Source organism: Halichoeres trimaculatus, unplaced genomic scaffold (assembly GCF_033239565.1).
Source record: "Halichoeres trimaculatus isolate MK-OKI-2021-1 unplaced genomic scaffold, fHalTri1.1 fHalTri1_scaffold_14, whole genome shotgun sequence".
In the NCBI taxonomy this organism is placed as follows: Eukaryota; Metazoa; Chordata; class Actinopteri; order Labriformes; family Labridae; genus Halichoeres; species Halichoeres trimaculatus.
Genome location: NW_027437192.1, coordinates 34,063,043 through 34,134,359, shown reverse-complemented (window position 1 = coordinate 34,134,359; position 71,317 = coordinate 34,063,043). Strand labels below are relative to the sequence as shown.

At 41.2% G+C, this 71,317-nt stretch overlaps 5 protein-coding genes across 8 annotated transcripts; 3 read left to right on the top strand and 2 right to left on the bottom strand.

Annotated features, from left to right (window-relative positions):
• The first annotated feature begins 7,053 nt into the window (after positions 1 to 7,053).
• srfbp1 (serum response factor binding protein 1) lies at positions 7,054 to 10,562 on the top strand. Its single transcript, XM_074687349.1, has 3 exons — positions 7,054 to 7,197; positions 8,542 to 8,931; positions 9,082 to 10,562. Exons 1-3 carry the CDS (start codon positions 7,186 to 7,188, stop codon positions 10,186 to 10,188), a joined length of 1,509 nt encoding a protein of 502 aa, XP_074543450.1. The 5' UTR covers positions 7,054 to 7,185; the 3' UTR covers positions 10,189 to 10,562.
• A 2,380-nt stretch (positions 10,563 to 12,942) lies between these two features.
• On the top strand, positions 12,943 to 21,655 carry e2f3 (E2F transcription factor 3). The gene is made up of 6 exons (XM_074687368.1): positions 12,943 to 13,039; positions 13,348 to 13,453; positions 15,940 to 16,184; positions 17,965 to 18,098; positions 20,762 to 20,874; positions 21,059 to 21,655. Exons 1-6 carry the CDS (start codon positions 13,035 to 13,037, stop codon positions 21,236 to 21,238), a joined length of 783 nt encoding a protein of 260 aa, XP_074543469.1. The 5' UTR covers positions 12,943 to 13,034; the 3' UTR covers positions 21,239 to 21,655.
• Positions 21,656 to 22,919: 1,264 nt separating this feature from the next.
• Positions 22,920 to 42,969, bottom strand: LOC141803378 (death-associated protein kinase 2). Its single transcript, XM_074687362.1, is given in 12 exon segments — positions 22,920 to 23,095; positions 24,546 to 24,629; positions 28,520 to 28,609; positions 29,010 to 29,055; positions 29,230 to 29,382; positions 29,469 to 29,495; positions 31,137 to 31,185; positions 32,297 to 32,423; positions 32,947 to 33,085; positions 34,445 to 34,666; positions 39,105 to 39,255; positions 42,661 to 42,969. Coding segments are annotated over 11 exon segments (1,080 nt in total). The 5' UTR covers positions 39,167 to 39,255; positions 42,661 to 42,969; the 3' UTR covers positions 22,920 to 23,014.
• Positions 42,970 to 47,614: 4,645 nt separating this feature from the next.
• Positions 47,615 to 53,027, bottom strand: ssr2 (signal sequence receptor, beta). Of its 4 annotated transcripts, none has more exons than XM_074687376.1 (7): positions 52,950 to 53,027; positions 52,066 to 52,232; positions 50,427 to 50,525; positions 49,591 to 49,699; positions 49,405 to 49,482; positions 48,186 to 48,296; positions 47,615 to 48,155 (listed from the first exon to the last, which is right to left on the bottom strand). In XM_074687376.1, the coding sequence occupies exons 2-6, from the start codon at positions 52,230 to 52,232 to the stop codon at positions 48,186 to 48,188; spliced, it is 564 nt and encodes a 187-aa protein (XP_074543477.1). In that variant the 5' UTR covers positions 52,950 to 53,027; the 3' UTR covers positions 47,615 to 48,155. The 4 variants fall into 4 exon arrangements, with proteins under 4 accessions (XP_074543477.1, XP_074543476.1, XP_074543475.1 ...); XM_074687375.1 differs by having other exon boundaries at positions 47,615 to 48,149; XM_074687374.1 differs by having other exon boundaries at positions 47,615 to 48,141.
• A 779-nt stretch (positions 53,028 to 53,806) lies between these two features.
• LOC141802661 (sclerostin domain-containing protein 1-like) lies at positions 53,807 to 63,398 on the top strand. The gene is made up of 3 exons (XM_074686233.1): positions 53,807 to 53,936; positions 60,865 to 61,044; positions 62,974 to 63,398. The coding sequence occupies exons 1-3, from the start codon at positions 53,807 to 53,809 to the stop codon at positions 63,396 to 63,398; spliced, it is 735 nt and encodes a 244-aa protein (XP_074542334.1).
• The last annotated feature ends 7,919 nt before the right edge of the window (positions 63,399 to 71,317 follow it).

The following is a 71,317-nucleotide window of genomic DNA, read 5'->3' as shown; positions in this document are numbered from 1 at the left end:
TGGTCTGAGCGTCTTGAGGCTGTCCGCGGGTGTAAGCCTCACCACCTGCACCTCACTATCCCCATTAATTGTGTGTGAGTGGTTGTTGGCACTTTTTTTTCATTTTCTCACTGGGCACATTTTTCTTTTTCCTTAGTTGCTGTGTTTGAGTGAATGCAGGGCTTTTGGGCACGTGGGAATGGTAAGTCCTCTGCACCCCTTTTTTTAGTCACAAGCGATCATATCGAAAGAAACTTAACCCTTAGTCTGCAATATTCCCTTTAATGATTGTGTTTGACATTAATTTGGTAGCGTTGTCATTTTACATTCTTTCTATTTTTAAAACAAGAGATTCAAATATTTTTCTACAGCTCAAAATTATTTATTGCCCATTCTTCATATTTCTTTTTTTTAAATAAAGCAAATTATTTGAACATCAGTTTTTGTCTCCGTCTCTGATTTTCTTGCTGCCAATTTGCTGTTCCTCCAAATTATCTTTGGAATTTTACTTTTGGTATGGTTTAAAGATGTTGTTTTTTCATTAGTTAAATGAAATAATTATTAAACCTGGCCCTCGGTTACACGTGCATGCGCTCATTGCCTAGCTGGATCCACTTATGAGGTTGATAACCAGCGTCGTAAAACCGTGTAGCGAGACCGCCGGCTACTGCACTCAGTTCAGCGAGGTAGCTCCAATGCTATCTCGCTAGGCTGAACTTGCTTCGTAGAACAGGGCCCAGGATTGGGAAACACTGCCTTACAGTGCCCATGATAGATGAAGTATTAAGACATATGCACTCGCACGAGCGCGACCAGATGAAATTTTCACTCGCACACGCTGAAAAAAGCTAACAAGCTAGCCACAACTTCGCTCTCGTTTTCTGCCATTCCTTTCACCGCTCTCACCACTTTGCCCACTGTTCAGACTTGCCGAAGGCCTACACCCTCAGTGATTCGGTTCCGTTTTAAGGGCCGTCGGAGTTTGCTGCAGTCCGCATTGCGCCGCTTCATCCTCCCCCTGTTTAGTTGGGTCATTTCAGCTAAATTTGTTTTATTAGCCCTCCTAGAAAACCATTGAGAAACGAACCTTCGCTCACCGCGGTCATGTTTCGCTCCAAAATGACCCAACTAGTTGGTCTAGCTCTGGTACCGGTCTCTGGTCTGGAGCAGGAGCTGCCATTCAGTCGTCCAAATGTTCAGTCTTCTTCAGTTATCCATCCTTTGTTGTTGTTTTATGCACATGAACAAAGAAATAAATAAAAACAGCTCTTCGAAGACCCTCCCCTTTTCACAACACTCTGCGTCCTCTGGCTGGCGTTATGACGTCATGCCTCAGCCACAGAGCGAGCGGAGGCAAACAAAATCAAATATGACCGGTCGTAGGTTGGCTATCGAGGAAGTGACGTCGGACGCCGGTTTGACTGGATTGTCAGAGAGCGACCGATAAGTAGAATTCTATCACGGACTGTTTTGCCACTTCAGATATATTCTCACCTCTCTCATCATTGAACTGTACAAAACAAATTGCATTGATTAGAGGAGGAAAAGGACTGTTCATGGCTACGGCCAGGGGAGGGGAAGGGGGGTTGCAAGTTGGACTCAAGCGTGGCGCTGAGGAGGAACGAGGTGTAACTAGAGAAAAAATGAGGAAGACGGATGAGCTAAAAGTAGTTTTCAAGCTGAAGGACCCAAAGGGGACCGGGGGTTCAGAGCTGTTAATCCACTAAAAATTGCTGAATCTCTTAGGGGAGCGGGTGAGGTGGAGGCAAGGATCCTCGCGAATGGTCAACTTATGGTGACATGTAAAAATGCAGATGCACAAAAGAAAGCGGGCGCAGTGAAAAGGATAGCGGGGCTAAGTGTGGAAGCATCCTTACTAAACAGAAGTGAGGGGGTCAAAGGAGTGATTTATGGCCTGTGTGCCGACATCACAGAGGCAGAGATGAAAGAGCAGATCAGAGGAGCAAAAGTGAATGAGGTTAAACGTTTCAAAGCACGGGAAGGGGGAAACCAGAATGCTCCTGTAATGATAACTTTTAAAGGGGATAGTCTGCCGCCCAGAATTTTCTTTGGCTGTCTGTCCTTCCAAGTGAAGAAATATGAGAGACCTCCGCTTAGGTGCTTTAAATGCCAAAGATTTGGCCACGTAGCTGCGTCGTGTCGCGGTGCTCAAAGATGTTCTAAATGTGGGGGCGGGCATGATCTGTTAAAATGTGAAGTGACTGAAACAAAATGTTGCAACTGCGGAGGCACTCATATGGCATCCTCCAGGGGATGCCCATACTTTGAAAAGGCAAAGCAGGTCCAGGAGGTGAAAGAGCAGCATAAGATTTCATATGCAGAGGCTGTTAAAAAGGTGGAAGGAAGAAGTGATGAAGTATCCATCTATGTAGGCTCTCATGCCCAGATGACCCAATCAGTGTCCCCAGTTTCCTCTGTCTCTTCTGTGCCATCAGATTCGATTGTGATGAAAAAGGAAAGTTTACTGGCGTTCATGGTTGATGTGGTATATGCTACCAGCTACAGGGCTGCCAAAGGCAAAGAACTGAGCTGTTCAGATGTATCAAGGTCAGTGGTTGAGGCAGCAGGGAAGTTTCTGGGAATATCCTATGACCCTGCAGTTCTGCACAGATTTGTGACAGATAGTCAGGTCAAAACACCCAAGCCACGGGAGAGGGAGACTGAGGAAATTGAGGTTGATGAAGGGGAAAACAATGATGATTAAACTATTTTTTATGTTAGTCATCTTGCAATGGAATGCAAGAAGCTTAACCGCAAATGGTCAAGAACTCAAGAAATATGTTGCCGATGGAGAGGATAAGCCAGACCTGATATGTATCCAAGAAACCTGGTTAAAACCTTGTTTAGACTTTGTTGTAACAGGCTATGTGGGGGTAAGGAAGGATAGGGCAGACTCAACTGGTGGTGGATGTGCTGTGTTTATTAAAACAGGAGTTCAACACAAAGTAGTGGACACAGATTCCAGCCTTGAATGTGTTTTAATTGAAATATGGAGTTCGGAGGGGAAAATCGCGGTTGTCAATTTCTACAATCCTTGTGAGCTGATAATACAGGAAGAGCTAGACAAAATAATGGAAAAAACAAGATCCCCAGTAATCTGGGCAGGGGACTTCAACGCCCATAATCCTTTGTGGGGAAGTGAAAAGAGGGACAAAAATGGAGTAATAGTTGAGCACTTTTTAGATAGACATGGGTTAGTAGTCATGAATGATGGAAGGCCCACCAGGATTCAGGAAGAGACAGGTAAATTGACATGTATTGATCTTACACTTGCATCACCAGAGCTAGCTAGAGTTGAGGAGTGGGAACCCTTAGATAGAAACATTATGGGCAGTGACCATTTTCCTATTTGGAGTAGGTTTGGCAGGAATTTAACAGAGGAAATCGAAGACAAGCCTAATGTGTTTAATTTTGCTCTTGCCCAGTGGGAAAAGTTTGAAGAGGAGACAGTGGCCCTAGTGGGGGAAGTTGAAAGTGACGGGACAATAGACTCTTTTAATCAGTCCTTTAGCTCAATGGTGCTGAGAGCGTCACTAAACTCAATTCCTCTAAGACAGAGTCCCAAAGGCAGAGTAACTGTGCCTTGGTGGAATAAAGACTGTGGTGCAGCCATTAAAAATAGAAACAGGGCTTATAGAAAGCTAAGGAAATACCCTTCTTTAATAAATGCAATAGAATACAAAAGGTTAAGAGCAGCTGCTAGGAGAACTACTAAGGATGCCAAGAGGGGATGTTGGAGGAAGTATTGTGGTACAATAGGCCCTGACACTCCCATTAAGGAAGTTTGGTCCAGAGTTCACAGAATGTCAGGAAATTTAAAAAGTATATAATGCCAGTTCTGAATGATGGAACAAGGGAGGCTGTAAGCAACATAGAGAGAGCTAGTATGCTTGTTAAAGCATTTCAGGCAGTCCACAACTCAGCTATATTAGGAGAAGAAGGGCTGAGGAGGAGAGCTGAAATATTAAGACAAGAAAAATGGAAGCTAAGTTATTGTCATAAAAACATGGACTCCTTCAACCTGTTCTTTTCACTTAAAGAATTGAGGGAGGCTATCCAGGCCGGGGCTAACACTGCCCCAGGAAGAGATAGGCTGTGTTATGAGATGTTCAAGCATCTAAATGACACTGTACTTGAAGAATTATTAATGTTATTTAATATTATATGGGAGGCAGGTAGCTTACCTAAGGAATGGAAGCATGCTGTAATTATTCCAATTCTGAAGCCAGGAAAGAATGCGTCAAAGCCTGATTCATATCATCCAATAGCGCTGACATCGGTACTGTGCAAAATAATGGAACGCATTGTAACCAACAGGCTTGTGTATTTTATAGAAACAAGAGGATTTTTTGTTGATTATCAAAATGGATTCAGAATTGGAAGAGGCACAATGGACTCTGTAGCAGTCCTGGACCTAGAGATAAGAAAAGCTATGGTAAATAAGGAAGCTTTAGTTGGAGTGTTTTTAGACATTGAAAAAGCCTATGATTCAATGTGGTAGGAAGGTGTATTAATTAAGCTATATGATGCAGGAGTGAGGGGAAGGATGCTTAGAGTGGGGGGAACTTACTCTGAGACTGTTGACATAAGCCGCGTTTCCACCAAGCAGTCCGGGTCGGTTCGTCTCGGTACGGTGCGCTTTCAGCGGCGTTTCCACTGACTCATCCCGGGACGGATCTCTAGAAACCGAGACGAGCCGTCCCACTTTTTTGGGACCCTTTCGTATGGGTGTCAGACTGAACCGATCCGCTCTCGGGAGGTGGAGCAACACACTGCAGACCGTTGATTGGTGTAAAACAATCGTCAGTACCCCGACAGTGGCTGCATTTCTCCTGGTGGCTCACAGTCTTCTCTGAAACGAAGCTTGACTGCACTTTGTAACAGATAGTTACATGAAAATCACAGAGAGGACAAAATGCTGCATGTCTTCCATCTATGCTCTTTGTTTACTGTGTCACGTTTTCTTCTTCATTGGATTTAATAGCGGGGTAAGCTGCTACGGCGTCACGCTATTGTTTACCAGCTGCGGCTTCCGGCTTACACGCCGCCCACCACGAGAGGGTACAGTTTGCTGTGGAAACGCAAACGGGATCAGACTTAACTGTCCCAAACCGTCCCAAACCGTACTGAATTGACCCGCACTGCTTGGTGGAAACGCAGCTATAGAGAATGGCACCCCACAGGGATCAGTTATCAGCCCAGTTCTCTTCAACGTCATGATTAATGATATATTTAAAAATGTGGGGCAGGGGTTCGGGAGGTCACTTTTTGCAGATGATGGGGCCATATGGAAAAGAGGCAGGAATGTGAAGTTCTTATTCAAGAAAATGCAGGAAGGGTTAAAAGCAATAGAGGAATGGACAAATAAGTGGAGTTTTAAAATATCTGTAACTAAAAGCAATTTCATGGTGTTTGGTTTTAAAAAGAAAGTCCCTCAAACACAATTAAAACTGTATGGGGCCCCCTTAGAACGGGTTAAAGAATTTAAGTTCCTGGGAATGTGGCTAGATGAAAGACTCACCTGGAAAATCCACATAGGAAAGATCCAGAGTAAATGTGAAAAGGTGATAAACATCCTTCGGTGTCTGGCTTGTAGTGAATGGGGAGCAGAGAGGGGGACTATGCTCATGATGTACCAGGCAATGATCAGGTCAGCAATAGACTATGGGAGCTTTGTTAATGGGTCTGCTGCAAAATCCACTTTGGACAAACTAGATGTCGTCCAAGCGAGGGCTTTAAGAACATGTTGTGGGGCTTTTTGTACAACGCCTATTCCTGCTCTGCTAGTTGAAATGGGAGAGTGGCCACTCAGAATTGGGCGCAGCAAACTAGGATTGCATTATTGGGCGAAACTAAATGGTAGTAGCCTGAGTCTCTCAGCCAAGTGCCTAATAAATGAAAATTGGGAGTTTTCTGGTGGGTGGAACAAAGGAAACTTCCTATCTGGAGCTGGAGAATTGGCTGAGAAAGTGGGACTAGACAAAGACAAAGGCCTGATATATGCATTCTGGTCAGTTGTGCCAATGTGGCTGCTCCCAGAGCCTATAGTAGACTTAACACTGTTAGACTGGAAGCAGAAGGAAGGCATCACTAGCCAGCAGGTTGAAAGCTACCTAAACACTACATGGGGGGGCGCATTTGCAGATCTTCACAGATGGTTCTAAGGACCCAGACAGTCAAAGAACTGGGTGTGGAATATTTGTGGCGGGCCGTCAAGTCTATCAAGGTTTTCGTGTAACAAATGGGACATCTGTGTTTGCCTCTGAAATCATGGCAATAATTTGGTCACTGTGGTGGGTTGAGCAAGTCAAGCCAGACAGAGTCGTAATTTGCTCTGATTCAGCTGCTGCCTTGATGGCCTTGAGGAGCAGAACATCACAAGCCAGGGCTGACCTCATAAATGAAGTTTTGATAAGCCTGCTCAGGGTAGAAAAAGGGGGGTGTGATGTAGCGTTCCTTTTGGTCCCAGCACGTTCAGGGGTAGAGGGGAATGAAGTGGCTGATAAGCTCGCAAAGAACTCACTCCGGAGAGAAAATGTAAATGTTAAAATGCCTTTAGGGCAAACCGGAGTTTTATAGTGTCATAAAGGAGGGGCTCGAAAAACAGTGGCAGGAAGAATGGAGTAATGAAGTGAGAGGGAGGCTGTATTACTTAGCACAACCATCTGTCAAAAAAAAGAGTGTGTATGGGGAATGACAGGAGAGACACGGTCAAACTGACCCGACTGAGATTTAGACACTGTGGTCTGGCCAGCTGCCTAGAAATAGTCGGGAAACATCCAGATGGGCTATGCGAGTGTGGAACAGAAGAGACTGTGGTGCATGTCCTCTTTGAATGTGAGAAATATAGGGCAGAGAGAGCTCAGCTGGCTGAAGAACTGGAAGGCTTCGGAATCTCCACATTGGATTATAAAACTCTGTTCATTCGGAGGAAGGAGAGTCGAGCTGTGGAGAGGAGAGTGCTGGCTTTCCTTCACTCCACTGGCCTCTGCCGGAGGATATGAGAGAACTCTGTGCAATCCTGTTCTGAACTGTGGGGGGCAGTAATACGCAAATAGCGTCCACACTGCCGGAAATCTCACAGAAGAAGAAGAAGAAGCAAATATGGCCGCGCGCTACAATCACTGAGAACTCCGTGGGTTTTAGGAGGTCGATGTTCACCTGTTTGACGGTTCGGAGGGCTGAATGTTCACCACGGTAAGTTTGTTAAAAACGAAGGACCCTGTGCTCGGCTACCATGTCGATGCTTCTAGCTCCTAAACAGGAGTCACATCTGATGGCTACAGCAGGCGACACGGGGCAACGTGTGCTGCTGGCTCAACCACGTTTGTTAGAGACTCGTCAAGTCATCTGTGCCAACATGGTACTTTAAATATAGGTTTACTTTCTCTATCTTTAAAGCAGACACTTCAAAAACCTGATGCGGATCGTCCGTTCGTGGTTCAATTACAATTGAAGAGCGATACTCAGAGTCAGTCAGTTTCATATCACAAGGAAATGTGATAGAAACACGAAGAAAATGACTTTTTTGTAAAGCAGTGAAATGTTTTTTGAGTCAATTTCTGTTTTTCAATGATTTTACTGTTAGGGGTTCTGTCGGAGGTCATTTGACACAGAAATGATTTTTAAATTTCAAAATAAAAGACAAGTGTATGGGAAAGTTTTGAAACCGCTTGGCATGCCACCCATAGACTGTAAGGAAAACATGCTCCTGTCCAAGCTATATTATAATGTAAGATGACATGCAATATATGCAGAGTGAACGTTTAGAGAGAGGGCGGGCACTCTGCAAGATTCAACAAAAATAACTTCATGAAGCATCTAAAGAAGCACCACGCCAAAGGACATATTAATACAAACAAATGGAAAAGACAGGGGAAACTGCAGAGAGAGGTAAACTTTTAAACACTTTATCAGGGATGCACTGATCACAATTTTGTGGCCTGACTTGCTGATACCGATTTTTATTTTATTTTTTATAACTGACAGCATATACCTTCAATGTTCCAATCTGATTTTATTTAAAATCATTCAACAATACCTGTGAAACAATAAAATCTTTATGTTTTCACTTAAACAACCAATAAAGTGCCCTGAGTTTTAGGTCTCAGAGCAAAAAGCAACAATGGCTGGCTGTCAGACCTTCCCAGAGGGATATAAGATCAGTTTCATATGTAAGGATGGGCTGACCACCGATTACCCAAAATTAAGGAAATCAGCATGTCTACACTTTATACTTAAAGTAAATATCAACTTCAGCAATTCTATTTGCACCCTTTTTCTGCCTTTTACCTAATATTTTACCAGTTTATCCTACAGCAGGGCACGTAGGTTATTATTTAACACTGGTTTCAGACCATCCCTGTTAAAAATGACATGGGACTTGAAAATGATCATGTGAGTGAATGGCATCAAATTTTCTGTAAGGAGCAGAGGACTCTCCTGTAGTCACCAGAGTAAAAAAATCCCCAGCCTACCGATTTCCTGAAGGATTTGCAGACAGAACATTTCTGAACAGATGATTTATTCTTTCTTAATCAGATGATATGTACCATGGAAAAGCTGAAGACAGAGCTGCCATCTGCAGAGGAGAGAGAAGATGAACCCTGCCATGAAGATGGAGAACCAGGAGAAGGTGCTGAGGAAGACGAGGCAGAAGAAAAGAAGCCACAGGCTGGACCGGCTCCAACAAATGCACAGTTCACCAAAGATCCCGTGGTGGAGATGGCCCGTTTCAATCTTAACAATGAGGTGGTGAAGATGAGGAAAGAGGTGAAGAGAGTAAGGGCGCTGATCATCAGGAAGATGACACGGCAGATCAAGTCCCTGAAGAAGAAAAAGGGTAAAGAAGCTGATATCGAGAGAAACCAGAGGAGAGCTGACAGACTGCTGGAGGAGATCCAGGCCATGAAGGTTCTCCCTCCAGACCTGGTAGGTTCTACCAAGGGGCAGGTTCTTTAATTATCTATCAAATCAATTTTTCCTTCATTTCACTTTCTTAACTCAAACATTGGATGTGACTCATTCTTCCCGGACCAAAACCTGTCTGCACTTTCTCATTTGATGCTCTGCTTTCACCAGGTGACAAAGACAGCCCTGCAGAAGAATCTCAACTTGAATCAAGTGTGTAAAAACCCACAGTCCACCCTTTCTGACCGGGGATTGACACGCATTGCCAGCCACCCTCAGTTCATCAAAAGGATTGACAGCATAAAAGCTGCCCTGAAGGCGTTCAAAGAGGGACGGATTCAGAGTGAAGATCAGGGAGGGAAGCTGAAGGGGCAAAATAAAACAGAAAAGTTTCCTCCAGCTAAAGAAAGACAGAGGATGAAGAAGAAGAAGGAGTTAACAGTGGAGATGACTGAACCTGATAACACAGACTCCTCCCTGAAAGACCTTAAAAAGGCAGCTGTGGGAAATCCTAAAGAGGAGAGGAGTAAAGCAGATCATTTAGCAGACACAGCTGATGACAAAAACCAAGAAATGCCAGAAAAAAAGAAGGTTATAAGTGTTAAGAAAGATAAAGCAATAGGAAATGTTCCAGGTCCCATAGCAAGAAAGAAAGCCAGCTGTAACACTGCGTCCAAGGTGCTACAGAAGAAGACTGAGGAGGAAGAGAGTGATCTGGAGCTGCTTGATGATGGAGAGAAAGAATACTTTGATGACAGCACAGAGGAGCGTTTCCACAGGCAGTCCTCTGAGTCCGAAGAGAGCGATGACAACGACTTCTTTGTTGGAAAAGTGAGCAAACTCAAGAAAAAAACAAAGCAAAATAGAAAGAGGGAAGAGAAGGTGAGCCCATCCAATCAGGAGCCAAGTGAACTTCCTGTGGTCCAGTCCAAACCCAAGCTCCAGACTGTGTTTTGTTCCACCCTGGCTGCATCAGGAATGGACAAAGGTGCCAGCAGAGGCAGGGGGAAAGGCCAGCATGGCCCCAGAGTGACTGTAAAGAGTGTTAGTCATGGGAAAAGCAGTTTTAACAAACAACCTGTGCTTCAGAAACAGGGCAGAGGACGAGGGGGTGTTATGAAGCAAAACGTGTCCCGGGATGGAGCCGAGCGTAACCAACGAGCCCAAACACACCAGGCTCTGCATCCGTCCTGGGAGGCCAGTAAGAAGAGGAAGGAGCTGCAGGGACACATCCTGGCTTTCCAGGGAAAAAAGATCAAGTTTGATGATGATGACTGAAACTTTCTTCATCTGTTTAATTTCAAAACCTGCATTTGTTGATTACATGTGGTGCACCTGTTCAGTCTATGTCCTTTTTTTTGAGCCGGTGTTAGCTCAGTATAGCTCAGTTCTGATTCTGATCCAGGTTTCCCTCTTTTGTTAAGGTTCAGCAGCAGATTCACTTTAAAACAAAGTAGATAAAGAAACATTTACATTTTTGAATGAAAGTTTATTCAAACTGAAATAAATCAAACCAAATGATTTTCTGTTGTGTTTAAGAAGCAGCGTATTGCTCAGAAGGAGGTGATTCTGCCCTCTCTAACAGAAGACTCACAAAGACCAGGACCCTGTTAGAACCCTGTTAGAACCCTGTTAGAACCCTGTCAGAACCCTGCTCTTGGTGTTTGACTGTGATATACAGTTTGCAGGTCCATTTTAACTAGTACTAGTCGACTGTGTGTTCTGGTACACTGCAAAGTACTCCTTGGTTAATAAGTAATAATGACTGTATCTACAACACGTTCAGATTACTTATACCAGTTTCAAATGTGCAGCACCAGCACAAGGTGTGTGTTGGACAGTTGTGTGTTGACCAGGCTTGTGTAAAACACCATCGGGCCTTGAAGTAAGAACTCCAGCCTGAAGCACAGATAAGCAGATGAGCAGAAAAGTACACAGTGAACTCTTTTAAAACTTCAATACTCGTGGTTGAGGGTACTGAAAACATGTGGCGGTAAAGGAAATGATTGAGGGTCTGGGGATCCCCCCTGTCAAGGTCACATCTTTCAGCCCTGACGTAGAGAACACAGCACACCAAAATGGATTTATATCAAATATCTATCTAATATACATAATATTTATGTTTCCTTTGTGTTAAGCCGATAAGCTGCGACTTTTTTATATGTGTAATAAAGTGGGCTAGCTTTTATTTCATTAATCTTAAACAAACATGGAAAGACTCAGATGGGCCTGCATGGCTCAATGTTAAATTAGTTTCAAAGTAGGCCTACACACACACACACTGCACTTCTGTTTGGGCTTTTTCTTTGTTATGACAGGTAAAATTAGAAAAAGAATAAAACTTGAACAGCTGTGCTCTTTGTTGGAAGACGGGGCAAAGTAGCTCTGTGATAGTAAAGGTTGCAGACACACCTGTTAAACAGCATGTTCTTAGTTTTAATATTCAAATTTGACATTATGGCAGAAATGCAGAAAAACCTATGACACGATGTAGAAAGAGGGGTTATGAATTCAACTGGAAAAGTTTGAAACAAGGGGACAAATGTTTTAATAGATTTAAGGTTGTTGATTTTTAACCTGAGAGATCTGCACAAGTGAGGACAGGGAAGAGTTTTTCAGCAGGATGATAGAAAATGGAATGCCTCAGGATGTTGTTGTGGGTTATTTGTTAATTTCTGTTTGTCATGAATCATGTTCTCTTCCATTTGGATTATGGAGTGAGGGGTTACGTAGCATTTGTTATCCAACACAAAGTACATTGAAACCATGTTAGTAAAAGGGGGATGGACATTTTTAGGGTAATCGTCAGTAAAGACAAACAAACACATGCAGTAAGAGGGAAATGAACAGAAACAGTACAGATGCATATAAAAAATAACTACTGTGAGTTTATACTGACACAGTAAAGAAGTGGCATACATAGATCCAGAATACAAGATCAGAAATAGCGATCAGTGATGGATGTTCACTGTATATGGAGGAGCACTTCACTCAGCTGTGTAATGAATAGAAGAAGTAAGACCACCAAAAGCAATAATATGTTCAGACTGTAGTTAATCACTGATGAGAGTTTAACACACATCAGAAAGCAGGACACGTGATTGTGTTTTTTTAGGATTCAGCAGTTATATCTCAAATTAAGATATTTGTCATGTTAATGCGGCTACCAGCTCACATGGGGACAAAATAAATGATCCTGCAGACAGATTTAACACAGAGTTAAAATAACAGTACTGTGCATTAAAGCTGAAATTCAGATCAAACATAAGATGAAGGGAAATGGAAAAAGAGGAGAAAACAAGAAGGAGGTTTTACAGGATCCACAGAAAACTGGTCAAATGAGGGGTGCCATGAGATCCAGGAGAGAAGAAACAAGAACTTCAAGACTATTCTCAGGCACGTAGTGTTAAACAGCACGGCATTCAGGATAGGAACATATCCTACAAGTTTGGTGTGTGTGTGTGTGTGTGTGTGTGTGTGTGTGTGTGTGTGTGTGTGTGTGTGCGCAGTACAGAGGAAGAAAACAGGATCATTCACTATCTGCAGTCTGAGAAAAACATGTCATATTCTACAGATTTTATCTTTTACCACCAAAAGTCAAACCTATCTGACTTTGGTCTCATCATCTCGAAGGGAGTGGTAACCATGAAACAATATAATAATTAAATAAATAGTTAGATAGGTTAATCCGCTTTTGCACATTTTAAATAATTATTGATACCTTTAACTAAATATTTAATTATTTAAACATCGTTTATTTCATTGTTTATTTGAATATTTACAATAATAAACAAACATTTACACATTTAACTACTTATAATTATTTATTTATAACCATTGATAATTATCTATTAATCTATTATTTATCTATTCATTCATTCATTTCATTTTGGGACTTTTAGTCCTCCATACTCACTCTTTTTACCTTTACATATATTAACTTTCAGTGGGTAGCAGTAGCAGTAACCAGGGCGGTTTCCAGTTCCCGGTTCGCACTCCGTACCAGCAGGCGGCGGTAAAGCATAATCTTACCGTTGTTTGCCAACGGCAAGATTAAGAGAAGAACTTCAGCTGAGTTTAAACCGAGCTCGGCGGTACCCTGAAATTCTGCCATCGAGTGTGATATGAGGTACTAAAGAATCCATGGTCAAGAGCCGTGTAAGTACATGTCTGGTGAGCAGGGAGGCAGGTCTGGGTCAGCGCGTTGTTTCAGCTGAGGGACATACCTGCTAACATTAGAGAGAGCTGTGGGGAGTAACTCACAAGCTAGAGTTTCATTAACCGAGACTGGCTCCGTTCAGAATACACACTGTGTTTAAAGGGATGGTGCATTTCTATATTCAGAGCTGTGGTATCTCTGATTAAGATGCACTCAGAGCCAGGGTAGTCAACTGGCTGCAAACTTAAAGTCCGTTATGTTCTCTGTTTTCTCCTCAGGCTTGTAGAGGGGCTCAGAGCTGAAAGCAGGACTTACAGCGGGATGGCAACAAGCTCACCAACGTCAAGAAGCTCATGGCCTCTCTACCCCAACCCGGAAGAAGGAGTAAGTTTCTTACCAGTGGATACATGCTGTAGTTATAGACGGTATCAAACTGTTAATTCATGTGCAGTTCACACAGTTTGTTCATCCTATGAACATGTCGTGCCCAACACATTTATCAGACCAGAGTTAGAGTTAAACAGAGGAGACCGGGTATGTTTGTAACACTTTTTTGCTTCAGTATCTCCAACTCACTGAATTTTTGGGTCAGAGTTCTCAAATTTGACTTCTAAGTATCCGCATGTGTTTCTTACTACGGATGGCACTAACTCAAACCTCAGCAAAAGTATCACAGACTTCACCTGAAGATGTCAAATACATGGTGGTCCTTTGTTACAACTTACACCACTACCGGGTAGGTTGTAACACATGCTAGGGGAAGTTGTAACAGTTAGACTAAAAAAGCAGAAACAGATGTCACGCCCCTCAAAAAGAGGTTTATTGAAATAGATAGGAAATTTCTCTTTCCTTTTGCTAAGTAAAAAGGAAAAAGAAGAAAACAAACTGTTATACAGTGTTTTTGTTTAAATCATAACTGAATATTGATGAACAAATGATACACCGATTCAAAAAAGAATCCTGACCTTTTTTATTTGAAATGGCTGTGGTTTACTGCCCCTCAGACCATCCAAAAGGTGTCACCCGCTGTACAACATCTGGGGTTACGGGTGTCACCCAAAAACTAGTCAGCCAATGAGGACACATTCCTCACAAAGCCCACCTGCTTAAAAGGTTTGTGTCAGAAACCATAATCAAAAAGTCGGGCAGCGCAAACAAGAAAGCTGTCATTGAGAACAAAGGTCTGATCATTGAGGAAAAAGACAGAACTGTAAATTAAAGGACTGATGATAAGAAAAGCAAAAAGTTTATTATTTACACAATTACACAAATACTTTGATTGCAACTAAGACATTTTTTACTTGAGTTAGATTAAACCTCTCAATTTTTTTGTGTTTGCAATTTATTTTTTTTTTCTTGTTTTTTTTTTAACACATATCTAATTCCATAGCAATTCTCATTCCATACATTCATCATGGTAAACACCTAGATTTAGGTTTTTATTTCAACTGTAGTTTCAGTGCAACACACATTGAAGCCCATTTAGACCTATCTCATTACTATGCATTTCCTTTTTTTCCCACTGGTGGAAACAAGCTTCCATAAATAAACTTCATGATGCTGGAGGGTTTTCTTGTTTCTCTGACGGGTGGTCTGAATGATTGTTAAACACTTTATAAACACACAAAAGTGAGGTTTCAGTACACAGATTAGAAGTTCAAAGTTTGGTACATTTTCCATAGGTTTAGGGAAAAACCCTACTTTTGATCATTTCCTTTCATTATGAACTTGAGGTTTTCAGCTGTAGTACTTACTCTTACTTTCTTCTTTTTTTTACCATTATTAATGAAAAAAGAGACAAAAATGTAATTAAAAAAATAATAAAATGAATTGAGAAAGGTCTGTGAGGGACATTAAAAACTTTCAGAGCCAAAGAGCACAAATTCAGACGTCCGTTTGTTGCATAAGGAACAAATATTAGCACTAAAATGAGCACATATACAGGACTATCAGCTGATTTGCTGTAACCAGACTTTGGCAGTATGCCTTTATAACGGGTCTGCTAGCTGAGACTGGTTTACTTTTGTTTACAGAGCTGAAAGGGGCTTGATATAGGTAAACACACACACACACACACTGACCACAGACAAGCACTGATTGAGCTCCCAGCCTATGGACTAAACTGTGTGTTCTTTGAGATGATTTATTGAAAAAGTCTCACTGAAGTCAGTGTTTTAGAACTAGACGTGAGCAGCTGTGTTTGCTCCTGTTTTTGCTCCTGTTTTTGGTAGGTGTGGGGGGGATCCTGTTTAGGTTGATGAGGGCTGGAATTCACAGACATTTGATGAGACGATCAATGAACAAAATCCACAATCAGAAACTTTATCGTGGCAGATTGTGGGATGTTTGCTGATCAGTTTTATTTTCCATTCCAGAAATATCTCTGCTCACATAACTGAACATATTTTTACATGATCATTTCATTCAAAAACTCCATTAATCAAAAAGTCAGCTTTGAGAAACAAACTGACCTCCAGGTTAAACCTCAAAGAAATCTCTTGGGCGGACTTCAAAACAAGGCAACAGGGTGTAAGTAGTGAGGATGCAGATAAGTGAAATAAACCCCTCTGTGTTCGTGTAATCTTTCCTCTTCCATATTTTAAACTGAACTACTGAAATAAACAGACTTCCCATCATAGTCTCCTGAGATGCACCTGTTGGTTTTTGTAAAGTCAAGCCGTTTGAACTTGAGATCACGCTGAGCATTGGGCCCATAATGACCCCAGTTTAATATGATATGAGATTTATGATTGAAAACACATCTTTTTTCAGTGGTGTGTGAATGCTGACAGAGGCCATGGATCAGGTGAACTAAGAAAAGAAATGAATCTTATTAAAGCCATTTATTTCCAGCCTTCCTTTTTTTCCAGTTTCTTTCAGTCCTTCCTGATTCTGAGGCCCCTGAACCTCTGTGTGGAAAGTCCAGATACGACACTTCACTGGTGCATTTGACAAGAAGGTTTGCAGAGCTGCTGAGACAGTCCATGGATGGAGTACTGGATCTCAATCTGGTGGCTCAGGAGCTGAATGCTCCAAAGAGACGAGTCTACGACATCACCAATGTCCTTGAAGGAATTCAACTCATCAAGAAAACCAAAAACCATATCCAGTGGTTGTAAGTATGAGTGGATGCTGATGATCTAGTGGGGAACCTGTCTGCTACATTAATGCACACCTAGTGCCAGGGGACAGGGCTGTGTTGCTGATTATCAGTTCTCCAGAATTCACAAGTTATTTAAGAACATGAAATGTGTTAGCTGCCAGAGCTCCAGATAACAGCAGCATGCTTTTCTGGGAATCTAGAGCAGTGGAGAATTTTTTTGGCTGTTTTGTTCAAACCATGGCTTCATCCCATCATCCACTATATCAGTGAAAACGTCCTGCTGCTCACCTTCAAAGCCCTCCATAATCTCACCTCTCTGTGCCTCACTGATCTCCTCACTAACAAACCCAGCCTCACTCTCGGTGTTCACAAAGTTAAACTCTAGGTCCAGCTCTTTTTTTTTTTTTTTTTTACTATTTTTATCAGTAATATCATTCCTTCTTTATCCAATGGCTATTACTATGTGCTAATGATACAGTATTTGTACTGTATTAATGTCTCCACTCAGCTTGCCATGGAAAACCTGCAGGGTTTTTTTAATGTACTCCAAGTAGTACTTTGAGAAATTAAACTGGTTTTAAATGCACAGCAAACCAAATGTGTGTTGCTTTCCAGGGCTACAGCTAATAGTGATAAAAACCTCCAGATCCATCAAAGGTCTTAAAAGGCATTGAATTCATGGATCTAAAAACAAGGCCTTAGATGGCCTTTAAAGTGATACTCCGGGATGGAACAAGTTGGGTCCTATCACAAGGTTTAGGGCAGAAATTACCCCTACAGCAGTGTTTTTGTGCAGCAGAAGCCCAGAGCGCACGCACCAAACACCCCCTCTCTGCTCGTCTGCCAGTTTCCTCTGCACTCTTTACTTGACCAAAAACACAAATAAACGGACTCCCACCGAAAAAATCTGATATGGGTCTGCATTCACGCTTTATTTATAGAATTTTCAGTGTTACTTTCACACAAAAACACCGCTAAATAAGGCACTAGTTCTCATGGTGTCGTAAAACGGCGCTACCTCCGCTGCAGAGCCACAGCTGGCTACGAGGCGCTCGCCGCTTAGTGTATCAGTCCGTGGCGTTCCAGATATAAACAAACACAGGTAGTCTGCCAGGACAAAGAGACACGATGAGACCTAGAGCCTTATTTAGCGTTTTTTTTGTGTCACTCATGGACTATGGTGATGATATGGTGATGTCATTTATAGACATAGACCTGCCCTTCACTAAAACCCTTGGAGGCTGTCTTCAGGTTCCTCATGCCAGCACTGACCTGGGAAAACTGCTTTTAGCTTCAGTGCTGCAAGTTCCTCAAACATTTTGCAACATGACCTTAAGTACTTTTGTCCCTTACGGACATTTTACAGATATTATTTTGAACCTCCCATTATCACAGGGTAACTGTGTTATTTGATTTTAATTGTTGACTACCATGGCAGTTATTCTGGCCTCGAATTATTTAACTTCACACATTTCATATTTTTTTAATTGTTTTTACACACTCCAGTAGTAGCCATAGCAAATCTTTTAACTCTTGCTGTTTGTGAATTTGTGTGTACCCTCAGCATCATTGTAAATGAGAGTCACCCCTCAGTGATTTCTCTAAAAAAATTAAATACAGGTTGATGATGGTGATGATGATGAGATCTTCAACCTCCCTCAGCCTCAACACCCCTCCAGCCCATTTGACCACAGGGGGTCAAAGTGTTGTCTTTAACACTCAGTCTTGAGAGTTGATTCCCTCAGTAATGAATGTCATGATGCTAACCTGTCTTCCTCTTTGTGCTTCTCAGGGGCGGTGAAGACAGTCCAGACAAACATTCAGAGCTAAAGGCTCTCAGCGAGGAAGAGCAGAAGCTGGATCGGCTGTTAACAAGCTGTACATGGCAGCTCCACCAGCTGTGTAGGAACCTCCAAAGTCAAAGATATCCCTATCTGATGATAAGTTAGCTCAAAGAGATGTGCCCCAAGGTTAGACTTAGGTGGGTAAGTGTAAAATGATGGCTTTGTCTGTATTACACAAACCTTTTATCTAAATGCAGTGCTGTGCACAGGAGGGGGAGGGGGTAGTCGCCCTGCATTGTGGTCCACTTGTTGAAAACCGCGCCAAAGTGCCCTCTGAGTCTAAACAAAGATGCTTAAGTAACCTTTCAAGGGGACAAATTGTGCTAAGGTGGTCTCTGTGCATTGGTTCCTTTTTATGTTCACCCCCGCTGGTTAAAGTGGCTGTGAGGAGTTTCTGAGTGATCTTGAAAAAGTCTCCCTCCTAGATCTATGCCTGATCCTAATCTACACTTTAAAATGAGATTATCAGCACCAATATTGCTGGTTACAGGTAATTTTGAATTGCTATTTCTTAGCTTCCAGGTCTGGCCAACAAGGACTGGATTGATTTACAACATATCTAGGTCTCTATGACATGAAATGATTTCTATGATTAATTTTGTAGTGATGGTGGACACTGGAGCCTAACTGCCTATCGGCGCTACATATAGCCAGCTGCTACAACGTTTGCTTGATGTCATGTTTCAAACCGTAGCACTACGTAACTGTACTGATAAATACCAGCGCGTTGTGTCCAGAAAAAAGTTGTCTTGAACAAAGAAAATTTGCTTAGATCTGATCTCCATTCAATTCCAAAACAAACACACGCCTCACTAAAAGTAATTTACGACAGTGTGTGGAGACTCCAGGCCAAAAGGTTGCGAGGTAGTCCAATTAAAACAGATCCTCCTCATAGCATCTTTCAATGAAAATGAAAAAACACTATGAATTACCTGCTGAAGCCAGTCTCTTTCTCAGAGTCCTTAGTTCAGCAAATAATATAATATATCAGTAAATATCTGTGTGTGAATGTGACAGCGCCTCAGTATGATGAGTCCTGGTGTCAGAGTGTGCGGATAGGACAGTCAAAGTGCTTTGTCATGTCGTCAATAACAATTTACTTAGGGAGGACGTTCTGACTTGGACTTTGCTGAAAGTTTTGATGACAGTTAATGTAAATTGTAAGTTATATCATAAACCCCGTTTCCACCAAGCGGTTCAGTTCAGTTTGTCTTGGCATGGCACGCATTTTACAGCGTTTCCACCGACTGATCCCGGTACAGACCCCCAAATAACCAAGACAAGCTGTCCCACTTTTTGGCACCCTTCTGTATGGGTGCCAGACTAAACTGATTAGATCTCGGAAGGTGGAGCTACAACACTGTAGACCATTGATTGGTCAAAAGAATGGTCACTTCCTGTGCGACAGCAGCTGTTTTTCTCCTGGCAACACACAGTCTTCTCTGAAACAAAGCTTGATCGTTCTTTGTAACAGAGAGCCACACGCCAATGACCAGGGGATGAAGTGCTGGATGTCTTCATCGTTGCCCTTTGTTAACAGTATCGCGATTTTCTTCTTATTCGAAGGGTACACTGTGTGGTGCTGCTATGGCGTCATGCTGCTGTTAAACAGATGCGGCTTTTGGTGTTTCATTTCCTCATTTATTGAGTCCGCAACGAGTTTTGGCATAGCCTTGTTTAGCCGTCTATCATTTAAAAAAAAAGTCAATAGTTTATCAGGCACAGTGGGTGTTACCAACCTTTTTCCCTGGCATGTTCTTTTGTCAACAATCATGTGGATGAAGGTGTAGCATACTGCACAGAGAATAAAAAATCCACCAGGAGTTGATCATCAGACCTCACATAGATGTAATAGTATTTCCAGACAGAAAACCTGAGTTTTGTATAATATCAGAGATGCTGAGAATTTAAGTAAGGCCACTGTACGCAGAGCGGTCAGAAAAGTGTACCTCACCATGAAATGGCTTTTACCAGTCTTACCAGTCATCTTCTTTCTGTTGGCTGAGTAGAAGTCTGTGTTAGTTTAAATGGGCTTAGTCATTTAACAGAATATGATATCGATGAGGAAGCCATTTATGTGTCTGACAACGGCATTATTTTTTGGGATAAAACCACTGCACAGTTAAACAGCCACTTAATACTTACTCTACAATGTAAAGCATGTTAAAAATGAGGTTCAAAATTTTTATATATTTAATCCTTAGCTGCTGCCAAGTGCGTTCAACCCCACAGGACTGCACCTAAGTTAAATAAATGAAACTGATTAATATGCAACATTTCAAGCAGATTTTCCCTTTAATGTTATTGTGGTTGCAAAGGACTACATGTATAATTATCCATTGACCCAAGCAGCAATGTTTACCCATGCCGTCTCTATGGTAGCTGTGTTGCTTCTTTTTTTTTCTAAAAACATGCTCCAACTCATATATGAGCGCATTGAAAATTTCTAGTTGAATTGGGGTGAATAACGCGTCCCATCTCCTCTCTGTTGCCATGGTGTATCATTGAATCTGGGCTGCATTGGTGATGGCTTTTTTATGGTTGGGCTGCACACACTAACTCCGGGTGAAAATACTCCGAGTTGATTAAACAGACTCAAATCAGCTTTTCTGAAACCAAAAACTCCAAGTTTTCTATCTCAAAGTAGATCAACTCACAGTTCAGAATTAGACTCAGAGTTTACTGAAACTGCTTTGTGAAACAGACCCAGGTGAAATGTATACTCCTTAACCCTGATCATCACATTCGCCTACCTGACTCTGGAGGACATCCGAAGAGTACCCAGTTTGGACGAGCAGACTGTGATTGTGATCAAAGCCCCGGCAGAGACCAGGCTGGAGGTGCCACACCCAGAAGAGGTACCCCCACACACATTGCACACTTACTTACGGTGTTTCTGTGAAGGAACTTCCAGACCTGATGTGCTTGTATTTGTTTTGTAGCACTGGTTGGATGATGTCTCACACCTCCTGATGACTGTTTCCTGTAGGTGTGTTATGATGTGATGTGTGTAACTTGTATGTTTGCCACTCATGTTTCCAGAGCCATCAGGTCCACCTCAGCAGCACCCAGGGGCCAATCGAGGTTTTCCTCTGCTCAGATGACACCCTGCCAGTTGAGGTCTCAGGTGGAGGTGTAGTAGGTGGTGTGGACTCAGACCTGTCTGTCAAGGAGAATAGCTCTGCCCCCCTCTGGCCTTATTCCTCTTCTGTCCAGGAGTAGAGCAGAGGTGTTCAGCTATAAGCTCCTTTGTTCCTCCATCAGTGTGTTTTACAGGCCTCAGACAACACACAGCTCCTCATCAAGGTTTCTACTGGTCCGGGACAGCTGAAGAAGAAGCTGCTGAGTCACTGGACCTGACTCTTTCTGTCTCTATTGTCATTCTGACATCCACGGCTGGACTGGACAAACACCCTGGATGTCACCTTACTGAAAACAGTTGTCTCTGATTGAACAAAATAAATGTAAATATCCTGTCCTGCTTGTTTTTCATTTCCTCTGTTTAAATGTTGTGTATCTGGAGAGGACAACAGATTCAGCCTACGCTGGTCTCACTGTGTTTAACAGATGGATGTGAGTTAAGTCTGTGGCAGATGGAGCCACCGGTGTCTGACCTGTCTATAAACTGTGAATAAACTGTGGGGGGCGCAGCACCTGCATCCAAATAATTTGTAGCACTTTGTCGCACTACGACTTTCCCTTCCGTCCAAATTCTTGCTTGTGTTATACGTCACTTTTAAAAAAAAGTCTTAGAATATCTGATGTCCAATAATTTGAATTTAAGGCTTTAAAATGCCATAAAATGTCTTAAATACTGTTTTAAAAGGTCTTAAAAATGCATTAGTTACTTTTTTTGAAAGCAAATGCATAAACTTCAGTCTTTAGAATGTTTCAATTTTTGAGGACTACAAAATAGAGCCTGAGTACCTTTGCAGCCCAGTCAGACTTTATCCAGCACAACCAGCTTACGTGCCCCGCCTTGTGTTACAGCCTACACGCTATGGTTACAGCACAGATACTTTGCAAGTAGTTCCATACCTCCAGTTTTCCTTCATGTCCTCTGTACTTTTCGCAGGTATAAATGTAAAATGGGTTTAAATTGTATTTATTATGGGCTTAAAAAGTCTTAAATTTGACATGTTGGAACACGCAGTGACCCTGTTTGAGCTGGTCCAATGACTCTCCCCCCTCCAAATGGAAAAAAAAACAACTACTGGTTTTTGCTACTTTAACAAAACAACCTCACTTCCTGTTGACATCTCACCATGTTGCCTTTTTTAGTCTTCAGGAATATGTGTACAGAAACTCATCCGTCCAGGTTAAACTGCTGGGTCAGGGGTCTGCGACCTGTGACTCCTCTGCACTGGCTCCCGTAGCTTTAAAAAATATTATTGAAATGAACAATCTTTATTTTCTGATGGTGATAGTGAATATGTGTGGCTGAAACGAGCTTTCTCCACAGGCCTTAGGGATAGGGTTCAGAGCTCAGACCCGCTGCTCCCCGACAGAGGTGGCTGATGGAGGTATGAGGACCTGCTCTGGTTCTCCAGATTCTCCTCTTTGTACATCAGGTAGGACTGCCACCATCTAACCACCGAATGTTTCTTTATTGCTCAGATCTAATACTTTCACATGGATAAGAGCACATTATCAAGACGAACAGTAATAACTCCAGTCAGAGTCAAGTGTTTTTATTCTGATATTTATGCATTATTAACTGACTGAAACAGAAATAATGTAAAAATAAAAATAATACTAAAACTAATCAAAACAAAAACACACCCACAAACAACACCGTTAGACAAATGAAGGAAGAACGTTATAAAAAACCTGTGAAGGAGTTTTTCAGACCAGGCAGTGTGCTGATACAACAGTTCATATCAATACTTCCTGTTTATCAGGCATGTATTCTGTTTCTGCTCATCTCTCTCAGTCCTCTCCTCCTCAGCTCATCACCTCCCTCGGCTTTCCGTCTCCACTTCCCACTCTCGCCGCTCTCTACGAGCTGCTGCTGAGTCTCCGTCGCAGCAGAGACGCTGGTTTGCTCTCTGTGTCCTCCACGTCGCTCTCACAGTCTCTCTGCAGGAGAAACAGAAAGAAAGGAAATAAAGTCCTGGTTCAAACACAGCTCCTTCACTCTTTACAATGAGAGTGATTCACCCACACTGTCAGTTACCAGGAGGAGCTAAGCTAAGCTAAGCTAAGCTAAGCTAAGCTAAGCTAAGCTAAGCTAAGCTAACCAGACCTAGCTTTAACACCTCTGTACCACCGATCGGGGACTCTAACAGCATCGTGTAGCTGTAGACCATGGATCTGGATCTGGTTTTCAGCATGTTGTAAACAGTAGCAACTGGGATGTGCTGAGGTTAACAGGTTAACGCTAGACCTGCTGGTACAGGTGTTCTTGAGTGGATCAGCAGTGTTGAAATAGCAGGTGCTGCATGTAAGTCTGTCCAGGCAGCTTTAAACCCCTCAGTTCAGTGAATCAGAACATCTGTATGATGGTACATGGTACTTCAGTTTGTGCAGAATACTGAAGACGGTATGTCCAGTGTACCAGTCTACTGGGGGTGGACTGAAAATAGACACACTGAGTGGGAAGGACAGTCTTCTGTAGAGCTGTTCTGGATCTTGTTCTGGCACATGGCCTGGAATCTTTCCATTTAATCCCTGTTTCCAGTTTGGATCAGTAAAGTTTGGTATGGGTTGGATCAGTAAAGCCTGATCCTGTTTGTTTTTCCACAGCCAACCATGCCCCCTCGTGGTAGGCGATGTGAAAGCTGGATGCTGATAGCTGCATCAGATCCATAATAGTGTGTTGCCATAGCAGCGCGACACAGTGTACCCTGTTAAGTCCAACAAAGAAGAAAAACATGTCACAGTGAACAAAGATCAACGATGAAGACATCCAGCAATTCGTCTTCTTTGTGACTGGCATGGGGGTCTTTGTTACAAAGAACACCAAGCTTTGTTCAGAGAAGACTGTACCACCAGGAGAAATACAGCAGCTGCTGTCACACAGGAAGTGACCATTCTTTCCACCAATCAACGGTCTGCAGTGTTTCCTGCGCCACCTTCTGGGATCTGTTTATTCTTGCACATCCCAAAAAGTGGGACAGCTTGTCTTATTTGGGGATCAGTCCCAGGATTATTCAGCGGAAACGCCATAAAATGTGTTCTGCTCTGTGATGAACTGAACTGAACCACTTGGTGGCTTTAGAGGTCTTGTCATTGAACCCTGAGCTGTTGGATCACTTCTTTACTCCAACTGTAGACTTCAGACTGAAGTCCAGTCAATAAAAATATCTGACCTACCAGCTCCTCTTCTACAGCCAACAACCAGCTTCAAAGAAGCAGCTGCCTCTAGTTCAGCATCTTATTCTTCCGGAGCAGAAAGCTCTCACTCTGGCACTTATCTGTCTCAGCTCACATTAACTTGAGCTTCAGGGTCTATGAGCCTTGGAATACCCTGAGTTAATCAAAGACACGCTCCATGTAACCTGAGGGCTAAGGCTTGGGCAGGTCTCACCTGGACTGGATCTGGATCTGAGCTCTTGCAGAGCAGCTTGAGGCGAACCAGCCGGTTACACACCCACACCATGTTGTAGGACATCTGAGGGGACAGACAGTTGGACAGACGTTAGAGGGACAGAATAATAACTTTCAGTCAACCTTCAATTGTGTAGGCCAAGTCCTCTGCATGTTTCAATCTTCAGATCTGAAGAGAAACAGACTCCGTGTCTGTAGGTTATAAAGGTTTTTGTGATGCAGGGGAGGAAAAGATGGGACTCAGCGCTCATCCTGTTCCCTCTGGAGTTCAATCCATTCTATTTGGCATTCTTTAAATGTGGATTTGGTCTGTTGGAGAAAACAGATCTAACAAGCAGTATGCAGTCTTTTTAAGCTCAGCTTCAGCTGGAGAGCAGGCGCAGATACAGTGCTGCTCGAAAGTTTGTGAACCCCACAGCGATGGTCAGATTTTTTGTAAAAAAAACTAAAATAACCTTATTAAATGTTAAGTTATACCCAAATCCACAATACTGACATTCCAAATAATGGGCTGAAACAAAAGAAATAGTTATATTGTCATTCTTTATTTAACAAAAGTGGTTGATTTAAGAAAAACTCAGATATCATGTGTGCAAAAGTATGTGAACCCCTTCAGTTAATAGGATATTGCGCCTCCTTTTGCAGAGATTACCTCAACCAAACGGTTTCTGTAGTGACTAATCAGCCTCTCACATCTACTTTGGGGGATTTTTGCCCATTCTTCCTTGCAGAACGCAGTCAGTTGAGAGAGGTTTGATGGGCGTCTGGCATGAACTGCTCGCTTCAGGTCCCGCCACAGCATTTCAATGGGATTTAGGTCAGGACTTTGACTGGGCCAGTCCAGAACACGAATCTTCTTCTTTTTCAGCCATTCCTTGGTTGTATTGCTGGAATGCTTTGGATCATTATCATGTTGCATGATCCACCTTCTGCCAAGCTTTAACTTCAAAACAGATGGCGTCAGGTTATGTTCTAGGATTTGACAATATTCCTCAGAATTCATGATTCCCTGGACTATGTGGAGTTGTCCAGGTCCTGAGGATGAAAAGCAAGCCTAGATCTTGACATTCCCACCTCCATGCTTCACTGTTGGGAGAAGGTTCTTTTGGTGGTATGCAGTGTTGACTTTTCGCCAGACATGGCGGTTTTGGTTGTGACCAAACAGTTCAATTTTGGACTCATCTGTCCACAGAATGGACTTCCAGAAAGCTTCAGGTTTCTCTAGGTGCTCTCTGGCAAAGTTGAGACGGGCAGCTTTGTTCTTTTTTGTGAGCAGAGGCTTCTTCCTAGCAACCCTTCCATGAAAGCCATGTTGATTGAGTTTTCTTCTTATTGTGGAAGCATGCACGTGTCCCAGATGCAGCAAGAGAGGTTTGCAAATCCCGAGATGTTATGTTTGGGTTGGCTTTTACCTGAATCTTCATTTTTCTTATGGCTCTTTCTGATATTTTAGACGGTCGTCCACTTCTAGGCAGGGTTGTAGTCTTTTTCAGGGCTCTCCATTTGTAGATGATCTGCCTCACGGTGGAACGATGAAGCTCAAGTTTGTTTGAGATGACTTTATAGCTTTCCCCAGACAAATGTGCTGTCACTACCCTCTTCTTGAGGTCCTCTGAGATCTCTCTTCCTCTCGGCATGATTGACCTGTATGGGTTCACCTGGTAAGACTGAAGTGACCTGGTTTTATCTCTGTTTCAATCAGTGATGCGCAATTTCTTCCCTAAACATCTCTCACTTCATTGGTCCATTTCAGCGGTTAATTTAGCCACCAATTTGTCCCACCTGCTGCTTGTTCTAAGCAATGCAGCTCAGGGTTCACTAACTTTTGCACCTACATCAGTTGATGAAAAACTCTTTTTAATTTAGTCTCGACAACACAACTGTTAAAAAAACAAAAAAAAACTACTGAATTGATTAAGCTATACCTGTTATTTCATATAAAAAATAACAGTTCTGATTAAATTAGGAAATCAGGTTGAAATAATAGAAAATTCCAAAATGTTGAGGGGGTTCACAAACTTTTGAGCAGCACTGTATGGCCGAGCAGTTTAGGCCTGAGTCAAGGGGAGTGCCCTACTTCTCTGGCATCGCGTGACTGTGATTCTGCTTGCTGATAGGTACGACTGGGACCAGGATTAATTCTGACAGCGAATCCTGGTTTAGTCTTAGTCATTTATATAACACTTATTTTAGTTGGAAGCCACACATAGAATATATAAAATAGAAATTATCAAAATCTATTGCTAATATTAATAAAAGAAGCAATATGTTATGTTGAATAAGAAATGTCTGCATGTATTATATTTCTCACTTATAACGCCATATATGTCATACTGTGTTGAGTTTTGGGGGAATTCATACGAAGCATATACAGATCCTATAATTAAACTCCAGAGAAGAGTTATTAGAATAATAAGTAAAGTTTCCTATCGTAAATCTACAAATAAATTATTTACAGAGTCTGCCATCTTAAAATTCTTAGACATTGTAAAATAAATTAAAAGTAAAGGTTTCACATTTAAGTTTGTGTCTTGAAAAAGTTAAAGTGAGAATTTTTTTAAAATCAAGATATGTTTCTTTTTTGGAAGTTAAATTATGGAACACACTCAGTGATGACTTGAAATTGTGTAAATCACTTGAGTTTCAAAAGAAACATTGAAAGTAAAGTTAAAAAAAGGACACAATAAAAATGACCAAATGCCAAATGAATAGGAAGAAGAATTAAGAGTGAATCTTGTCATGGTCCTCTGCTCAGATAGGCAAAATAAGCCTCAGCTTCAGCACACTCCTTTTTCTGTTACAATTTTTGTTTTTGTTTTTGTTTTGTTTTTTTGTTGTGGAAAAAATGTGTGAATGTGAGTATACATTTTTTATTTTCTTTATTTATTGATTTGTTATGTAAAGGGATAGGACATACTTCATATTATGTACTGAATGATATAACTGTAATAAAATACACATTCATCCAATCATTTATTTATAACACACCATTTAGTTATAGTCATATTTTAGTCATCTGAAACCTTTTGGTCTTAGTCTGGTTTTAGTCGACTAAATATCAGCAGATTTAAGTCAGATACAATGTAAACAACCTAACTGTTGTGAAAATGTCCTGAAAATTGTGCTAAGTTCTGCAAACTGGTCTTAGTTCTCCTCCTGTGTAACTGCTGCTGCTGCTGCTGAGGGGCTACAGACAGAGATGTTTACCTCTTCAGGTATGTGGCATCGCATTTAATTAATAGTAATTAATTAAATAATTTAGCCTTATGTTGTAACGATACACAGTTCACAAACTGTAGGCAAGGTTATTTTTTCTCTTGCATCTTACCTAACCCGTTTCATCCTCTCCATCCAGAGTTTCTTTTTCATCCCACAGCTCATCTTGGTGAAAAGTTCCTGGGTTTGGCATGTGGTGGGGTCAGACTGTATGCTTTTCTTTTCCTCTCACCTTTTCAGTTGAGTTTGTACTATAGACTGTTTAATAATAGATGTTTGTACTCCTTCTCATGATCCTCTGAGTTAAAAAAAAAAAAAAAAGAGCTGCTGGTGCAGGCAGCCCAGGGACAGCAGTATCAGCTTCTGTGATACATGTCACCCAACCCAGTACCACTCCGGCTCTGCATGCCTCCCAAACATTTTCCTTTCCTCTGTATTTGTTGACAAAAGCGTCCATCATATTTCACAGTCTTCATCATCACGTCTGACTTTTTGTTTGGTTTTTCATTTAGTTGTCATCCGTGAAAAAGGTTTGTTGAATATCTTTTGTCATAGTCTTTGTCAACCAAATGAACAGACTGGGACTGTTGTCAGGATCATTACCACAGATTATTACAGGTGAAGGAATTAACCTGACCCTGTTTTAAAAACAGTTCATGGATCAGCAGGCTGTGGAGATGTGGTCCTTTTGTAATCAAACTTTAATGTTATTTAAAGTTAAATAAAAAAAAGACAAACCTTCCATTTCCGCCTGGCGTTGAACTTCTTGAAGTTCTTCATGTTGATTGACGAGCGATTCCTTTTCACTTTCTGAGAGCGAGTAAGAGGCTGAAACAGACAGAGATGTTTGACATCATTTGAAAAATACAAACATCAACAACAACAGGAAGTGTCTACAAGTGGTCTCAGAGTTAAACTACATCAGGGATACATCTAAGGCTGAGGTGACCCTGTGGAGTCAGGATTAGATGAGAGGCAGACTGTGGATGACTATTGGATGACAGAGGGCACCCAAAAACCCACAAAGAGTATGATGATGACATTCTGACAGTTTGATTGCTAAAGTTTGTTTTTTGTGTGAACTTGGACCTCTCATCTGGACGGAGTTGAAACATGCTAACAATTCTGATGTCATAATAACACTAAAAAAACCGAACTCATCCCAAATAATTGTTGGACAGAAGGTAAGGTGAAACCATGAAACAGGTTTGAAATGAAGAACAGTCACCTTAATCCAAGGATGATGGAGACTGCCATCAGCCGTCATTCTCTCTCTGAGACACAAACACAAGAACAGGAGCATCATGGATAATAAACAGAGACAGAACATAAACCTCCTCTCTTATCAAACCCAGTCAACACCTCATCCTGCTAGTTCTCATTCATGTGAGAACACTGTTTTACAAGACATCAGAGAGTTAGTCTCAGGGTGTGCTCCAGCTGCTCACCTGGGATCTTTGACCAGCAGTTTCTGGATGAATTCTTTGGCCATGGAGCTTGTGGTGCTGAAAAACCGCTCATTGAACTCGTAGTTCATGGCCAGGATGTTCCTCAAAGTCTCCTCGTCTGTTTCACCCTGAAACGGCGACAAACCGCTCAGACTGAGGACAGAGAAACACAGAGTGTGTTTATCAAGGAAACACACACCCACACACATCCCACCCACGCACAGAGTCATGCCACTCACAGTATGTAGGTGATGACTCCAATGCTCCTGAAGGGAAAAAAATAAAGCACTAGTTATTGGACATTAAGAGCAGATGTGTAAAATGGAAAACTTATAAAGAACAGGGGTTGTGTCCTGTGCCATGTTGTATTGAAATAGAAATAGAAATGGAAAAAGAATAGAAAATATTTTATTTATCCCCGAGGGGAAATTCAGGAGTCACAGCAGCAATCAAGAAAACAAAAGTAAAAAAGTGCATAGAAAGTGCAAAAACGGCCACAGGAAAATAGATGACAGCCCGTCCACCACTCTCCAGCCCAGCCAGTCTCCACCTCCACAGGGTCCAGGACTCCTGGATCCTGTCTGCCCACAGCAGGTGAAGCTCCTACAATGTGGCGCCAGCGTCCGATGTCAGCTCTGTCAGCCACGTCCGTGAACAGCACGAGATATATATATATATATATATATATATATATATATATATATATATATATATATATATATATATATATATATATGCTCTTTTTGTTATTGTTAGATACCCTGTCTTTATACAATGAGCCAAGTTTGGCAACTTTCAGCCTGTTAGGAAGAAAGTTATAACTTCAGCCTCATGTTATACTTGTAGCACTAGGGAATGATTCTGGGAGCCTATAATTCATAGAAAGTTGAGGAAGGACAGCCCATTGAAGAACTACTCTTTGACCAATAGAATTAAGAGCCATTACTGTCTGATGCACCAAATTTTTATCAAATATCAAAGGATCAAAAAGCAACCAAATCTACTTTAACATTTACATAGTAACAGTAATATATCTATATCCATATAGTAAAAAAGCGCTTTATAAATCTAAGTTATGTTATAATAATAATAATAATAATAATAATAATTAGTGTTAATTACTAACTTTTATCATTAAAGGCCTGCTCAACACTGGTTTGGCCAACCCACAGTTGAAATCAGGGCTCTGTCCCTGATACAAAGTGTAATAACTATTAAGTTTAATATATAAAAAAAGGAAAAAAAATCATGTATTAATTAAAAATAACTTACAAAAAAACCCCCTGAACACTCACACGCACACTGATCATCTGTAATGCACAGTAAAAACAACATGTCGGAGCCCATTACCAGCACACGCAGAATGAAATCCTATCAGTTTATCTGCTCTGAAATCTTTGATTCCCCCTCAAAAGTTGTAAAGTTTGTGTTTCTGACTCTCAGACAGACATTGTGAGGCTAGCTCAAGTTAGCTGAGCTTAGTACCTGGACTGAATCTATGAGAGACCTGCCAGCTCACTGTTTGGGTCAATCTGAGGGGTCATCCTCAGCATATGGAGGTTAGGGACGGGTGTTATCATTTTGCAACTAATCAAAGAGGGCACGGGATCTAAAAAGGGTACTTCTTTGACCAGATAAAAAGATTCTCCCAGGGGCTTAGAGGAGTTAGCGTCGTCTGTGCCAAATGTCTGACGCAATGCGTTGATAACCAGCCAGCCCTTACCTCTGGGTTCCCCACACACCATCCTCATGTAAAGAAAGGGGACGTGCTCTGGACCAGCAGGTAAGTCAGGTCAGTCACTCATACACACACACACAGAAGCAGGGTACTTGCAGAATGCATGTTGAGAGTTTAGGCTAAAGCGCGTCTGGACTTGTCTCTGAATTTCTGTGTGTGTGTGGCTCACTACATATCAGCAGCTGCACTCAGAGGTTCACAGTTGATCACTTCAGGGGCTGAAAGAGAGGAGGGAAACACTATCACACTAAAACTTGAGACTACAGACTCAAGACTGGAGCCAAACAACCGGAGACTCAGGACTGGAATCTAAAGCCTCCATATCAGAGAACAGAGTCTAGACACTGAAGACTAGAGACTCAACAACAAGGACTGAAGACAAAAAGGAAACAAGAGGCTGGAGACCAGCAACTCAAATTGAAGATTAGTGCTGGAGACTAGAGACGAGACACTGGAGATTAGAGACTTGATGCTGGAGACTTGAGACTAAATACTGGAGACAACGAACTTGGCAGTCACGACTGCAGACTCCACAATAGAAACTGGAGACCATGTACTGACCACAGATTTTTCTTGGACTCCATACGCCCTCCTGTCTTGTAGGTTCCTTTGGATGGTTCCTGGTGACGGCCTGTTGCTGTGGACCTGACAGACTTCAGCTGCTACAGCTACACACAGACTCACTGGTATCATCAAACTACTTCTCTGGTCTTCACGTTGAGTCTTTGTTCATGACAGAGCGTAATCACATCTAGACCTGTTCATGTTACTGGATAGAGAAAGACTCAATAATGAGAGGAGTTTGAACTAACTGAAACTAAAAGAGACTGTAGACAAGAGACTAGAGACTGCAGACTGGAAGCTGAAGACTTAACACTGTAGTGTGGGCTGGGACCTGAAGACTAGCAAATGTAGACTGGGAACTGAAGACTACAGACGGTAGTCCTTAAACTGAAGACTAGAAACTGTGGGCCTGAAGCCTCTAAATGTAGAGAAGGGACATGATTTTCAACCCGCCATCAATCTAACATGTGCAGTAACATATAAACCAAACTCATCAGTCAGGGTACTGGCTCGAGGGTCAGTGCAATCATGTTCCAGTGCAGAGGTTGCTAGTTCAGTCCAAGCTTATGCAGTCCATAGAGTGTATATGTGTGTTATAAAAGAGTGTAAATGTGTCTGAACCATACAAGAGCACTTCACTCATCTCTGTCATTTAATGTTCTCTGATGAGTTCTGCCGTCTGACGTCTCTGAGTCTCTATGTGTCGCTTATACTATGAGCTCACTATGTCCTGAATGTAATAAAAACAAAGGTTCCAGTCCTCACCAATGTACTGTGGAGTTCCACTGGTGCTCCTAAACTCCTCCCCCTGACGCAAACGCTGAGCCAGGCCGAAGTCAATCAGTTTGATGACTGGATGAGACGACTTATCTGACAGCATAACGTTCTCCGGCTGCAAACACAAAGACCGTTAACAAGTTAACAAGTAACAGGTCCAAACATTAGTAAACAAGTCTCGATGTCAGTGAACCATTCCCAACCATGTTAACATGTCCTCACAACAGTCAACAAGTCCTGTTGACAAGTCCTCAGGTCAGGTAACGTGTCCTTACAACAGTGAACAGGTCCTCAGGTCATATATTAGGCCCTCAGGAAAAACAAGTTTTTAGGTAAGTAAAAAGTAAGAAGACCTCAGACTCATTTACCAAGTGCTTCAATCAGACACACACCACTAGAGGAGTCATTGGCCATAAAACACATCCTCAAGGCATTAAAGAAGTCCACGAGGTAGCTCCCAGTCCTCAGGTCAGTTATTCTTGTCTTCAGGTCAGTTAGACATTCTTTTCACCACTCTCTAGTCCTCAGGTCAGTCCCCAGGCTATTATCTTATGTCCAGTTCAGTTTCCTGTCTTCATGTCTGTCCTAGTCTTCAGGTCTGTTGTAGTTTCCAGGTTTCAGGGGAGACTTTATCGTACCTTGAGGTCAAAGTGCACAATGTTTTTGCTGTGCATGAATTTCAGAGCCTCTAAAATCTGCTTCAGGAACTCAATGGCTTCACTTTCCAGAAGGTTTTCTTTCTCAGCGATGAAGTCAAACAGCTCACCCCCACACACTCTGAAATCATACACAGGATTTCATTTGTTAAATACAAAATAATCATTCGTTTTATGCAAAAAAAATAACAAATGTATAAAAAATAAACTGTTTAATGTTTGAACTGAAGTGAAATGTTCAGTTGGACATGAGCTCATCCTGCACAGAGGCTGATACAATCTAATATTGTGAGGGTGTCACCAGTGTTTTTTTTTAGCTGTGTTTAATACCATAAATAAATATTTTCAATCAATAAAAGCATCTTTACATCAGTACCCATATGATCTTGTCTACACCAGGTAACAAGCAGGAAATGAGCAGGGGGACAGTGGAGAGAGTGAGACAGACAACAACAGATTTTGCTTGTCCTGATTTTACCAGAACCAGCTGCTCACAGCAGATTACCCTCTACCCATCATCTGGCTTCCCTGCTGATCTTCCAGGTGTGTAAGGCGCTTCATTCTGACTGGTCTAAACCCAGCGAGGATGCTTATTTCCTTTAACTGACATGAGCAACACCAGAGGCAGACAGATCACATCTTAGCCAGAGAGTTCAGAGAGTTGAGCTTCTGCTTGTTGACAGCACAGACACTATGTTAGGTGAGGTTAGACTGTTAGCTTCCATTTACAATATGCTGGTTAACAACGTGGCTAAAGCATTAGTTCCTGTTTGCATGTTAATTCAGCAGGCTACTGGATCCCGTCCACAGAAACCTCAGGGTAGCGGTGTCCACAAAGAAACTGAAATCATAAGTGCTGGTGAAGCCAGCAAAGGTGACCATACATGATGTCTTACATATATCATTGTGCTACTCTACTGACAGTAAAATAAACCTAATATTAGTATGTAGCACACAATGTGCCGTCACCACCCTCCTCTTCAGGTCTGCTGAGAGCTCTCTTCCTCTCGCCATGATTGACCTGTAAGGGTTCACCTGGCAAAGACTAATGTGACCTGGTCTTATCTCTGACTCTATGAGTGAAAAACTGGTTCCTGAACATCTCTCATTTCATCGTCCTCTCTCAGCCACCAGTTTGTCTAGCCTGATTCTAATGCACTGCGTGTTTTAAGAAACGCAGCTCAGGGTTTACCGACTAATGCAACTACACAAGTTGACCAATAACTCTCTTTAATTTGGGTTTGATGAACAATAAAACTGACTTAAAATAAAGAAAGAATATTCAACTGATAAAACTACACATTATTTCATATTAAAATGGTTCTTAAATATGGAAACTAAAAGATGATCAAGAGGTTCACAAACGTCTGAGCAGCACTGTCTTATAAGCTTTAAACTTGTTAAAGCTTGTTTAAAAAGACTCCAAGACATTGAAACATGTCTCGTAGCTCAGGTTTACAGTGAACACACACACACTTACAGCTCCAGGATGAGCACCACCTCAGCCCGGCTCTCGAACACATCTCGGAGCGTCACAATGTTGGTGTGTTGGACATCCTGCAGAATCCCTACTTCTCGTTCCACGCTGCTCCGCTCCAGGCCCAACAGACTGCACGGATTCTTCCGGATCTTCAGAAACTTCCCTGCCCATAGGGTCCCCGTTGAACGCTCTTGCACCTGCCGCACCTGGCCGAAGTGCCCACTGGCCAAGTCAGAGCAGGAAGACTAATTATAAGCAGCTTCATGTACATTAGATGGTTTATATCTACAACAGATAACTTTAATCAAGTCAGGGCTTCACCTCAGCCTTGAGGAACCTTTCATTGTGTTCTGCATGTGTGTTTACAGGAAGCACTGAGAACATCCCGACCACACCTATGATGCTTTGAACACCTAGAGGAAGAACTGGTCTGAACACAGGGCGACTCAGGATGTGTCTTGGTTGGACACTGGCTCTTTCTCACTGTTACCACACTGGTAGAGAAATTAATGTGAAAGACCCTGTCTCTTTAAAATGCCACTTTTACGACCTGCTACAGTCACCCTAATCCACTTTGTACACAAGACACAGTCCATCTGTTTCTAAGGCCTATCAGCTGCACGGAACAGAAGGTGTAGATCGGGGTCACTGGCCTTCACATTTGTAGGAGCCATTTTGCCTCAGCTCACCTGGATTGAATTATTTAAAGGGCGACAAAATCTACTTTATCTTCACAATGAAGACCATAAGTCTTAGAAGTATATTAAACTCTATACATAGTTAAAATGTAGTGAATATTTACATTTAAAAAAAGCTTCTCTTAATCTATTAAATTGTATATGTAAAATCTTTGTTTTCATTTTTAATAAATGTGCAAATATTTTGAAAAAACTAAAATTTCAACATTAAACAATTAAAAAAAAAAACTGAAATTTTAAAACTGCAAAACTTCTTAAAAAATAATAATTTTCAAAAGTTCTTGGAATACTACTTGAATTTGATAACATTTAGTGGTAAAATTGCTCAGCTTCTCATTTTTAGTTGTATGCCACAGTCTATGGTTTTACCACATGCATGTTTATTAAGTTGGCACGTTGTCAATTAAATGAATCCATCCACACAGAATTAAAATCTGTATTTTCTTCCAGATGAGTCTTTTTGTAGATGTAGTTATCTTCCCAGGGCTGTAAAACTTGAGGTTATCCACAGGTGCATGGAAAGTTGGTGGGCTGTTGATGTTGTAGGAGGTGAAGTAGAGCGGTGGCAGGCTTTATTGACAGATGGGATGAAGATTTATTTCAACTAAATGTTAACACAGGATTTTGTTTAGTGATAGTGTCTTTAATAATCAATACACTCTGTAAAACAAATAAAATTTCTTAATGTCAGTAATATTTTTCTTAAGCTACAAGGAGCCACTGCAAAAGAGTCAAAGGTGTAGATTGTTTAAACCCTGTTAAAGAAATGAGAGAAAAATGAGAAAACTGGTCAATAAGTCCCATTTTTTCAGATGCCATAATCTAACCAGCTGGTATGGCCACACCCTGGTTTCAGAAGCCATTTTTTTTTCATTCAGGTCTCTTCTACCTGTAACATATAGATTAAGGATTGTGAATTATCCTCTGTGGAGGCGGCCATCTTAGAAAGACCCCTGGACAAATCTAAGGCTTGGCTTGTTCTAACAACACAAATAGAAATGGCTGACTTTGATGATTTTTCGTTACAAATCTAGTAAGTTCTCAGTGAGTGTGGACAAAGGTACAAAGCCTGAGAAAGCACATCTTTCAGACCACCAAAATCTGATTCTTCCCTTGACATCTAACCCTGGGTTCCTCTGTCACACATTTGGAGACCCACCCCTTAAAATGCTACTTCCTGTTTGCTTTCAATTCATAGTATGGGAATTAGAATAGAATAGAATAGAATAGAATAGAATAGAATAAAAAAGAATCTGTCATTGCAACAAGTATAGCAAAATTTCAAATTAGACATGCACCAATCAATAGGTGCCAGTTTCCCTAATTTTGGGAGATTGGTGATCAGTGATCAGTGATGGGTGATCAGCCCATCCTTACATATGAAACTGATCTTATATTCCTCTGGGAAGGTCTGACAGCCAGCCACTGTTGCTTTTTGCTCTGAGACCTAAAACTCAGGACACTTTTCAGGTTATGATCGGTGCACCCCTAATGGGAATAGTGTTTGGCTTACACTTGTGCCCTTCACAGGGAGGGCTGGGGGGAATTTTGTGTCTAAGGATGTACTTAAAAAAAGGATTTGACAATATGGACCAGATCTTTTGAGGATCTGAGAGAGAAACACAAAACAAGTTGTCAAACTTAAACACAAGATGAAGTCTGTAAGCATTGTTTTGAGGCTTTGTTCGGGGCAATCCATGTCCATCTTCTGCTTTGATTTGTTCGACACATGCGTCTTTGTCTTGTTAATTGCTAGCAGCTCCTCAGTGCTCTTTCATGATCTCAGGTTAATGTCCTTTGTCTTACTAATATTTAGTAACTTGCATTCCTCCTTGCAATCTCAACTCACTTCAAACTCAACTCGGTCTGGAGACTTTTGGAGGCTTTTGTAAAGGCCCCGCCATTTACCAGTGTACAGTTTTGAAGCCAAAATACCCCTGGCACAGGTGCCGCCATCTTGCAGTCAGAGTCTGTGCAGTAGAGAGCTGGGTGACAAAAACAGTATATTTTATTCTTCGAAGAGTCTATTCTTTTCTTGTCTCTCCCTCTTTGCAATTTCGTGGTACTTGTTACAATGACAAATAAAGTTCTATTCTATTCTATTCTTGACATGTTTCAATGTTCATGGAAAAAGTACACGCAAATATCAACTGTCAGACATCATTAAATGTGATGTGAAGCCTGTATTTAACCTCCAATAACTGATGAAAAGAAACTTTTGAGAAAAAAAGAGGACTCGAACACAATGCAGCCCAATAATATTTTCATTCACTGCAGCATACAGATGTCACAAACATTTCTCCTGGGTGTTTTTTTTGTTTGTTATTTTTCAGCACAGCTCATCCAGAATGACCTGAAAAGTAAGGGATGGGTACAGATTTAGGTACTTTTATAGGTACCGACCAAATTCTGTCAAAAGTACCGGGTACTAGTTACGGTAAAATCAAAAGGTTCCATGTTTAGGAACTTAGGTACTTAAATGCATCCTTGTGACTGTGGGAGAGTGGAAGAGCAGACAACTTCCAATGCTGGACATGAACACAGCATTGCAAGGATATATATTGAAGAATAAATATGTTGAATTAAAAAAAAGTTATTATTAAACTAATTTATATTTTTTTTACCACATAAACACAAAAAGTACAGAAAATTCTTACCGCTGAGTTCCGATACCAATTGCCAGACACCGGGTATTGGTACCATATCATTCCTTATGCGAAAGGTACCCATCCCTAGGAGAGACATAGTTTTTGACCTATATGACCTATATACATATACAGTCAGCCACCAGGTGAAGCAGTTTATGTGGCGACCTCACTTGGAGCCCAGCGAGATGACGACAATTTTTTACAGTCTATCCCAGGGGTCTTCAACCTGTGGCTCTGGGGCCTCATGCGGCTCTTTGACCCCTTTGCAGTGGCTCCTTGTAGCTTTAAAAAATATTACTGAAATAAAGAATTCTTTATTTTTCTTACAAAGGGTTCTGATTATTGAAGACGCTGACACTTAATAAAATAATGCATTAACATTTTGTGGAACTAAATCTTCATCTCATCTGTCAATAAAGCCTGCCACCGCTCTACTTCACCTCCTACAACATCAACAGCCCACCAACTTTCCATGCACCTGTGGCTAACCTCAAGTTTTACAGCCCTGGGAAGATAACTACATCTACAAAAAGACTAATCTGGAAGAAAATACAGATTTTAATTCTGTGTGGATGGATTCATTTCACTGACAAAGTGCCAAATCAATATACATGATTAATATGTGGCAAGAAATTAGCAACGAAAAAATGACGAGTTAAGCAATAATATTAAATTATCATCAAATTCAATTGTTATTATTTCAATTTTTTTCAAATATTTGAGATTTCAATTTTTTTATACTTTTTTCAAGAAATTTGTGAATTTTTTGCATTTCTTCTTATTTTTTATTTTTTTTTAGATTTTTTGCAAATTTTTGAAATTTCTGCAAATTCATATTAAATATCAAGCCAAGATATCACAGGTACAATTTCATAAATTTAAAAAACTTCTTGTTTAAATCGTTACTCACTTTATTTTAACTTTTTATAGAACTTTATACACTTAATAGTCGATTTTCTAGTTCCAGAAGGACTTAAATCTAGGTGGCTAGAAAAATGGCTCCCCTAAAGTGAAGGTTGCAGACCCATGGTCTATGGTAACAGTTTAAAAACAGAGACACAGACAAACAGGATGAACTTTCTGCTGTTTCTCACAAGTTAGCCTGGTGACATGTTGTTATCCTGGGTGAATGACTCATATGCGGGTCATCATGGTCCTGCTAATAACATACAGAGGCTTAGGTCATTGTTGCAGCTGTCACTGGTTTGATTCCCATGCTCTGACCCATGAACTCAGCCTGAAGAGAGCAACCAGGGGAACTCACCTGTTACTGATCACCACCAACATTCAAACCTGCAGCCCAAACACGCTCACCTGCCCAGAACTTCCCCCAGCTCATAGAAGTCTTCAACATTCTCAGGTTTGAAGACAGCCATGTTGGATCTCTCTGACCACCAGTTACAGCACAGCCTTTGTCGTCATCATCTTCATCACCTGAGCTTTTTCTCCTCTTCCACAGGCTGACCTGACAGACAGGAAATAGACAACTGCACAGGTCACAACACACACGCAAACACACACACACTCAAACATATACAGGAGCTCTCACTTCTTGTCTCTGTCACATGGAGACACACACACACACAGGTTCAGCTCCACCTGTCACTCAGAGTTCCTCATAGCTGCTGTTTCATCATCAGTAACGTGACTCCCAGAAACTCAGGTTCAATCAGAAGAGGTTCACATAACACTCCCCCACCCCAGTCGAACCGGTTCATGCGGAGTCCTGCTGTGATAAAGTCATCCTGAATCTGTCACTGCAGCTTGAGGGAAAAGACAACTAAGGGAACGAGGCGAGAGACAGGCTTTCAGGAAGTCTTCAGGAAAAAATCATATATCAGTCACTGAATCGAAGTGGCATTGACACAGCTGCTCCAAAACCCTACACCACCAGAGTTAATTAAGATGTTCAGGGGTACAGTGAAACAGCTTTTACACAGTTACATAAAAGGTGCTCTCAGACTAGGGCTGGGCGATTATGGTAAAAATAAGAATCCCGATTATTTTAAGTGATATTGAAATCACAATTAATATACACAATCATTCATTTATTCAAAAACTTCAGCACTGATTTAAACACAACTTTAAAGAACCAGCAAGTGGCACATACAGTATTATTGATTCACATAAGTCACACATACTCGCTGTGGCTGCACATGGAACACAGAAGAGCTATGAAGCATAGGAACTTGCATACATCTACACTGTGTGGCATATTAATTGTTTTTCTTCGATTATATTGTTTTTATGATTGTCAGATGGCAAAATTGAAATCACAATTAAAATCTGATTAATTGTCCAGCCCTATCTCAGACTGAAACTAAAGGATGTATTTTAACAGGCACTTATGAAATATCCTGAATCAGTTAATCCAGGGTGTTGTAAAACAGTCCCTTTTAAGGTTTAACGTCACTTAAGGGTTTCTAAACAGTCACTACTAACAGAAACTGTTGTTAAAGTGTATCTTTTAAAAGACAAAACTGTGAGTTGAGGATGTCTTGAAACAGTCAGTTTTGAGGTACCCTGAAGCAGTCACTTAAAGGCCCTGTTAACACTTTTCTCCAGGCCCTGTTTCCACCAAGCTGTCTGGTATGGATCAGTACAGTTTGGTATAACTGGATCAGTAAAACCTGATCCATTTTGTGTTTCCAAAGCCAACTGTGCCCTTCTTGGTAGGAATGGAGTAAGCCAGATGCAGATAGCCGTGTCAGCTATATAATAGCATCACGTCATAGCAGTGCAACAGGGTGTGCCCCACTAATAAATCCAACCAAGAAGAACAATACGGCACAATTTTATTTCGACAGCAGTTTCATGCTGTTTGGTGCCATTTTCTAAACAACAGAAGTTCCCCATTAGACACTTTGATTCATGGTTAAGGGTATTTCTGTTATTTCTTTTGTAGTAATGGTGGACACTGGAGAGGGCAAAAAGAAAAAGGATGTTAGAGCAAGAGAAAGCTAAAAAGGAGAGGGATACAGCCTGAGCTAAAGGCTAAAAGGGCTAAACTGTTTGTGTTAATGTTGATTCCAACCCACAGTCAGCAGTTATTCTGCAGTGGTCTGTTCAAAGGACCTCTTTAACAATACATGTAATTTTGCCCACAGCCCAATTTTTTGTTTATTGTGTGGTATTTGTAGTACACCCAGAAACTCCCAAGAATATACCTCTAGAAAATCCAAAAGTCATCCAGGGCCTGTACTATGACCTATTTTATGATCATTGCCATAGGTGTGAGCAAGGGTGCACACTTTACCCCTAAACTTACTCAAACACAAATAATAAATCATCAAATTGGGTCAAATCACCTTCACTGAAGTCTGGTGCATCTTTTGAAATCAAATATAAAGCCAAGTATTACAATTGAAAGAATTTATTGAATTTTAACTGGAAAAAATGTTTATTTCATGATTTTTTCAAGAAATTCAATTCTTTAGAGATGTGTCCGACCAACTTACAGTCGCTGTACACCTAAAATACTTACAAATTATTTGGCCACATATATATTCTCAAAGTGGGAAAAAAATCATCAAATTCTGAGACCGGTAAAGTTGTTCAATCAACAGGTTGGGTTACTGTGGTAGAATCAGGATACATATCTTGTATATCAGGGAACCTTTAAAGATTTGTTCAGAATTCATCCTTTAAGTATGATTTCTTTTAGAATTTGGATGCTAGATTCAAAACAAACATTTCACATGAAATGTTATTCATTTTAACATCAAACAGCCACAAAGGGCCTGTATATTATGCCTTTGTGATGAGATAATAATGAGCCATTGATACAAGTAAAAACCGATGCATTTTTGGATTGTTGTAATCAGATTGTATATATCTACAATGACAGCAATACAGAAACATTACTTCTGTCAATTTCTGTTTCTAGTACTTATAAATACATGTAATCTGTTTAATGGCCTTTGTGTCTTTTTGTAAAGCAATGGCTTGGACAATTTTGAGATTAATCAAAATTAATTGATCAGACAGTATGAACAGACAGCACTCTGATCACTCAGTTTGACTTTATTACAGCACAGACGTTGGGATAGAGCTCTTCCACAGTGTTCTACCTTTGTTTTAGATTTCCATTCAGTTCTTTGAGGCCCAGCCCCCAACCAATCTCACCCAGTGTGTGCATGTTTTGGTCTGATTCTTAACTCCTCACCATGACAGCATGAGTGGTTGTGTGTTCCATAAGTTCATGTTACACATATTAACCTCATGTTTTAGACTGACAAACTCCCATATGAACCTCATATGTCTGACTGGTAATCTCACATATTGACCTCATGTCTCAGACTGATAAACTCACATATTAACCTCATGTTTCAGACTGATAAACTAACATATTAACCTCATGTTTCAGACTGATAAACTAACATATTAACCTCATGTTTCAGACTGATAAACTAACATATTAACCTCATGTTTCAGACTGATAAACTCACATATTAACCTCATGTTTCAGACTGATAAACTCCCATATTAACCTCATGTTTCAGACTGATAAACTAACATATTAACCTCATGTTTTAGACTGACAAACTCCCATATGAACCTCATATGTCTGACTGGTAAGCTCACATATTGACCTCATGTCTCAGACTGATAAACTCACATATTAACCTCATGTTTCAGACTGATAAACTAACATATTAACCTCATGTTTCAGACTGATAAACTCACATATTAACCTCATGTTTCAGACTGATAAACTCCCATATTAACCTCATGTTTCAGACTGATAAACTCACATATTAACCTCATGATTTAGACTGATTACCCATATATCACCCACATTTTCATGTATTTTACTTTACGCGGTAGAGCCGTGCGGTGGAGGAAGGACCGACACAAGGTATGAACTCACCTTGCCTTCGTTGCACCTCCTTGGGGTCTGACGTGTAATGATCAGCGTTTTAACCCATGGGCCAGGTCCCGGTTTGATCCCGATCCGTCCCGTCGATGTCCGTGTTGATTAACGCGTGTTAAGTGTGTGTCTGTGCTCGGAATGTGTCTTCGGGGAATGCGGAACAAACACTCTCTGATGTCATGTCCGAGTTTCGGGCTGGTGGTGCGTTCACGGCCCTCCCATCTCGGCAGACTTTGAAATACCTGTCTCAGGTATGATTCATATCAGACAAGTTTGAGCACGCGCCAGCTGTTCTCTGATAACAAAAAGAAGACTTCCGGGTCGCGGTCGCCCTTCAAATTAAAAGCGTCAGAGAGCGCGGATGCTTTAACTTTGCTGTTTGTTTTGTTTCGTTTTTGTTTGTTTTTTTCAACTTTTTCTTTTATTTGATTTTTAATAAATCGTGAATGAACGTTAAGTACTTGTGGAGGCGGTGCTACAATGTGAGAAGAGAGCTTGATCCGACTATGTAGGCTATTTAGCCTGTAACCAGGTCTGGACCAGGCTGTCAGCATCACATCACAGAGCCCCGACGGGTACCTGCAAAAACAGCTGATTTGCGGGTGGTTTTTAAAAACTTTTTTTTGCCCGGGTTCGGTTCTAACATGCGGTTCAGGTCGCGGGTTAGTTTGACACATCAAAATTAATATAAAATAATAATAAATACAATAAAATAAAAACGTAAGTTAAAAATGGTTGTAAGGTTGTAACCATATACACTGTAAAAAAAACATGGACATTGACGGTAGATATTCTGGCTTCAAATCCGTAACATGGTGGAAGGCTGAGCCACGCTATCCAGTTCGTATGATACATCCATGGTTGTGACATGATCACGGCTCGTACCTGCTGAGCGTCGCGTAAGTCTGGACAGAAAGTAAGTCTACTATTGCACATGTAAAGATCCTTTTAAGAGATTAAAAGTTTAAAAGCATTAAACGTAAAAAACGAGTGACTTCACAGTTGTATGTGAGAAGATCACAGAGGGTTGATGATGGAGCTGAAGTCGGGCTTTTATTGGAAGAGTTGCTTCATTCAGGTGCGTTGTTTACTCACTGGCATCTGAACTATGGCAGTATACCGTTCAATTTTCACACAATATGACCTAAATGATTACTTTAAATAAGGTTGAGGGTCGGGCTGCGGGTCGTGTTTCAACGGGTCGGATCGGGTTGCGGTATCGGGCTGATAAGCGGGTATGCGGGTGCGGGTTTTCTTTTTTTTGGTACCATCATAGGCGCAAATCCCGGGGGGGACGCAGGGGTCATGTCCCCCCATTCTAAAAATAGAATAGAATAGAATAGAATAGAAAATACTTTATTTATCCCCGAGGGGAAATTCAGGAGTCACCGCAGCATTTAAGAAAACAAAAGTAAGAAAGAGTATAGAAAATGCAAAAATGTCCATAAGAAATTAGATGATGACATCCCGTCCACCACTTGTCCACCACTCTCCAGCCCAGCCAGTCTCCACCTCCACAGGGTCCAGGACTGAGCCTCCCCAGCAGTCTGTTCAGTCTCTGTCTCCTGGATCCTGTCTGCCCACAGCAGGTGAAGCTCCTCCAATGTGGGGCCGGCATCCGATGTCTGCTCCGTCAGCCACGTCCGTGAACAGCACGATGCCGCTGGATTAGCACAGCTAGCTCATCCATCCCCCGGAGCGAGATCCCACGTTCCCAACAACGATGGATGGAAGGACAGGTCCACGTCGTCACCTCCCAGCTCACACCCGAGAACCAGCACGTCGTCCTCACCTACTTCTCCTCAGCTCGAGGGAAATCATCAAGCCCTACACTAGTTGATCGGTTGCTAGGCGCTACCCAAGTAGCTGCCTGTTGCAGCAGCTCTCTCGTCTTTGTCCGTTTCTTGTAATTTTTTCGTCTCTTTTTCGTCATCTTTGTATTTGGAGTGGATCATCACTTTGTATGATTCATTGTCGGTCACGGACACCAAACTTTTTGTGGCTTCGGCGGTATTTTTTACTACTTTTCTCCTTTGTTTGTCTGGAGATCCTACATGTAACCATGGCTACATTGTTTACAAGCGAAATTAGCTATTAGCAGCCTGTAGCATGTCAATGCTAACTAGTGTAGGGCTTGATGATTTCCCTCGAGCTGAGGAGGAGGAGGTGAGGACGACGTGCTGGTTCTCGGATGTGAGCTGGGAGGTGACGACGTGGACCTGTCCTTCCATCCATCGTTGTTGGGAACGTGGGATCTAGCCCCGGGGGATGGACGAGCTAGCTGTGCTAACCCAGCGGCATCATGCTGTTCACGGACGTGGCTGACGGAGCTGACATTGGACGCCGCGACACATTGGAAGAGCTCCACCTGCTGTGAGCAGACAGGATCCAGGAGACAGAGACTGAACAGACTGCTGGGGAGGCTCAGTCCTGGACCCTGTGGAGGTGGAGACTGGCTGGGCTGGAGAGTGGTGGACGAGTGGTGGACGGGATGTCGTCATCTAATTTCTTATGGACATTTTTGCACTTTCTATACCCTTTCTTACTTTTGTTTTCTTAAATGCTGCGGTGACTCCTGAATTTCCCCTCGGGGATAAATAAAGTATTTTCTATTCTATTCTATTCTATTCTAGTTAGCATATATGCTACAGGCTGCTAACAGCTAATTTCGCATGTAAACAATGCAGCCATGGTTACATGTAGGATCTCCAGACAAACACAGGAGAAAAGTAGTAAAAAATATCGCCGAAGCCACAAAAAGTTTGGTGTCTGTGACCGACAATGAACCATACAAAGTGATGATCCACTCCAAATACAAAGATGACGAAAAAGAGACGAAAAAATTACAAGAAACGGACAAAGACGAGAGAGCTGCTGCAACAGGCAGATACTTGGGTAGCGCCTAAAAAGTTGCCTATAAAGTTGTCCCCCCTAAAAAATCCAGTTGTAATTAATTTTCTAATAGTAAGGTTTTTTTTTCAATGGTGTAATATAAGTCATGCTACTTAAAACACAATGATTGACGAGTTTAACTATTGAAAGATCACACACACACACCCCTCCCTGCACGATCCTTGCAGTGGTTTGATCCAATCTATTTCTCCCAGCACGGATGCTGCAGCCGCGCACAGACACGCACACAAATAAACGCACACAGACAGAGCGGAGGGTCGCGGTCAAGTAAGTAGCTTTCACTGAAAGACTTATCAATCATAATTTCACTTGTTAAACAGACACAGAGAAAATGAAAAGCAAATGTCAACTCCTTTTTCTGAAGTCTGACAGTATGCTTTAAAATAAAAAAGGCGCTGATTGAGCCTCCATCCGATGTGGTGCGCACACACAGACACAGACTACAGAGCGCCAAGGATCGTGATTAAGTGCATTAAAACACTGAACAATGTATAAGTTAATTATCACACCGTTTGCTGCTGGCTGGCAAACAGCCTCTCCTTTATGATGCAAAGAAGGCTGTGACAGATAAGACAGACAGGTGACATGCTGACATCCTCGTCCTCTCATTTATGACACAAATATTAAAACTATTTAAGATGCCTCTAGTGAGATAGAGGCATCTCTAGTGAGATTTATGAATTCATAGATGAAGCCATTATTTATTAAAGTCTTATGTTCTATTCTAGATTTATTGATTTAAAAATAAAGTAGTTATGACTGTGACTTAGATCTTGAATAGATACGGTTTCTAATTCCATTCTGACTGTTAATCTTAACCCCTTATTGTCCTTCAATTAAAATCAACACTTTTTTCATGAATTTGGATATGAAATACTAATTATTGAGTTCATAGTGTTGTGGACGTGTTGCTTCCACATTCATGCCAAAACATTTTTTCATGAACTAAAGGAAAATTAAATCTAGGCTGATTATCCATAGTTGGGACTAGTCACTGTTTAATATCACAATATAAAACAACACAGCAAAAATTATAGCATTTATTTTTATGTCCTCCCCCCTAGGAATCAGTCTCTGAAATTTTACTGTTTATTGTCCCCCCCCCAACAATGAAACGGGATTTTCGCCCTTGGGTACCATTTTTTTGCAGACAGTCTCTGAACATTGGGCTAGAGCCCTCTGCACACAGAGACCTTCGGGTTGTTCAGTCACAAGTTGGATGATGGGTCACAGGGTGGATGTCTTGCTACAGGCTGAATGTCAGGTCACAGGGTGGAGGTTGGATCACAAGGTGGACATTAAGTTTCAAGAGCATCGTTGGCATACCTGTCAAGTTCAGGTTTTTAAAATAAGGGAAATTTCCAGGAATATGATACAGTACCCTTTCCCCACCAAAACGGGAGACCTGAAAGCTATAATCGTTGGGCCACAAGCTGGCTGTCAGGTCACAGGGTAGACTTCAGGTCAGTGGTGGGAGGTTAGGTCAAATCAAATGAGGAGGTGAGGTCACAGAGTGAACATAAGGTCAAGAGGTAGAGATCAAGTTTTAGGGTTAGGTCAAGAGTGGACAACAGCCCACTGGGTGGACGTCAGGTCTCAGGGTGGTTGTAAGGTGAACAACAACTAGCCTTAAACACAGACCAGTGGATGATATCCTGCTTGAAGGAAGGTGACATGAAGTACAACTCACAGGGTGGATACCAGGTCAGAGGTCGGAGGTGAAGTCACACGGTCTTATCGTAAGCAGATAGCAGTAACTGGAAAAGTGAACACTGAAACTTTTTCCAATACAAAGAGCAGACAAACTCTGAGATTCAACGTTTCTACAAACTGACCTCTGATCCTGACCGTGACTGGTCAGGGTCAGGGGTTTAGCAGCGGTTACCATGGGGATGTGCCCCAGTGAAGTGAAAACCCTGAGTTACCCAAGAGTTACCTGTACCACTACATAACTGATTCAACGGGTGCCTCCAGTTCTTTAGATATCATCCATTCAAAAACTTTATAAATACATATTGAAAAAAAGACCTGAGACCACTTTAGAAAAAAAACCCAGAATGATTTTATTCTTTAGCTCATCACCAGCTCCTCACTTCCTGTTTATAACAAAGCATTTTTTCTGGCAGAAACAAAGTCAATACCTGTGTGGGTGTTACTTCCAGGTACAGACATTAAAACATATGTTTCAGTAATAAATTGGATGTTTTCAGAGAGTGATACAGACTATATTCAGGTAACACAGACATTAAAAGCTGTGTTTCAGTAATAAAGTCAATGGTTCAATTCTGGCACAGCTCAAAGTGAGAGCAACCTGTTTTAAGACTGAGTTAAATAAACTCTGAATCATGTTAGAGAAGCTTAGTGAGCTGTTCCCCACCATCACATCACCCTCATCATCCTCACCATCACCTGACTCTCTGATCCAATCTCCACCCCAATATGGGTAATTACCCCGACAACCCCACCCCGTCCCCACCCCAGCCCTACCAACCCATTCCTGTGATATAACCCCCCACCCAACTTTCTCTGACACCATGGAACCTGTGTGTGTGTGTGTGTGTGTGTGTGTGTGTGTGTGTGTGTGTGTGTGTGTGTGTGTGTGTGTGTGTTTAGTTCTTTTTGTTCTTGGGGGAGTCGTACTTCCTCTTGCTGGAGTACCAAAGGATCAGCGGGATACCAATGGATGGCAGAGTCATGACACCAAAGGCGGCCCAGTCCAGCTGAAATAAAAAGCACACCAACAAATATGAGAGCTGGTAAGCAAAAGCAACAACAACAATATAAAACATGTGAGCCAGATAACTAACCAACAAAGAGACTGCAGGTAAACATAAAGAACAGACGTAAGAGCAATAAACAAAAACAGCTCCTAAATCAAAACAGATCCATTCTCTAAATCAGGGGTTCAAACCCTAAATCAGCAGATCAGATGCTGAGTCTGAGAAACAGACCCTGAATCAGCAGTTCAGGCAATGACTTAGACATTGACTTTATAAGTCAAAAGCTGACTCAGCATATCAGATGCGGACCCAGACAAAAAGAGCTGACTCATCAAATCAGGCCCTGAGTTGGTAATTTTCCTGGAAAGTCAGAGGTTGACTCAGCATATCAGATGCTGACTCAAAACAAACAGCTGACTCAGTAAATCAGACTGAAACTCAGAGTGAAGAGCTGACTCAGTAGATCAGACCCTGACTTAGCAAATCAGACACTGAATCAAAGAAAAAAGAGACAACTTAGCCGATCAGATGATGACTCAGAGAAAAGACCTGACTCATTAGATCAGGCCCTGAGTCAGTCATTTGTCTTAGAAAGTCAAAGGTCGACACAGCATAACAGATGCTGTCTCAAAAAAAAAAACAGCTGACTCAGTAAATCAGACCCTGACTCAGCAAATCAGACACTGATTCAAATGATCTAGCTTTGACTTAAGGCTTAAAGCGTGCAATGTCACGCGCACAGAGCAAAGCCAATCAATACGCAGGCTGACTCAGCTGACTGACCGCAGAGGAAGACAGAAATCTATCTGTAACACTTAAGACGTCTTTACTCACCTCCAACTCGCAATTTTATTCATACAGCCCATATCCTTGCTGTCTCCACAACCTTTTCCATAAGCCCTTTTCTTTTGTGTATTTTTCTTCAAAATTGTAGAGTCCGAAAACAACTAGAGGATTGTAAGTGGATTAACGTCCAACACAAACTATTAATCCCTGACCCTTAGAACCAGAGTGAGAACCAGACACTAACCCCGAGAACCAGACTCTGACTCAGAGGATCAGATGTTGGCTCAGTTGATCGTTAAATGACAGGGACTTTAACTCTTACATAGTGGGGGGAGAAGCGGCGGTCAAACTCTCTTTGAGCGAGGATGCCACCCTGTCCAGGAGCGCTGGTGTATCCAACCTGCAGGTGAGCACAACGTTAATACCAGGTGTTGAACTCACCATTTGTTTGTTTTCTAAAGTAGTTAGTTACCTGTTCATCAGCTAGTTTAAAAACATGCAGACTTACCACCACCTGCCCCCCTTCTTGGGCCAGGTAACTGACTGAAGCAGAGGTGAAGTTGAAGTATCCGGCCTTTAGGGGGCGCAAAACCACCGTGTGAGAGACATTACTTGCTCTGGGGTTTTGTTGGTTAAGTCAAAATCTATACATGATTTATTTAAAATAGAAATCAGACACCTTAAAAAACAAGTTAAAAACCCAGAAACAGGTGTATAAAGACAAATTAACCATAAGTTCACAAGTTTAACAAAACATTAAAACAGCTGCACAAGGTGAAAATAATTATAAAGTGGCCTTATTTATGAAAACAGCTGATAGATCTGAAAATAACTAAAGTGGGTCCTCCCTGCAGCCATCAGAGTGTACAATTCTTTGCTTGGAAGAGTGCCCAAACAACTTGAATTTCCCTCCGGGGATTAATAAAGTATGTCTTATCTTATCTTATCTTATCTTGTTTTATCCACTTTTAACCTTAATATTTGGATTGTCCGCCCTTTGCAGTGATTACTGCGGCACATGTCTCTGGCAGAGTGTCTATACATTTTCTGAGAACTTTAACACAAATGTTTTTCCCCTTAGGCCCTGTAAAACACATATGTAGGGCAAGTCCTTTAAGCCCTGGTTGTATGTTCAAACTGTCTAATACTTTTATTCTGAAACTCTGCTTGTGTAAAAATTCTCTCTGTGTTATCATCATTATGTTTACATTGAATGCTCATAATAGATATGTCAAGGTAAAAAGTAACCTGAAAAAAGGACATCACCTGACACACCTGGCACACCTGAGGAACACAAGCATGGATAACCTGAGAGGGTTAGGAGGATTAAGTGTTAAAGGATACGGAGCGATTCTGTCCCACTTCACGTTCAACATCCCAGAGACGATCCCAAAATCCTCCGGAGGAAACGAGTCATCTGACAGCTCCACTTCCAGAGCAGCACTGAGAGACAGACAGGTGAGACAGAGAGACAAGTTTTACCGAGATACATGTGAGACAGACAGAGAAAGAGAGGTGAGACATCAGGTCATCAGACAGCTACACCACAAAAGCAGCACTGAGAGACAGACAGGTGAGACAGAGAGACATGTGAGACCAGGGGTAGGGATGGGTAGCCTCCACATTTGAAATTGTTGTGTTTGTTTATGTGATAATAATAGGACTGTCATTTTACCCCGTTAATTAGAATAACTAATTTCAATTAACACATTATAAAAATTAACACAATTAACTTATTGGCTTCCAGCCATTTTCAGAGCATCAGGACCCAAATAGTATTGTTTTCTCTGACGATGTAAACACTAAAACTACCTAAGAAGAGTGGACTCTCTTCTTTTACGTCTTTCTTCCTGTTTCTGATCCAAAAAACAAACAGACGTACTTTTTTGATCGCGTTCATCTCAGGCGCTCCATCCTTTGATCCTCCCCATGATCTCTGTTGTCTTTTCTCAGGATGACGCCGCTCTTTCTCTCTAAACTACCGCCTCAGTTGGAGCGTGAGCTGCCTGAACTTTTCTGACTTGCAGCGTCTCGCTGTGTCTCTGTCATCTCACATCTTCTCCTCATATCCATGCTGATATCTCATCCAAAGAGAGCACTGCTCTCACTCACAGTAGTTTATGAGCAGGATTTTTATTGATAAGCTCTGCCAGATCCCGCCTCTACAGACGTCAACGGCAGCTAGCACGGACATTTTAATATTGACCAATTGAAGGACCTGGCAGTGGCACGTCACTTCACACATGCCGCTGATCAAACCAAACAAAGCCGAGGTGACAACAGGAATGGACATGCTGATTGTGAGTGAAGCTAGCAAATTTTGCTGGGGCCTTTGAACTGCAAGTTTATTTACAAAAAAATGAAGGTCGGACAGTCAACAAAAAAACAGTTAGTTGTGGCGAATGTAAATGTCATAGATAAATAAATATCATATCACTGAAGCTGCTCCAGCTTGATGTATCATTGTAAAAAAAAAAATTAAGATGCCCTGACTGAGGTTTTATCCAATCAGCAGCAAAAATGAGGATTTACAAATCTTCTCTTCTATGTGTATTCATTTGATTAGTAAGATATGAGATTAAAATTAGATTATTTAGATTAATTAATTAATTACAAATCATGTAATTAATCAGATTAATTGTTTTAATCACCTGACAGCACTGGTTAATAAATTTAAATTTGTTTAATAATAAAATCTCAAAGTTTTTCAATTTAACACATTTATTTCTCCAAACATAAACTTGCAATGCTGTGTTCATGCACATCATGGAAAATTGCCTACTATTCCACTCCCTCACAGTCACAGGGAATGGTTTGGGCACCTACACATGGTACTGTTTGATTTTACGTGAATTGGTACTTGCTTACAGACAGAATTTGGTCGGTACCTATAGAAGTACCTCACTTGGCGCCCATACCTATCCAGGAGTCTTGTGAGACAGGTGAGACAGGTGGAACAGAGACACAGGTGAGGTGGTGTTACCTGGAGCCAACATTGTAGATGTTGTACTGCAGTGTCAAGTCTCGACCTTCCACAGCGTAACGGTTCAGCAGAGACTTTGAGGCCAGCAGACGGGCTCCTTCCTCTCCCAAACCTGAACCCAGTAGAGCCAGGACCAGTATCAGCACCGGGGTAAGAAACTTCATCATCTGGAGACATGAACACACATTCACAATTAGAAGTAAACATAACAGGACCACATGAACCAGGACCACATGAAGCAGGACTCCACACACACTCTTCAGATACAGTAAAACCTAGTTAGACAGCTGTGATCTTGTACTGTAGGCCTGTCAGGACAGAGTTAAAGATCATGTCTTTGTGTTCGAAGCTTCTTTGACTCAGTGTGAGGACCAGCACCATTCAGCTCAAATCGCTGCTAACAGGTTAAACTCTGAACAAAGAATGAGATCAAAGCATGATTTAAACTCTGAACAATAACACGATTTTCCGTTTAAGTCTGACTTGTTATGGACATGGGAGATGTTTCAAGTTAAATTAGGACAGAAGCTAACAGTAAGCTTAAAGCGTCACTGCTCTAAAACAAACATTAAATCTACATTTGGACTAGATCCAGCTAACTGTTACTGTCTATTCACTAGTTTTATTCAAAGTTTTGTAACTAAATTTAAAGATTGTGATGTGATTTAGAGCCTTAGCTCTCTGCTGACGTGGACTGAACAGACTCACTGGTTGATCAATGTAAAAACAGAGATATCAATGAAAAAAATATATAAAAAACACAACAGGTAACTCAAGAAGCAGTCCGAAATTACGTGTGTTTTCTACATAATTTAAAATCATTAAACCCTCGCATTAACACAGTAAAACAGGCTGAAACAGAAGAAAAGTACAGAGCACCATACCGTTCAAGGCTTGTCTTCACAACGCTACGGCTGAAAGAGACACTTCCGCACATGCGCAGAAGCTTCAAGTTGTGGTGCGTTGACGTGTACTTACGGAGGGTAAGCAGACAGAGCAGCGCCCTCTTCTGAGCGGGAGAAAGACTGTGAACGGGAGTGGGACTGTGCTGAGAGCTTCTACGGTTTTCCGGCCGGCTGTACACTGTTAACTTCTACAGTTTTCTGCTTCATCTCGGTTTTTAAGCTGACCAGAAAATAAGAACTCTTTGCCTTAGGAGGATTAGCTGTGTATAGATCACACCTCAGCTCTGTCACTGTTTCTGTCGAACCTGTCAGTGCAGGGGTGTGACTAGACCTGATACTGTACTGAGGCACACCTGGGGCACAAAGAATTGATGAGATTGTGCAAAGTGCGCAAGAAAAAAAAACATGGATAGGTCTTTAAACTATTCAATCATATCAGGCTATGTTGTTGTCTAGATCTTTGAGTAACCACCTGAAATGTACTGAGGTGGTGCATTTGGCCCACTTGTGCACTTTACTCGAGACTTCTAAACCATTACTGATAAAAGCAAAAAGGAAGAGCAATGAATCTTTTTGAAATATATATTGCAGTAAACATCTGCAAATTGAACATTTACAAAAGTGATAAAATAAAATAAAATGAAGCACCCCTACATCTCTGGGTTCTTTTATTTCCATAGTCGAGGAATAAATGAACAACTGTTGTGTGTCTCTTCAGGGAATCATTTTTTGGGAAGTAAACTGTAACGTCTTGTTTTCATTTTTGCAAAGTGGTCAATCACTTGGCTGTGGCTTAACTTGGAAAGTTCCTCACTCTCCACTGACACGATGGCAAGATGGTGAAGCCTATCCTGCCCCATTGTGCTTCTCAGCCAAATGTGGAGCTGTCTCAGCACACTGAGCGTCTGTTCCCAAGTGCAGCTGGACACTGGGATGGTCAGAGAGATCTGAATGACCTGTGTCAAGGTTGGGAACATGACTTGATCCAGCAAGCTGAAAACACAATGCATGTCAGTGATTGGAAGGCTCTCCCGCTTTCTGGCCAGATAGTTTTTGGCCACTAACACCTCTTCAGGTTTTAGATCAACATTGTAATGATCTGCCAGACCTCTGAGGTCCTCCTCACAGAGGAAGTTGTCAGATCCTGAATTACAGGCCTGAACACCTTTTCAAACTTGGCTGTTGAGAGATGAAAAACGCTGACTTATCTCAGCAATCATCCTGTCAAGGCAAGGTAGATACAAGTTTGCTTTCAATTTCTCTGCATCACCTGGGTCACTCACTGGCCCACAACTAGAGTCCACTACATAGTCCTCCATGCGTTTCTTCTTCTGCCTTTGTCTGGTAACAGCACATGACTCTGGGATCTAGCTGGCTGCACAGTAGGTCTTTGCTCTGTCACAAAGCTCAGCAGCCTTCTCATCTGTGCACACACAGCACATTTGTACTCCTCAGCTTTGGCCAGGTCTACTGTTTAGTCAATATTTGTGTGTGTTCTACTGTTTGTAGATATTTGTGTAGGTTTTCAGTCACAGACAAAAAAGTCTTGAACATCATCAACAGGTACACTGTGGAGAACCTAGAAAGTTTGACATGGCGCCTCACTGCCATAGGGTTGTTGATGCTGGATAGGCACTGAAGCACTGCAGGGAGATTGTCTAACGTGGCATTCACAGAACGCAACTGGCACGACCAGCGCGTATTAGAGAGTTGCACAAGTTCAGATGGCTGTAAGCCTAGCTGCTTTTGAATCTCCTTGAATTTATGAGGGTTAACAACAGAGACAGAGAAGTATGTGTACACACTCTGTAACAGGTTAAGTAAATCCTCGGCCTCAGGTATGGCTTGGCAGGTGAAACACAGGACTAGATGAAGTTGATGTGCTTAGTAGTGCAAATAAATGGCCATGGGATGATTCTCTCTGAACTTCGCCTAGACCCCTCCAACTGTCCCACTCATGACTGATGCACCATCGTAAGCCTGCGCGGCCACCTTCACATGATCTATGCCATTTAATCTTAGCTGTTCTTCAATTGCAGCAGCTATAGACTCTGCATCAAATCCTTTCAGTTCTGTCATAGCGAGCAAATGCTCCTTTACACTCCCTTTAGCTGCATAACGGACACACACAGCTAGCTGCTCAGTGTTGCCATCTCCAGCCTCATCTGCCATGACTGAAAACATTCCTGTGTCTTTTATTTCACAAACAATAGTTGCGCCTATCTCTTGAGCACAGCACTGAATGACTTCATTTTGGGATGAAGGTGATTGATTTGTACAGTGTGATGGAGCTGAATATAATAGAATAGAATAGAATAAAAAATACTTTATTCATCCCCGAGGGGAAATTCAGGAGTCAAAGCAGCAATCATGAAAACAAAAGTAAGAAAGTGCATAGAAAGTGCAAAAAGGTCCACAAGAAAATAGCTGACGGCATCCCGTCCACCACTCTCCAGCCCAGCCAGTCTCCACCTCCACAGGGTCCAGGACTGAGCCTCCCCAGCAGTCTGTTCAGTCTCTGTCTGCTGGATCCTGTCTGCCCACAGCAGGCGAAGCTCCTCCAATGTGGCGCCGGAGTCCGATGTCAGCTCCGTCAGCCACGTCCGTGAACAGCACGATGCTGTTGGGCTAGCACGGCTAGCTTGTCCATTCCATCAGAAACAGATCCCACGTTCCCAACAACGATAGATGGAAGGACAGGTCCACGTCGTCACCTCCTCCTCCTCCTCACCTTGAGGGAAATCATCAAGCCCTACACTAGTTAGCATTGACATGCTACAGGCTGCTAACAGCTAATTTCACATGTAAACAATGCAGCCATGGTTACATGTAGGATCTCCAGACAAACACAGGAGAAAAGTAGTAAAAATATCACTGAAGCCACAAAAAGTTTGGTGTTCATGACCAACAATGAACCATACAAAGTAATGATCAACCCCAAATACAAGGACGACGAAAAAGAGACAAAAAAAATTACAAGAAACGGACAAAGACGAGAGAGCTACTGCAACAGGCAGCTAATTGGGCAACGTAGAGGACTGCAGAAAAGGATCGAACTCTTTCGGGTGATTAATACACTCAATAAAGTTTCCTTGGTTGTTGCTGGAGATGCCCCCATCATGGCCACAAAATGAGATGTTTTGTTTACCCAAAAACTTGTAACAGCCACCACCCGGCTGAGGTACTCACGTCTCTCTTTGATTTCTTTCTCATTTGCTGAGTCTACCTGTTCAACAACAGTACCATGAGTTGCACTGGATTTATAGCCATGCCAGGAGAGCTCGCTTGCCTTATGGGCAGGTGATTACTCATGCTCTCTACAAAGATCCAGAGCTTTTTTTTCCAATTCTGAAGGCCAGTGTTTAAAAAGCTGCCATGCTTCAAATGTTTGCCAAAAATCCTACAAGAAACACAAAAGGCTGCATCTTTAGATTTGGAGTACTCCAACCATATAAAGCTTTCAAACAACTTAGCGTTAAAGGATCGCTTCTTTACACCAAAGTTTGACTGGGGGTATTGTGACATGTTTACTAGGTTTGGGCTAGAATCCTTTCCCCCTAGATCACTTATAAATCCCTCAACATTGTAGACACTGCTTTTCGGCCTTGCCCCCAGTCTGATGTTTTCTGCCACTGTGGCAACTGCTATCTCAGCCTCATCTCTGGGGTCTGGTCTCTCCTGGCTGTCTGTTTCTTGCTGCCCTTCCTCCTCTCTCTCTTTTTCCCCCGATTCAGCCAGCTCAATTTCTCCTACGCTCTGCTTCTCCTGCCTGGTGCAACATACAAAACATTGAATATGATTAACTGTTACCTCAGAAAACCTTTACAACTAACATTTATCAAATCTGCAAGTGGGGTAGTTTACACTAGCTAACTACGTTGTCAACCAGGTCTCACCTCTCAGTGTCCTCTCTCTGTGTCATCTCTCTCTGAGGCCCATCAAGTTCCATCTCTCTGACTCTGCACTCTGCTCCACTTAGTCTGAAGCCACGTGAAAATACTACTCTTTATTGCTGTACAAATATGTACACAGCTCAAAGTCTCCTATCTGCATATTTTTTTTGGTCTTCAGTTTTCACACGGGATTAAACTAAAAGCGAAAGCTACTCTGTTTACAAAGTTATCCCACCCTTCCTTGTGACAAAAAAGTCACCTGACCAAAAAGCATTCTGTAAGAAACTGACAGGTTTTCTGTTAAAATTGTTTCTTGTCTTTTCCTCATATGGGAGGTTTTGTATTTCTGCCATCGATATGCAAAATCAAATGACTCAGAGACAAAAAAAAAAAAAAAAAACATGTCTGGGACATCATTCACTGAGAGTCAACTCACCTCCGCTCTTGCTCATCAGCTTTCATCTTTCCCTCACCTCTTCCAGCACTCTGTTGTTCCACTTTGCCTGGACAAACACTGAAATATATATAAAAAAAATTGGAGCAACAAAAGCCGATATTTTTAGCCGTGTTTCTGGTGACAAGTACAGAAATTGTAATATTTTTTTCTGGCAACAAAACCAGATGCTTTAGCTGTATCCATTTTTCTGGTGAAAAAACAAGATTATTTTAGTCAAATACAAACCGAACAAGACAAGCTTACTGTGCTTATTTTCTGTGAAATAAACTTGAATGGTTTCCAAATTTGGCTAACGACTTGATCTTAGGAAAATATGTTTTTCCTCCTGAAGATAGACCATTTGAGAACCACTGCACCATCCATAGGCTATATCAGTCAACTAACACAAGCGTACTCAAAATCATCATTGATGCAGAGGTCCTGAGCAGAACCAGCAGACCATAACAAACATTATATTTCATGCTGATGAAACTCACTGGAAATTCTCCCGACAGCTCGTACTGCAAATTAATATGGTTGTCTTGATACAAGGAATAACGTTAGCTAACTTAGCATTAACTTAAGACAGACTTATGTTGCCTAGCTAGCTAGGACTTCACTTACTTCTCTCATTCCTTGCTGCTTTGTCCCTACTGCGGGCGAATAACTTTCTGATATCCATCTAGGAGTTACAGTTAGACTCAAATCAAAATCAAAATAGTATATTTAAGTTGTCGGCTAACAATACCAACCTCACGCAGTGATTGTCCCCCCCCACACACACACACACACACACACACGCTCCCTTTCTCTCTCACTTCCTTTCTCTCACTCTCTGTCGCTCTCTCGGCTTTGAGAATTATCAGCTGAAGTCGCTACACGTGAATAAATTACCATATTAATTAGCCATGTGCGCATTGTTTGTGTGGAGTGAATACAGTAGCAATGAATTACCATACTAAGTAGTATGTGCGCTGTGCTATGTAGACTTAAAACTCTGAGGTGATTTTTTTATTATTGGTGAAATTTTTACTGGAGCACTGCAGATAAATACTGGGGCACGTGCCCTAGTGAAATCTGTCTAGCGACGCGGCTATGTCAGTGTATTAATTTCAATTCTTTAACAGTGTGTAAACAACCAGCGCCATGCGTCTAGATTTCAGGCGTTTTAAAATCAAAAATTACTTAACTTGATAATAAAAAAAACAGTTTAATTCAGTCTGAAATGACCTCACAGCAGACGCAAGCACTCACACTAAGAAACAGTCAATCCTGCTGAGAATAATGCATTGATAACTGTTTGAAGAACAAACCACGCTATTTTTTTTTTTTTTATTATTATTTATGGTCAAATCTTTCAATAAACTACAGTCCTACTCAAAAAATAGTACATTTTTGCTTACTTGTATTATTTTAACCCTTAATGAACACATTTTCTACATGGTGTTACTATATTTATTTAGGAAAATACACATTCAAATAATTTATCTTTCATATAAGAAATGTTGGGGGTCTTTTTTTTTTTTTTTTTTTTTTTTTTTGTAGATTATGCTTAAGCATACATAAGATTAATCATAAAATTGATTCTACTGCATTATTTGTTGATCAATTATTTTTTGTTTGTTTGTTCATTTACTGCATAGTCAGAATCATAATTTATCACCACTTAGGACATAGGGACACAAATTTCCTCTACTAAAAACCTGCTATACAGATTGTTATTTTTGCCTCTTTTTTTCCCCTCAGATCTTCCAGTCAACTTCAATCCAAATAAAAAACACCAAATAATTAATAATTTACAGAAAATGTAAAATAACTCTTTTACTGTATTTTGAAAGTTCTTTTTTTCCATCAAGAAATGCAAGTGTGTTGTGTATAGATGTACCATGGGGAAATTATCCTATCTCATGGTCAACAGTGATAAAAATAAAAACTGTGCTCTTTTTCCTCCAAAATGATAACCAGAAGTCAGAGGATGCAGGATTATACTGTTTAATGACTGCTTTGAAAGACTGTGGTTGTATCAGGAAGGACTAGACGGGAGATTTCTGTCCTCTAATGTCTTTAAAAGGTAGTAAACTAAGAATCTGACACAGAAAAGGAAAAAGGAGAGAAAAATTACAATGCATCAAATTAAGATTTATTATTACTCTTATGTTTAAGCAAAATATGAAGATAATGTGGGGTTTTTCTGTTTGTTTTGATTTGTTTTCATTAAAAAGTGAGATCATGTAATGAAATAGGCATTTAGATTGTTAAAACAAAAAAAAAGATAAAATATTGGATTTATATTTAATTAAAATTGAAGTTGATTGAAAGATCCAAGGGTAAAAAGTCGCAAAAATCTAATCCTTTTTTTTTATTATTCCAGTTTTTGGTAGAGGACCTTTTTTTCCCTCTGATATCTTCAAAGGGTTGTAAATTTGCCCCCAGTGTATCATTGACCTTAGAAAAAAAATGAAATTTCAGTTTTGGTATGTTTTATGAAATAAACTTTCTCCCTAAATATCATTACATATGACGTGCAAAAACCGAAATTACAGCAATTATCTGGTAAAAAAAAAAATTACCTGAAAGCTTGGAAACAGATTTCTTAACAGCTTTTGAATCTTTTAAGGCTGCATTAAAAATGAAAAAAAAAAAAAAAAAATTTTAAACATTTGTATTTTTAACACATTTAATGTTATCCAGTAATGAGATCAGTTGAGTGTTGAATGTTAAATAAGTTCGCTTATTATTTTTAAATAAATTATAAGTAAGCAGAGACATGCAGGTCACAATCAAGTGTATGGATAAAGCCCCGTTTCAACCACCAGGAGGAGCCAAACACTTATCAGTCACTTCCCAATGTTCTACAATTCTACTATTTAATTTACCGGACACCTTTGTCCAAAGCGACACTACAAGCAAGAATTTAGACAGAAGGTAAACCCTTAGTGCGACAAATGGCTACAAGTATTTGGCTGCAGGAGCTGCCATAAAGTGTAAGAGGAAGGGTTTTTTTTCCAATGTAAAATAATGTAGCCACAGCTAACCACAATTAAACCACTGCAAAAGAATTGTTCAAACTTCAACAACATTTAATAAGCATTGCTAAAGATTTACTAAGAGCTTATTCTACCCCTGAGGACAAAGAGAAGGCTCAGATTAAGGTGTTCCCTGAACAGATAAGTCTCTCTTAAAGCAGGAAGGGACTCTGTGGATCATTTTGAGTTAGGTAAAGTATTACACAGAAAAACAGATTTTTGATGATTCAACTAAAAACCACAAGAGGTCTGATGAATTCATCAGATAGCCTAAAAACAAAATTCCCCCTCCTGTTATGTCTCTTGTTTGTGAAACAGTTTCTATACCCCCTTCCAATGAGTAGCTGTCCAGGTGTGCCTGGTGTGATCCCGCCCTGATTCATTCATAAAGACTGTGCAGTGGGAAGTATATAAAGCTGCAGCTGCTCCCGGTGACTCACTTCTTAGTGTCTCCAGCCCCTGACTGGGTGAGGTCCCCTGAGATCAGAGAAGTAAGAATCTCTGAGGTGAGCAGGTGACAATCATGCTCTGTTCTGCAGGTGAACCCTGCCTTGTTGTGCTCTTGCTGCTGCTGAGCACCTGCCGTTCAGCTGTTCACAACAATGCCACGGAGTCCATTGGCTCTGACCTGGTCCAGGAATCTCAGGATGATCCAGTTCAGAGGGAGTCAAACCAGGCCAGGAATGGAGGGAGACAGTCATCTGACACTGTGCGCGCAGGTGAGTCCAAACAGTGACTAACGGTTTCCAGCAGATAAGTGCTAAGATGTGTCCAGTGTGGGGGTAATGGGTGGATATGAAACAATAAATAATATTTGATAACTGACTATATTTATAAGATATAAATGAATTTCTAATGTGACCTACTCAAACTTTACATGACCTATTAATACAAATATGATTTTTAGCAACTTTTTAAGTGTTTTATATATATATATATATATATATATATATATATATATATATATATATATATATATATATATATATAAATATATATATATATATATATATATATATATATATATATATATATATATATATATATATATATATATATATATATATATAAACTCAGACATGTACATTGCTCAACAAATGTGTTAGACCACAGCCAGCAGACTGAAATTCTCTGAGAAGTCAGAAAATAACCAAAATAAACAGACAGCCACTTAAAGAAAAAAAAAATCTTTTGAAGAATGAAAGGAAAGGAAAGCGCTGCAATTCTGAATGAAAAGTATTTATGCAGAACAGAACATTCGAAGTTCATGTATGTCAACTGTAATTGGATTTTGGCATGAAATATATCTTGACTGAACAGCTTGCATTTGTAGAAATGTGAAAAAATGTTCAGTATACTGCTTATTAAGGTCAGCATTGGCAAACACTGTCCACTGGGTGGTGGTCTAATGCATTTGTTAAGCACTGTGTTTATAATAAACATGAATCATAATTGAAGATCCGGATTTAAAAAAAAAAAAAAAAAAAAAAAAAAAACATGGAAAAGCAGACTTTAGCTAAAATGGTCTGGGCAGAAAAAACAAACAGGAGCTTGGTGTGTTAAGTCCCTATATAGTCCAATCTGCAGTCTAACACAACAGCAGTCTGAGTCTATTGCAGTCTGACTCAATGACATTGTTCACCTCTGACAGTCTCACCTAACGGCACTCTGGCTGTGTTCCAAACCGCCTCCTGCAAACTACATCTGAACGCAGTATGTAGTAGGTCCTGCATACTGCCTCCTGCTTTTGCATGTACTTTGTTGTGTGACACTCCTGTTGGGTCTGTCTTTTAGTACATTACTCTGGTTTTCAGTTTCTGAAAGCCGGCTACAGGTTATAAATCTTTATTTTTTGGCCTTTATGCCTTTAATGTACAAAACAAACTTTGGGTAGATCTTGACATTTTAGTTAATTTATTAGTCACATCACAGCAGAATCATTGTATTTGATTTTTAATTGTACACCAAAATTTTTATCATTTATGAAAAACAAATCTGGAAGGAGGTGACTTTATTTTTACAGCTGATAGAAAAATCTCTTCCATATAATCCACGTATGGTTTAAAAAGTGAACCAGTGATTTATATGGTCTTTAATGAATTTGTAGAAGTTAACACCTATTTTACAACTGGAAGTGACAAGATTTAACTGTTTCTTTCCTGCTGCTTTATTTCTATCTCACATACTAGAAAGTTAGTGTTGTTGTATTGTAGTTTTGATGCAGACCCTTTCCATTAGATGGCGGTAATTGGCGTAAACCTGCCACCTGCATTGGCAAACAGCCTCAGCGCTTTGCATTGTGGCAAATCATATGCCAGGTAGACTGGTCAGTTGTATACAAAGACATTTTTCTGGATCAGTAGGAAATTTGGAGATTTTGGTGAACTGCAGAGCTTCAAAGTTTTTGCATACTGACTACTACAGAGTACATTTCAGCCAAAGTAGTAGGCACCACTAGTTGTAGTTTTGTTTTTGGGCTCTACTCTGCCTTTATCTAGAGGTGACAGGACAGAGAAGAGAGCAGGGAGGGTGAGAGCTAGGAGTGTGCAACCCAAACCACAAGACCATACCAGTGCCCCACTACATGCTGACATCTGAGGCAGGAAACAAAGACAAAAAAAATCACTGATCCTGTTTCTATGCCTCAGGTCTGGACCAGAGCCAGGTGGGCTGCAGAGAGCTCCGGTCTACAAAGTACATCTCAGACGGCCAGTGCACCAGTAACAACCCCATCAAGGAACTGGTCTGTGCAGGGGAGTGTCTGCCAGCCCACCTACTGCCGAACTGGATCGGAGGTGGATCTTTCAATACCAGGTACTGGAGCCCCCATGACCCTCAGGAGTGGCGCTGTGTCATCGACAGGACCAGGACTCAGCGGATAAGACTTCAGTGCCAGGACGGGACTTCCAGAACCTACAAGATCAATGTGGTGACATCCTGCAAGTGCAAGAGGTACTCCAGAGACCAGAACAACTCAGGACACAAGGCAAAATCTGTCCACAATCAGAAGAAGAGTCAGAGGAAGGCTGCACCCCTTGAGGACCTGACTCAGACACAGCCCGGAAACCTGTAGTTCCCAAGTCCTTCATTCTGTATTGAAGTGTAGTTAATGGTTGGAAAGCTGTGGTAAACTGTTACAGCTGTAGTTAGTTCTATCAGACCTTTGTACACTGTTGTAAACTGTTTAAAAGCTGTGGTAAACTGTTGTTAACTGTGGTGAACTGTAGAATACTGTGGTAAACTGTTGTAAACTGTGGTAAACTGCAGTAAACTGTGGTAAATGGTACTAAACTATGGTAAAGCTGTAGTAAAATGAGTAAAATGTGGAAAACAATTGTAAACTATGGTAAAGCTGTAGTCAAGTGTATTGAATCTGTAGTAAACTGTTTAAGAACTGTATTAAACCTTGGTTAACTGTAGTAAACTGTGGTTAAGCTAAAGTTAGTTGTATCAGGCTGTTGTAAACTGTTGTAAACTGTTCTAAAGCTGTGTTAAACTGTAGTTAACCACTGTAAACTGTAGTAAAGGTGACCAGAACAAGACAGAACACAAGGCAACATCTGTCCACAATCAGAGGATAATTCAGAGGAAGGCTGCACCCCCTGAAGACCTGACCCAGACAGTTTGGAAACTGAAACTCAACCTGCAGTCCAAAGGCCTTCATTTTGTATTAAAGTGTAGTTAACTGTGTTTTTTACTGAAATAAACTGTAGCCCTGGGGCTGAATGTTTCTAAATCAAAGAGCAGAGAAATGTTCACTTCTGTCTACTGTTTATTCCCCATAAAGTGGTGAATACTGAAGGATGCTTTCCATTAAATCCACTCAGTAGCCCTGTACGCTAGAGATAAGGTGTTTTAAAACTGTGTAGTAAACTGTAGTAAAGGTGCAACAAACTATAGTGAACACTATTAGGGCAGTGGTAAGCTGTGATAAAGCTTTTTAAACTGTAATAAACTGTGTTTAGCTGCAGTAAACAGTAACAGTTTACCACTGGACCAGTCTATATTACAGCATCACCAATTAGAGTTAAGCTGTAGGAAGGTAGATAACAGTAGATAACTTTAGCTAACAGTGTAGTAAACATTGGTAAATCTGTGATAGCACTTTAGTAAACCTGGGGTTAATTTTAGTTAATTGTAGTAAACTAATTAAGTTGTAGTTAACTGTAGTTAGGATGTAGTCAACCTACAACTGACCAAAGCTTTATGACAATCGGTCCATGTCCAGTAACCAGTTTCTGGAGTATTGCAGAGGAATTTTGGCCCATTCTAGCTTGATGTAAGATTCTAGTGGTTCAGTGGTCCTGGGTTTTCTCTTATTGTCGAATTTTTGGTTTTCTGACAGACCAAATGTTTTGAGTTGGTAAAAGGTCTGGGCTGCATGCTGACCAGATTGGAACCTGGACTCTTCTACTGCTGGGCTGTGCTGTTGTAACTGAAGAAGTATGAGGTTTGGCACTGAAATCCAGTAATAAATAAGAGATTCCCTGAAAGGATGTTGTCCGGGGGGGGGGTATCGGGTACCCTGGTGGCCCGGGGGGGTGCCCGTGTTTTCCTTGGGTTTGGGCAACTACTTGGGTATACAGCACTTGAACTGCTATCTCAAATATAGAACAGTAGACATTTATCTTCCTTTCTGTTTGTCTTGTCTTATCCTGGCTGTCATTATTCCCCCTTCTTTCACACTGTGGTGTGGCATGGCCCTCCCTTCAGCTCACATCAGGGGTTAAATAAAGTTTAGAATGATAGAGTGGCCTACAGGGAGGGTTGGTGATGGTCACTATAGCATTGAATCATATTCACATCTCTCTGACTGCTAGAAAAAAAATGCATTGGTCTTTTCAACGCTGTCATATGACACCGTGCTCAGCAGAAAAGATAATGCAGATAAGGGGAAAAGAAAAAAAAATTCACCCACCGTACAGTGTGTGCCGATAGTGAAATCAATGTTTTAAACCCAAGCTGTTTTCAACCAGGCTGTAAATTTGTTTTTAATGCTGTAAAAGTCAGTTTTTATGGCTGGGTGTGTACGTGACTTCTGGTCTTTCTGCAGCCAGACTCAAGCGGATTCTTGACAAACAGCGACTTTTAGCACATCCACATAGGCTTAATTTTTACTAACCAGATGTTGCCGCTTAGGTGCAACATATGATTCAAGAATTTTTCACAACTCTTCATGGAGTGCTTAGTTTGAGCAAGGTCAACACCGTGGACTACTACTTGGTGACAGTGGATATGCTCAGAGTTCCTATCTACTCACACCTTGGCTACATCCCACAACAACTGAGCTGCAAAGATACAACAGAGCTTATATTTGCACTAGAGGGATAGTTGAGCGTATGTTTGGGGTGTGAAAAAATCAATTCCAGTGTTAACGCAATACACTTCATTTTGAGCCAAAAAGATGCTGCAAGGTGATCATTGCTACAGTTGGGCTGCACAGCTATCTGAAGCAGCATAATTGTCCAGACCCTCCAATAGAAGGCCAGAATGATCCAGATGTGCCCATGCCATCACCAGAAGATAACCAAAAAAAGAGTTGCGCTCAGAGCTGCTTTCACATTGCAGCACTTCAGTTAGTAAATGGATACATTTCACCATGGAATGCATTGATTATGGCTTGTATGTGCCCAAATATTGTTAGTTGTATATGACAAAAATAAATAGTGTCCTGAAAACTTAAATGAGAAATTTAACCAAGGAGTTTTAAATGTGGGTTGTGGTGACTACAAGAAATACTTGTAAAGCGAGAAATAAAACTATTCTTACAACGCATTTCATTTCATTTGATAGCTCTCTCATGCACCTTTCTTTGAACAGCTCTTTCTTCTAATTTCATATCCAATTCGACCTGCAGAATTCTCATTTTTATCTCGTGCTCATCTTTCAGATACTTCATTTTCTGCTCATGAAATTCCAAAGCTAACTTTTCATGCATAGACATCCTCTTTGGTTTCTGCTGGGAGGTGGCAGCAGCATCTTTTCTCTGGGATCTCATACTAGATGTGGAGGGTGCACAGTCATCGTGCACTGGCTCTTCCACCAGGCTTGGAATTATTTCCTCTGGGAAGAGAACACTGTTAGATACATTTATTTACATGTTAAACAAAATAAAAATATAGACGGATAGTGAAATAATCTGCATATACAGAAAAAAGAAACTGGTTCACTTTCTATAGTACTGTTTGTGCACAGTTCTTCATGTCCACTGTCCAAAAGGTCATCATCTGGTATACCACCTAGAGGTTGCTGGTTCTCTATTATTCCAGTCGACATGTCAGCCAAATCCTCAGTCTTGTCTTTACATGGTGGGGGTCCACCCCCACTAGTCTAATTTTAGGTTCTTCCACAGTCTATGGCAGATATCATTTAATATGAACAAAGTCACAAAAGTGTATTGACGCACGCACACATGAACACGCACACACGCACACGCGTAAATATAGTCTTACCTGCAGGTGCTGTACTGCTCTTGTGGTTACATTATCATTTGCATTGAATTGATAGCAAATGGCATCCCAAGCACTCCTCTTCTTGTGTTCAGTGGCAGCAGTATGGCCATTATTTCAATGGCAGCATGATTTCCCACAATTTGTATTAGTAGTTTTTTTAAAAAAACTCAGTTAAGTTCTAAGAGCGCATTCTTCACTCATGTTTTGTGTCAAAATTCCCTTCAGAAAAGCTGCTCTCAATTCTATTCCAGGTTTTTAAAATCACCGTTAGGCTGATGGGCTGTGCTCTCACTTAGGCTAATGAGAATTGATAAAGGTGTTGTCACTAAAGCTTATTCCAGGACTTCATAGTCTGGGGACTAACTACTACAAATGTAAGCTGCACTCATGCAAGCTTCTTAAATGACCCAGCTTTACTAGTCTGACCTAGGCCTACTCCTGGCTTAATATGAGCCTTGTCTGGGAAACCAGGCCTTGGTGTTCTAGTGTTGATGAAGCCCTAAAAGCATGTAATCTGTCCATGCCAGAGGCACTTATGCTCCCCCATACTGTCACATGTGCAGGCATTTCACACACAGACACAGACACAGACACACAGACACAGACACAGACACACAGACACACACAGACACACACAGACACACACAGGCCCATATATATATATATATATATATATATATATATATATATATATATATATATATATATATATATATATATACACACACACACATGTGTGTGTGTCTGTGTGTGTTTGTGTGTGTGTGTGTGTGTGTGTGTGTGGACTGCAGGGTGGCGCAATGGTTAGCGCTGGTCACGGGTACGATTCCCAGCTGAGTCCTGATGGACCTTTCTGTGTGGAGTTTGTATGTTCAACAAAATTTCTAACAGACATTGGTATGAATTAAAATAATCCACACGTAAAGAAATTACAACGTTCAGGTCCATAAATAATGATTATATGGAATTAAGTACAATAACACAGGAAAAAAGTATTGAACACACTAACTGACTAACTAACTAATACTAAGTGGAGAAGCCTTTGTTTGCAGTGACAGCTTCCAGAAGCTTCTTGTATGTTTGAAATAAGGGCCCACACTGCTCAGGTGTGATTTGGCCCATTCCTCTGCACAGATTGTCTTTAAATCTGGAATATTCCTTGGTGCCCTCTGGTGAACCTTTTTCTTTAGTTCTTTCCACAAATGTTCAACTGGATTTAAGTCAGGTGATTGACTTACAGATTCTAACAGATTGATTTTCTTTTTCTGAAACCATTTGAGAGTCAACTCTGCCGTGTGCTTTGGATCATTGTCCTGCTGGGAGGTCCAGCCACATCTCATCTTCATCATTCTGGTGGATGGCAGCAGATTTATACCAAGAATTTCCCCATACATGGCTCCATTCATTGCTCCGTCAATTATATGAAGTTTGCCAACACTATGAGATAAGAAACAACCCTATGCCATGATGCTTCAAACTCCAAACTTCACTGTTGGTGTAGTGTTTTTTGTGTGATGTGCAGTGCTATTTCTCCTCCAAACATGGTATGTAGTGTGACAGCCCAAAAGTTCAATTTTGGTCTTATCTGACCAGACAACAGTCTCCCAGTATTCTACAGGCTTGTCAAGATACTGTTTAGCAAACTTTAAACCAGCTTCAACATGCCTTTTCTTGAGGAATGGAGTCTTGCAGGCTGAGCGTCCATGGAGGCCATGGCCGTGGGGTGCATTGCCTATTGTTTTCTCTGTAACACTTGCACCTGCTGCCTCCAACTCTTTCTGGAGCACTTTCAGGGTGGTCCTTGGCTCTTTGAGTACTCTTCTGACTATCTTTCTGACTCCCTGGTCAGAAATCTTGCCAGGAGCCCCTGTGCGTGGCCTGTTGATGGTAAGGTGGTGCTTCTTCCACTTGTGAATAATGGCCCCAACGGTGCTGACTGGAATATTCAGGTGCTTTGATAGAAGTCTGTAACCAGCTCCATTCTGATGCTGAGCAACAATCAGGTTGTAAATGTCTTCAGAGAGCTCTTTGCCTTTACCCATTACGAGATGTGTCCTATTTACTGTGAAAAAACAATCTTTTTTATAGGACCATTAATTTGCTGTAGCCCAGTTGATGTTGGTTTGCACTAATTGGAAGTTCAAGTAATAATTACTGACAGATTTCAGGTGGTATGGTGCATTTCCTTGCCAAAGTATACAGCCTTTCCATGGTATGTTCAATACTTTTTTCCTGTGTTACTGTACTTAATTCCACACAATCATTATTTATGGACTTGAATGTCATGATTTCTTTTCATGTGTGGATCATTTGAGTTAAAACCAATGTCTGGTAGAAATTTTGTTTGAATTACGTCTTTTGAAATAAATGTAATAAGAAAAAAGTTGACGTGTTCAAAACTTATTTACCCTACTGTAGATGTATACATTGCTCACAGCCACTAAAGGGGGCTGCTGTTGTGGCAGCTCTCTCTTCTTTGTCAGTTTCTTGTCTTTTTTTGTCTCTTTTTCGTCATCTTTGTATTTGGAGCTTGGCATTACTTTGGCTCACTTGGTAGTCATGGACACAAAACTTGTTTTGTCTTCAGTGATATTTTCACTATTTTTTCTCCTGTCTTTGTCTGGAGATCCTACTTGTAACCATTGCTGTATTTTTTGCATATGAGATCGGCTGTTAGCAGCCTGTAGCATGTCAGTGCTAACTGGTGTGAAGCCAGATGTTTCCCGCTAGGTGAGGAGAAGGAGGTGAGGATGACGTGCTGGTTCTCAGGTGTGAGCTAAGATGAGACGACATTGACCTGTCTTTCCATCCATCGTTATTGGTGAGAGCTATCTCCAATAAGATGTCCGAGCTAGCCGTGCTAACTCAGGGACAGGATCCAGGGGACAGAGACTGAACAGACTTCTGAAGAAGTTTAGTCCTGGACCCTGTGGAGGTGGAGGCTGGCTGAAGTGGACAATGATGGACAAGCTGTCTGCATCTATTTTCTAATGGAGCTTTTTGTACATGCTTTACACTTTCTGACTTTTGTTTTCTTGATTGCTACTGTGACTCCTCCTGAATTTCTCCTCATCTGACATTTTCTATTCTATTCTATTCTATTCTTTTCTATTCTATTCTATTCTATTCTATTCTATTCTATTCTACCAACTTGAATGATATAATTGGCACCAACACCAGAGATTTTGATGTTTAACTCAGGGTAATTTGTGTTTTTGAACCATGGGGTCTTTTTCTGTTTCTGTGACAAAACAGTTTCAGTGCTTTGTTCTGTTTATACATGAAGGGATTTTGTCGTGAGACTGGAGGGGGAAAAAAAGAGGTGGAGGACCCAAGTGCAGATATTTTTGAGGTAATTTAATTGAAGTGAAAGGCAAATGTTTCAGGTTTGATTTTCTGATCATACTTCTTATAATGTTAATACTATAGTGACCTAACTTGAAGCAGTTCATGTTTACAGTGATATGATGAGCTGCAGGAGAATGACTGTGGATTCAGTGGGTCATATCACCAGACCCCCACACCTCAGTCTGATTAAGCTCTGAAATTAGATTTTAACAGAGCCATAAGAGCAGTGTTTCTCAATTCTGGTCCTGCCCCCCCCCCCCCCTGCCCTGCATGTTTAAGATGTTACCTGACTCCAGCACACCTGATTCAAATGAATGGCTCGTTATCAGGCTCAAGCAGAGCTTGATGAGTAAGCTAGGTGTCAGCAGTAAGTCAGGTGTCAGCAGTGAGACAGGTGTCAGCAGTAAGTCAGGTGTCAGCAGTAAGTCAGGTGTCAGCAGTGACACAGGTGTCAGCAGTAAGTCAGGTGTCAGCAGTGACACAAGTGTCAGCAGTAAGTCAGGTGTCAGCAGTGAGACAGGTGTCAGCAGTGAGACAGGTGTCACCAGTGAGGCAGGTGTCACCAGTGAGGCAGGTGTCAGCAGTGAGACAAGTGCTGGATTCTAATTCTTTCATTATCTGTGCAGAGATCCACAGGCTGACATGCTTTATGTGAACACACTCTACATTATGAGGTGCCAGCAGGGACATTATTCAGGATTACTATTCACACACACATATGCAACAAAACATATTCACACATTAAAGTAAAAATCTCACACACCTACAACAAAAATGCTCACACACACTACTGAAATGTTGTGCTCTCATACACACTACTGAACCACTCTCACACACACAACTGAAACACTCTCATACACACAACTGAAACACTCTCACATACACTACTGAAATGCTTTCACACACACTACTGAAACACTCTCATACACACTACTGAAATGTTGTGCTCTCATACACAATACTGAAACACTCTCGAACACACTACTGAAACGTTCTCAAACACACTACTGAAACACTCTCATATACACTACTGAAACACTAACACTCTCATACACACTACTGAAATGCTCTCAAACACACTACTGAAACACTCTCATACACACTACTGAAACACTCTCACACACGCTACTGAAACGCTCTTATACACACTACTGACACACTCTCATACACACAACTGAAATGCTCTCATATA

Coding starts and splice junctions, on each gene's coding strand:
- srfbp1 (XM_074687349.1), top strand. Junction 8,932..9,081: donor AGGTTCTCCCTCCAGACCTG/GTAGGTTCTACC, acceptor TGCTTTCACCAG/GTGACAAAGACAGCCCTGCA.
- e2f3 (XM_074687368.1), top strand. Junction 13,454..15,939: donor ACCCCAACCCGGAAGAAGGA/GTAAGTTTCTTA, acceptor CTTTTTTTCCAG/TTTCTTTCAGTCCTTCCTGA. Junction 16,185..17,964: donor AAAAACCATATCCAGTGGTT/GTAAGTATGAGT, acceptor TGTGCTTCTCAG/GGGCGGTGAAGACAGTCCAG.
- ssr2 (XM_074687373.1), bottom strand. CDS start 52,232: ATGATGAAGTTTCTTACCCCGGTGCTGATACTGGTCCTGGCTCTACTG. Junction 50,526..52,065: donor ATCTACAATGTTGGCTCCAG/GTAACACCACCT, acceptor TCTGTCTCTCAG/TGCTGCTCTGGAAGTGGAGC. Junction 48,297..49,404: donor GCCGCTTCTCCCCCCACTAT/GTAAGAGTTAAA, acceptor TTTTTATTTCAG/CTGGACTGGGCCGCCTTTGG.
- LOC141802661 (XM_074686233.1), top strand. CDS start 53,807: ATGGTGAAGCCTATCCTGCCCCATTGTGCTTCTCAGCCAAATGTGGAG. Junction 53,937..60,864: donor TCTGAATGACCTGTGTCAAG/GTTGGGAACATG, acceptor TCTGTTCTGCAG/GTGAACCCTGCCTTGTTGTG. Junction 61,045..62,973: donor ATCTGACACTGTGCGCGCAG/GTGAGTCCAAAC, acceptor TCTATGCCTCAG/GTCTGGACCAGAGCCAGGTG.